Source organism: Gossypium raimondii, chromosome 5 (assembly GCF_025698545.1).
Source record: "Gossypium raimondii isolate GPD5lz chromosome 5, ASM2569854v1, whole genome shotgun sequence".
Lineage (NCBI taxonomy): Eukaryota > Viridiplantae > Streptophyta > Magnoliopsida > Malvales > Malvaceae > Gossypium > Gossypium raimondii.
Window position 1 is genome coordinate 7,843,100 of NC_068569.1, and position 66,578 is coordinate 7,909,677.

Genomic DNA, 66,578 nt, shown 5'->3' on the forward strand with positions numbered 1-66,578 from the left:
AAAAAAAAAAACTTTAGCATCTTAGTGACTTAAAAAAAACTTTCAAATAATTCAATGACTTAAATGATAGCTTTTAAATAGTTTAATGACTATTTGATAATTTCTTAAAGTTAACTAATCAAAATGTAAACTTAATAATAAATTGTAAACTTAAATATAATTTACTTAAAAATAAAAAAATAGAGAAGGTACAAACATAATTTCCATAAAATGAGACTTCAACTCCATCACTTAATAAAGATTTAACATCTAAATTTTAGTCAAACAGTTAAAATGGAATGGATATTTTGACTTCAATGTATATGAAAAAAAAAAAAGCATTTCAAGTTTCAACCTTATTTAGAAACCGTCTTTTTTTACACAGGGATTAGTTAAGTAAATTTGATTATGATTTCCTATTAAGAAACAATAATAACAATTATTACTATAATAATTTCATATAAAACCAATCTTACCCATAACATTTGTCTCCTTAGACACCGTTACCTTGTAATACGGAAAGCAAGACCGACCAAAGGGATAGGTCGGACACCTTGTCCTAAAATAAAATTTTTGGGATAAATTATTAAGCAAGTCACTTTAAAATAGTATCATTTTTATTTTGGTCGTTTTTTTGATTTAGTCACTCTAATTAAGATAATTGCTTAAATTGGTCACTGCTGCTAAAATTTCTATTAATCCACTAACAGATTGTTGATGTGGCATTTTTTTATTTTTGACTAAAGCTAGAGACCTCTTTATAATTAGTCTAAAATTATTTATTTATTTATTTATTTGTAACATAAGAATCAACAATTTCACCACTACCCAACACCCACTATAAAAATTGCAAATATTCATCATTGTTCCATCTCTTGCTCCCTATATCTATTACTCCTTACTCTATCACCTCCACACCGTAAAAACTACTTTACATAATTGCTTCTCCAACATGAGTGCTGCAGTTATAAAATCAAAGAGACATCACCACTGGATAAAAATAAAGGGGTGAACCAAAGTGAGGGCATGAAAAAGCCATGCTATCACCCATGTTGTTATGGTGACGTCTTTTTGAATTTTATTACTGCATCACCCATGTTAAAGAAGCAGTTGTGTAAGGTGGTTTTTATGGTGCGAGGGCGACGGAGTGAGGAGTAGAGCTGTTAATGGGCTGGGCCCGAAAAATTTTGGCCCGACTCTTAGGCCCGAGTCCGGCCCGAAATATGAGCATGAAATTTTGCACAGGCCCGGCCCGGCCCGATTTTTAATAAACACAAAAAATATTTTAAAAATAAAAAAATAAAAAAATATTTTTAAAGTATTTTAAAATTAAAAATTAAAAATATATATTTATTATATTCGGGCCGGGCCCGGGCCAAAAAAGTGGAGCCCGAGCCCGGCCCATTTTTTAAACGGGCCTCGTTTTTTTTGCCCAAGCCCATATTTCGGGCCTATATTTTTACCCGAACCCTCTCATATTTCGGGCGGACCGTCGGGCCGGGCCGGGCCACCCGGCCCATGGACAGGTCTAGTGAGGAGCGATAGAGATAAGGGAGCAAGGGATGGGTAGTGATGAGGATTGGTGGTTCTTATGGTGGGTGTTGGGCAATAATGAAGATTGATGGTTTTTATGTTGCAAATAAACAGAAAATATTTTAGACTAATTATAAAGAGGTCCCTAACTTTAGTCAAAAGTAAAAAAATGTTCCATCAACAATCTATTAGTGAATTAACAGAATTTTTAATGGCATTAACTAATTCGAGCAATTATGAGTGACTAGATTAATAAAAAATTAAAAGGACCAAAATAAAACACAATATTTTAGAGTAACTTGATGTAATTTACCTTAACAATTTTAAATAAATAATTAAAACTTAAACATCTATTATTATAGGTCTTATTATGAATGTTTTGACCAATTAAATATCAATTTCTGAAAAGGAAGGCTAAAATTATTTTTTTAAATAACAGATATTACCATAAAAATAAATCACTTAATTTTCAATTAAAATTAAACAATTTACTTTTGAAAAATCTGTTAAAAAGCTATCCACTAATTAAACTACAAAGTAATTTCTCATTAATTTAAAAGACCCACTCTATTTCTTTTCTATACACGTATACAAATTTTAAATATGTAAAAAATATAAATAAAAAATATCAGAATTCAAATCACACCAATAATCTTAGTTGTCCTATCAATATATATATATATATAAACAAAAGGAAAACATGTATAAAAATATATTAATTTATATGGGAAATTAAATTTACTTTTCATAGAATTCATTCATGCGCATATGTTCACTTTATATAATTGTTTGTCTGGAATTAAGAAACACACACATCTATGACTATACACATTATTTAAAGCCAATGGTCCCTTTTATTTGTATTTATAGAAATTGCTTTGTTCTTGCTCCAGTATAAAAATCTCCATCCTTCGACTCAAATTCATGCATGAACAACAATAATTGAAGTTAATAATGGAAAATTTAAAAGGATAATTAGACAAAAAAAAGAAAACAAATAATTTCAACTAATTAATATTGTTTTTTAATTAGTTGATAATATTGTAATCAAACACCTAACCATACAGAGATGAAACTCAGATAAAGACAAAAGACAAATTCTGTTAAATTGAATTTGGTTATGTTACTTAATAATACAGACAAATAGATAGACAATTATTGGTTGAATATTTATCATATTCACGATTTAAATGATCAATATGAACTGGTCCCTATTTGTTTTAATGTTAATTGTGAATGTAATTTATGAGTTTTCTAAAATATGTTTTACACTGAAATGTATTTTAACCAGACAATAAAAGTGAAAATGAGGAGACCGCTGAATTATATAATTAATATTAAAAAGTAATCTCTTGTAATTTTGTCGGCTTGTGAGCAAATGAAACTCTTTTTTTTTTCCTTTCTTATCTCTTTTGATTTTCCCCAACTATTGCAAAGCTCAGACTTAGATTACTCACTGTCACAACTTTTCTTTTTTCCTTCCATTTCTCTATCTTCAATTCTTTTTTGACATAATTTTTATATTTGTTGGGTTTTTCTTTTTCTTTTTAAAGAAATTATTTCTTTGTAATGCTTTTTGAGAAGAGTTGAAGATCTTATGTTTTTTTTTTAAGGACTCTCTTCATATTCAAACATGGTTAGCATTTTAGTTGTTCTTCACGTTTCTGTGGTGGGTTCTTGCAAAAAACCAGCTTTTCTGTGATGCTACTGTTTCTGGGCTCTCTTTTTTGAGAGAGCCTTTCAAAGCTCTTTTTCCCCCCTTGAAAACCATTTCAGTTACATCCAGCTTGTTTCATAGCAGTGTTTTCACTTTGGTGTTGAGATCAAGTTTTCTTGGCGTTTTGCTTTTGAAGAACGTTCTGAAAGTTGGATCTTTGGGGAAGATTTTAGGCTTTTTTTTTTTAAATAATCATTTCATCGTCAGCTAAAAAGAAAACAGAAGACAAAAAACCCACACACACAAAAAAAAAAAACACCACCCACTTGGCTTTTACTTGAGGCTGTTTCAAATCAAAACTCCTCATTTTAGCTTCTCTCTCTCTCTCTCTCTCTCACTTCAGTTTCATACATATCGTAGAAAAGGGACGGACTTTACTAAGAAACAAAATAATCTTTAGTTCTATAGGCAAATCCTCCACAACAAGGCTGTTATCTTTTATCACTCAGTTCACGGCTCTCTCTCACTCACCCTCACTGTGTTTTTTTTTTTGTCTGACAAATCCTCATATATATAAACAAAAATTGGTTCTTGCAATCTTGGTTTTAGCTAGAAATGGCTATGGCGTTGGCCCAACATAGAGAAAGCAGCAGTGACAGTAGCATCAACAAACATCTTGATGGTGGCAAGTATGTTAGATACACGGCTGAGCAAGTTGAAGCTTTGGAACGAGTCTATGCTGAGTGCCCCAAGCCCAGCTCCTTGCGTAGGCAACAGTTGATAAGGGAATGCCCCATTCTTTCAAACATCGAACCTAAACAGATCAAAGTTTGGTTTCAAAATCGCAGGTAAGTTGTTATAAACTAAAAAAAAAGGGGTCTTTTTTTTGGAGTTATAAAAATTTTAGTCATGGGGTTGTGAATGTGCAGGTGTAGAGAGAAGCAAAAAAAAGAGTCTTCAAGGCTGCAGACTGTGAATAGAAAATTAACAGCAATGAACAAGCTGTTGATGGAGGAGAATGATCGGTTGCAAAAACAGGTGTCTCAGATGGTCTGCGAGAATGGGTATATGAAGCAACAACTGCATACTGTAAATGTATCTTCTTTTAGTCTCAACCTCTTTGTTTGTTTCTCTTCAATTCATATTAAAGAACTGTATCAAAATGCTTAATGTGAAAATATATGCCCTTTATTTGCATTTTAAGTTAGATTTAGCAGTTAATATAGTAAACATAATTTTTTTTATTCCTTCTTTTGGTGTTAGGCATCAGATAGATCTTTGTGGCATACCAATTATATGCAGCTTTTGTGTCTTATGCTCCCCATGTGGTGTTTCCCTTAATTTGTCTATATATATTTGTTCTTGGTTCTCCTCTATTTATGCACAATTCTAACTTTTTTTTATCCTCGCGTCTATTGTAATTGCACCACTCGCTATTTACTTTGTGTTATGGGATTGTTTTGGCCTTTTTTCTATAAACATATATTATGCATTTTCTGTGGTCCCTTTGTAAGTATTTTGACATCATTGCTGTTTATTTTGGATGTTTTTACAGACATCAGCAGCTGATGCAAACTGTGATTCCTTGGGCACCACTCCTCAGCATTCACTCAGAGATACCAATAGCCCTGCTGGGTAAATTTCTGTTTTAACTACAATGAACCAGCTCTCTATCTGTTTGTATGTATTCTAATAAATGCTGTGAATTTTGTTATGGTGTTGGCAGACTCCTCTCCATTGCAGAGGAGACCTTGGCAGAGTTCCTTTCCAAGGCTACGGGAACTGCTGTCGATTGGGTCCAGATGCCTGGGATGAAGGTTTGTCAGTGACTTATATACCGATTATATTTTCCGTTTCTGTTGTTGATTTTATCATATGAATCTAGTGATAATTGTTTTTCTTCTTTCTTTAAAGAATTAGAAGTTTCTCTGAGCCTGTTTGTTTAAAACTGTTGTCAGCCTGGTCCGGATTCGGTTGGGATATTTACCATTTCCCAAAGTTGTAGTGGAGTGGCAGCTCGAGCCTGTGGTCTTGTAAGCTTAGAACCTGTAAAGGTATGAATCCTAGTGTTGTTATAAAGAATCAAGACATTTTATTATCGTACCAGATTTATTTGATCTGATCAACATGATTAAATTGTTGTTAATAGATTGCGGAGATTCTTAAAGATCGTCCATCTTGGTCTCGAGACTGCCGAAACCTTGAAGTTTTTACCATGTTTCCAGCTGGCAATGGCGGAACAATCGAACTTGTATACGCACAGGTTAAGAAGAATGATTCCACTATATTTTTATTTAAGAGTGAATGTTTACCCTCTTTTCTTGAGGAATTACTAAAATTGTATCTGTTTTAGACATTTGCTCCAACTACGCTGGCTCCTGCAAGGGACTTTTGGACTCTAAGATACACTACAACTTTAGAGAATGGCAGTCTTGTGGTATGCATGTCTTGCACTTGTTATTTATTTAAATAATGTATAGCAGTGCTATGTAATTTCATATGCATGCTTCTTGAGAATAACATGATTAGGCTTGCTGATAGTATTTACCTTTTTTGCTCTATTTTTCCAAGGTCTGTGAGAGGTCTCTTTCTGGTTCGGGTGCTGGCCCAAGCGCAGCTGCAGCGGCTCAATTTGTGAGAGCTGAAGTGCTTCCTAGTGGCTATTTGATTAGGCCTTGTGAGGGTGGAGGGTCGATCATCCATATCGTTGACCACCTGAATCTTGAGGTACAACTTCTGGCGAGTAGGTACTTTCCTGATGTCTTTAGTTGTATCTTTTGTGGCAGTCTTCATTTCCACGATTATTGCAGGCATGGAGTGTGCCAGAGGTGCTGCGCCCGCTTTATGAATCGTCTAAAGTAATTGCACAGAAAATGACAATTGCGGTGAGTAGAGATAGATTGATTTATCAATATGGTTATCCTCTTAACTTTAAAACTACTGAAACATGGAGAGTTTCTTTTGTGTTGCCTCAAAAGGCATTGCTAAAAGCACTGACTGTTTGATCTCTGCAAAGGCACTACGTTACATCAGGCAGATTGCCCAGGAGACAAGTGGTGAGGTGGTTTACAGTCTCGGCAGGCAGCCGGCTGTACTCAGAACTTTTAGCCAAAGATTAAGCAGGTAGCTAAAAGGATTATATTATGCCCTGTAATTTAGATTTTGAGTACAAATGTGCAGCATCTGTATTTTGGTGTCATGCGCTTTATTTCATTGTGATATTTGTGTGTCTATCATTTACTTGTAGAGGCTTCAATGATGCAATAAATGGATTCAATGATGATGGATGGTCTATAATGAATTGTGATGGAACGGAGGATGTGATAATTGCAATTAATTCAATCAAGAGCTTTAGTAGCACATCAAATCCTGCTAATGCTCTCTCGTTCCTTGGGGGTGTTCTGTGTGCCAAGGCATCCATGTTGCTTCAAGTAAGTTCTAGACAGCCCTTAACAATCCGAAGCTGTTTTCTTATTCTATAATGCTGACTATATTACATATAGCATTTCTTTTCATTGCAATTTTAGTTGAAATGGGTTTTTTTCTTTTGTCAGAATATTGCACCTGCTGTGCTTGTACGTTTTCTTAGGGAGCATCGGTCAGAGTGGGCTGATTTCAATGTCGACGCTTATTGTGCTGCATCGTTGAAGGCTGGAACAAATGCTTATCCTGGAATGAGACCTACAAGGTTTACGGGGAGTCAGATCATCATGCCACTTGGCCACACCATTGAACACGAGGAGGTATATCTTCTATGTGGTCATTTGATTCCTCTGCGGTATGTTTTATGGTCGCTGTGTAAGCTAATGGAGATCTACAATTCGATATTTACTTCAAATGCCTTAGTTGCCCTTATTTCAAATGATTAATCCTTTTGTTCTTTTTTTTTTCCCCCTTAGGGAGTTCCAATAAGATGCATCTTCACCTTTCTGTTCTCTTGTTTTCAATTGCAAGTGTCATCTTTTCTCATTTGTCGATAAACTTTGCTAATGTGTTTATCGTGTATCAGCTACTCGAAGTGATAAGACTTGAAGGCCATTCTTTTGTGCAAGAAGATGCCTTTGTATCAAGGGATATTCATCTATTGCAGGTGCTTCTCTCATAATGCCTTGTTGAGTGTCAGTGTCTATTTACTTGTTGAACAGAAAATATAAAACCCACTTTCTGCCATTTTACTGGTTTTCTACATCTTTAGCATGAAACTTGAAACCAATGTTTTTATTGCTTAAAACCTCCGAACTGCATTTTTGGTAAAAATTTTGAACCTTTGACCTTTCTTTAACAACTTTTGAGGCATTTACAATAAATTTCATCCTGATTAATTATATTGATAATCCTCATTGCTATTGTAAGTGCAACATTTAACATCCCTTTATGTCCTTCCAACTTTTGAGGCATTTAATCATATTGATAATCCTCATTGCTATTGCTATTGTAATTGCCTTCATATTTACAGCTGTATGTAATGTTCAATCCGTAATGAAGTTGATTGAATATGACCCCGACCTTATATATATACAGGCACGTTTTATCTATATTATCGTTTTTGCAGATATGTAGTGGAATCGATGAGAATGCTGTTGGAGCCTGTTCGGAGCTTGTCTTTGCCCCAATTGATGAAATGTTTCCGGATGATGCTCCCCTACTACCTTCTGGATTTCGTGTTATCCCTTTGGATTCAAAATCAGTTAGGTTTCACTGCCTTTCATCCGAACTTTTCCCACTCTTAGTCATTGTCAATATTATTATTGTTCAGATTTTTCATTGGTCTTTAGACAAAAACCAAGGTACTGATGATGGTACTATTCAGTCTGATACACAGGACTCATTGACCACAAATCGGACTTTGGATCTGACTTCTAGTCTCGAGGTAGGACCTGCAACAAATCATGCTGCAGGAGACACTTCATCGTGTCGGAACACACGATCAGTATTGACAATTGCCTTCCAGTTTCCCTTTGAAAGCAATCTTCGGGATAATGTTGCAACCATGGCACGCCAGTATGTCCGCAGTGTCATTTCTTCTGTCCAGAGGGTTGCCATGGCCATATCGCCGTCTGGATTGAACCCAGCTGTCGGATCAAAGCTATCTCCAGGCTCTCCAGAAGCACTTACACTGGCTCACTGGATTTGCCGGAGCTACAGGCGAGTTGCTTCATTTCTTTTATACATAGTAGTTTTTGCTAACATACCACACTAGAAATTATATGTGCCGTCATGGTTTACCAAATCACCTCATTCATCCTTCTTCCTTTTCTAGTTGCTGATGTGGCGTTTTCCGTTTGTTTTTACTCAGTTACCATCTAGGGGCGGAGTTGTTGAGATCTGAATCACTTGGCGGTGACTCGATATTGAAGAATCTCTGGCAACATCAGGATGCGATACTGTGTTGTTCATTGAAGGTATGGCGACAACTCCTTTTTAAAATCTAGAATGCTAGATGCTTATCATTGGACCTTGTATATCAGGTCCTTCAGGTGCATTCTTCATAATTGTTTGAATCAAGTAATGCTTTTGCTTTGGTTTTGCAGTCACAACCGGTTTTCATCTTTGCAAATCAAGCTGGGCTTGACATGCTTGAGACAACTCTAGTGGCTCTTCAAGACATCACACTGGATAAATTGTTTGACGAGTCCGGTCGCAAGGCATTGTGCTCTGATTTTGGCAAATTAATGCAGCAGGTGAGTCCAAAACCATTTAGAACATAGATTGGCTAAACCATTTAGGAAAGGGGTTATGTAAGTAAATGTGTGATTGGCTAAAGATTTCAACTTAAATGGCAGGGATATGCTTGCTTGCCGGCGGGAATCTGCATGTCAACAATGGGACGCCATGTTTCGTATGAACAAGCTTTTGCCTGGAAAGTCCTTGAAGCTGATGAGTCTACTGTCCATTGCCTGGCCTTCTCCTTTGTTAACTGGTCTTTTGTGTGAACAACATTTCACTGTAATTTATTTATCTGAAAACCAAGGTTTTCCCATAGCTGCTCCCGGAAAATGGAAATGATGAACAGATCAGGAAAAATGAAAGGGAAATTTTAGATGAAATGGAAAAGAACAGAAAAAAATATGTTTTGTAATATCGAACAGTTCAGGTTTGCATTATATAAATTTAATCCATTTTTTTAGTGCACCAAAAAGGTTGCTCACAGCCACAGGCCTGCAAATCATTTCGAAATATTGGGATTCTACCCAAAATCAACGCACTGAATATAATAAATATGGAGATATTCCACGCATTGACGTTCGTTGTATGTTTTAGAACCAACATTCCATCTATCAATTTGTATTAAATCTAAAATGGAGTACTGACAGTAAAATATATGCGTAATAGATTGATAATAATTTATAGATTTGGAGTATAATTCATATTCTGTGTTGTCCGTTAATGCTTGGTAAAACTAAGAAATGTTGACGAGATGATTCGATTTAAATTCAGTTTGAACTCGATTCTCATTTCATTCAAAATTAAGTTTGTAATTTCTTGGACTAACTCAAATGTGATTGACTAATGAGTCAATTTGACACCAATTTAATTAAAAATTTATTAAAATAATTTTACATATTTTAAATAAAATATATTTTATATATTTCAATTTTATTGCACTTTGTTTCACTCTCATTGTTTGTGTAAATCAACTAGATACTAACTCTAGGAAAAACGATAATAGTGTTATAATAAACAATTGGAATGCATTTAATATTCTTAGTTTGATGAGTTTATCTATTTAAATTTACTTTTCACTCACAATTTAAACTACTTTTTTATTTTAATTTTGTACATATTAAACGTATAATTTCTACATGCATACGCATAATTTCTACATGCATACGCAGGGAAGGAGAACACTCATACACGGGTTTTTGTAGTTTCTCATCTAGTGTCGGAACTAAAGTACGCAAATCTGGTTCAGCTTGTTACTAGAGTAACTCAAGATGACAGAGGCGAGACTCATAAAAGCTCAGCCCGATCTAGGGGAAAGGGAACTTGTACCAAAAGAACACATGTCTGGAACTGGAATCCTGCAGTCGGTGATCAGAAGGAGAAGCTCAATGGTACATAGAGTCATAAAATTCGACCAGTAAAACACACCATCTAGTATTAAAAAATATACATGTTTTACAATACTGTGATCGAATCATTCAATCTCCAAAAGATGCAACTGGCAGTATTCATAATGTCCAATGCCCCAGATATTTTTCTCACGAAACCAATTTATAGAATACAAACTATACAACTTTAAAATCACAAAACCAAGTTCTTGTATCTTCAAGGCATCTGAGAAAGCTATGAAGGAATATACTTGGGATAATAATAAAAAAATGCTTTGGAGTTTGGATTGCATTCTGAAATGATCTGAATACTCCCATCGACTTCTTTTTTTCCATGTTACCTGTTTACCGGGATGCCAGCGACCAAAAGTTCAAGAGAAATGATGGTAATGTAGTAAACCAGCTAATGAAGGCCATTGCAGTAGCAGTTTCAAACTGTAAACAATGGTTATGCGCACAGCTATTTAGATCATTGTCAATAAGAACAGTAATGCCCGCAGAAGCACAAGCTGCAGCAAATGTCAGAGTGGATGTGATCTGCAACGCAAAAAACATATGATCAAGACAACAAACTACATAAGAAAGAGCAGACAACAAATTTCCAAAATCTCGGGAGCTTTGCATCTAACACAATGGGGAGATAAAAAGCAAGCAGTGTTGAAAAAAACTAGAATTGTTTGAGCTCTTAATGCAAGTGCATGTAAAGGTTCTGCAGTTACTCCAGATACATGGCATATGCAAAAAGTATGCAAACAAACACTGGATTCTTCTACAGGAATTAGCAATAAGTTCTACATATTCATTGTGAACAGTGCAGGAAAACTATGGCAATCCTGAGGCTTCTTCAAACAAAAACTAGTAAAATGTAGGCTTTTCTTTTCAGTTTGAGTAAAACTTATAAAAAAGTGCCAACCAAAACTCGAATCCAGTTTTTGGCAAAGAAAAGAAAGGAACGGATCTCAAATCCATCCAGCATAACTTTGACTTGTTGATATTCTAGGGTTCTACTACTTGTTGGCCATGCTAACACCAATTTCTTATAGCAGCATACAACAGAACCCAGAGCAAGTCAATGAACTTTGATAGGGAAAATTGCATTGTTAATACAGTTTTATTGCTTTAAAAGCCAAATTGCTCAATGAGGAAAGGAAGTTGAAGAATATTGGAATGAGTAATGATTAACTGCACTTTTCAAAGAGGAGAGAGAAGCTTTCCACCACAGGGAGTCACAAGGTAGATCAAGCAGCTTTGATTGCAAATCATTAAGGCCATAGCAGATGCACTAAATCTATAGTTAATGGAGGTAGAATGTGGTACAATTCTGAGGAAGCTAAACATGCAGACAAAGAGGATATTACGTGTATTCCAACCATTTAGCTTCATTTGTAACTGCAAAAAATAAACAGCTTACCCCGTCACCAATAGCAAACAAACTAACAACACGATAATTCTGCAATGAGCGCCTCACTAAAAGGGCATAAATGTCAATTATAGCCTGCGATATGCTCCACACACTCTGCAAGCCAGTGGCAGCTACAAGGTAGCTGATGTAAAAATAACAAAAAGCTCAATATTATGAAAGAGTCATGATAACATCGAATACAGACCAAAACCATTATAGGTGCTTCACACTTTGCTAATCATATCAGTGTCAATACAGAAAAGACTGCATATAAAAACATGCTGACTCCAGAAGAAGTTCAAGAAGTAATGCATATAGGAAACAAGAACTGAATAATATACATTTAAATAATCTTATTAGGACACAATCGAACTGTGAGAGTCAAGATCTTACAATCTCATTTCAAAGCAGAAAAGAAGTCTGAACCAAATTAGGTTCTCCCCTCCTTACATCGTTACCAGCACGAGAACCTATCTCTTACACAACCCTTACTATTATCAAAATGCAGAAAATAGAGTACCTAAAGAGTGTGGCAGAAGACATCCTACTATCGCCACTTGCCATTTTCTCAGAACTGATGCTCTAATTGTTTGACATCTCACAGATTTATTTAATCTAAGACATCAGTTGGCATGTAAGACATGTAAAATTAGCAAATTACCCAAGGTTAGAAACCAACCAAAAACAGAAAGCATATGTGAAGGGAAAGACACGTATTTTCATCTTTGAAACAGATGAAAATTTGGTTTCTTTCCCTTTCTTATCCAAAAAGTTCACCTACATAGAAGGCACAAAATCATACAACTTCTATGCATTTTTCAAACTGGCCTTTTAACGTTTTATTCCATTAGAAAGAAAAGAAATCTTCCCTTCACTGATATACAAACTAATTTACGTTTGAACTAGATGTAAATTGACAATTTAGCAGCTTTCTATATTCATTTCTTAAATACTAAAATTTCAACACGGATGTCAAGATAAGGTTTTTGACATTAAATTTATAGCATTATTTACATACGAGTTTTAGAGCTTGCAAATAAAAAAATTCATCACTAAAAAATCCAGGCAAACATTAAGCAGAAAAGAATTACCAAAAGGCGGTAACAGATGGAAAATCACTGGTGGTTGCCATAATACAAAGTCCCATAACTGCAGAAACAAACTGACAAATCCGCAACGCGAGCCCTCCTGCCGTTCCAGGCATCCCCTGAATATCCTTCATCCTCACTCTAGGCACCTCGTTGTTGTTGTTGTTGCCGCCGCCTATACCTACGCCTCCGTCCGTGGTTGGTAGATCTTCCACTGGGTGGACTGAGGCATGGCTCACATTCATCTCTTCAACTAAATCTCCTTCAATTCATACTCAAAGCTCCCAAAACTTAAAATAACCTATCTTCTTTTTTCTTTACTTCTAGTTTTCGCTATAATCAAACGGAATTCAATCAAATTATTAAAAAAACAAGTGCAAAAAAGATAAACTATCGCTTTTAAATAGTGAAATTAGTTATCACAAAATTGTCAAAAATTGAAACATCAGTCATCTAACTTATATATATAAGTGATAAATTAACTAACCAAAAGATTAACTAAACCATTATTTGCTAACAATGGATCGATGAAAAAAGAAATCGGAGCTTCCGAATAAAAGCTGAGATTCGGCAAGTGAAAACAAAGCAATTTGTATAGTTACCTGAAATTTTAAATAATGAATCCCGAAGAATTAGGCGAGAAATCTGGAATTAAGAAAGCGATTATTTTTGGTGATCTCTTTCGGGTTTTTTTTTAAGTGGCCAATGGCAATAAAGGAAATAATAAGAATTTAAAGAAAGGGAGAAGAAAAAAGTTAATGGGAGAGAGCCTTTACTCTTTTAACTCTCTCTTTTTATTTTTCTTTGTTTTCGTTGCTTTGAGCCTTTGAGTTTCCAGAACGTCAACTTCTTAGCAATTTAAAACCAATATAAACCCTTTCACCAAAAAAAAAAAAACACCAATATAAACGCAAAATATCTAAGGGTAAACTTACCAATTAGTCACCCAACTTTTAGGATATTTTCATTTTGGGTTAATTGTCCATGTCTTATTATATTTATACTTTCATTTTAGTCAAGTAATTTTAAGTCAGTTTCATTTTAATCACTCAAAAATATCACTTTTTTAATATTAATAGGAATAAAAAAATATTAAAGATTAAAATAAACAAATAGTAGAAATTAAAATAATGCTTTAAAAATTCAATTTGTATTTGTTTACCTTCGTGTCAAAAGTACTAAATTTATTTTTCTTTTCAATATTGAAATTTTATATTTCAAAATAAAGTTATTAAATATGAGTTATTTGACTTGATTTCGCTAAGGATATTCTAGAAACAAATTTTAAAATATAGAAGGAGATTAATTTATTTAATTTAAGTAATTTCAATATTATAGCAATAAATAGACTAACAATATCAAGAGATAATAAAATTAATAATTTATATAATTGATTTTGATGTTTTAAAATTTAAAATGTTAGTATTGAAAATAAATTAGAATTTTAACAAGAGGGTAAGCAAGTACAATTTGATAATTTTAATGTATTATTTTAGTTTCTACTATTTTCACTCTAATCTTTAATTTTTATTGCGATCAATACTTAATTTTTTTGTGATCAAAATGAAAGCGACCTAGAAATTGGTCGACTAAAATGAAAGTATAAACATAATATGGTGTATATAGTCAACCGTATCGGAGAATTAACATTTGGATAACTAAAATGAAAACGCCTTAAAAGATGAATAATAAAATTATAAAAAATTCATTTTAGGTGACCAAATCACCAAAATGAAAGTACTCTAAAAGTTGAGTAATTAATTAGATAATTTACCCAATATTTAATTAATCATATTAATATAACATATTTTTTACCCATATCATTTTATAATTTGTATTTAAGTTACTTTTATCTATTTTGTTGGCTGGGAAAGAAATTTAGTTCAATTTTTCAAAATTGAAATCAAAGTTTGAATTTTGGGTTTTGAGTTTTGAATCTAAAAAGCAAGCTATCACTATAATGCTGACAAATATTTTGTTGAATTGGATATATACAATTTTATAAAGCTATCACTAATGCTGACAATTAACATGTACAGCAGTCAGGTCTAGAAAGCACAAAAGTAAAACAATTTAAAATAAGCGACAATTTTTGGGTGTCGTTAAAAAGCACACACAAATATTTAAATTTTATTAAAATTTGGATTTGGTACTGCCAACCATGACTGCCGATGATCTAGAAAGGAAATGAGGGAGCTTTAAATGCAAACTTTTTAGTTTAGTGATTATTTAGTAATTTTTTAAAGTTGAGTGATTAAAATATAAATTTATTAATAGTTTAGTGATCTCAATCTAAATTTACCCTAAAATATTCATAAATTTGGGAAAATTACATTTCTAATCACCAAATTACTGTAAGTTTTTTTATTACTCAACTATGAAAAAATTATAAAATGATCGTCTAATTACTTGAACTTTTTTTCTTTTTGGTCACTATTCCTTAATTAGAAAAGCTAAATTCACAACTTTTAAAATTAGCATAATAATAACTTTAACCATCAATATTTACTTATTGTGTAATTTAGTCTTCTTTTTTTCAATTTTTCCCTTCTTTATGGCATTTTCACCTAAAACTAAAAAAAATTATCAACTAAATTTGATCGAAAATATACCAAAACTAGAAACACCCAAAAATCTAATATAATAATTTTAATCTTTTCTCATTATTTTAAAATAGACCCTTAATGTTACAAATAAAAGTTAAGTTTGCAGAAAAGTAAACAATGTGTAAATGTTAAGGGTTATTTTTTTGGAAGCAAGACTAAATTAACATAATGTATAAATGTTGAAAGTTAAAGTTGTTATTATGCCAATTTTAAAAGTTACGAAGTTATCTTTCCGTTAATAATTTAACACTAGTGACCAAAAAGTGAAATTTAAATATTTAGGTGATCATTTTGTAATTTTTTATAATTAAGTGATCAAAAATTACTAATAATTAACTGACTACCCATATTCTTTACCTTATAAATTTTTCAAATCTGATATTCACATTAAATATTTTTATATTATTTATTTTAACATAATTATAATTAATTTTAATTATCTGAAAACAATTATTTAAATCAAACAAAGCAATTAGCAAATTGCAATGGCTACCATTTTGAATCAACGAGTTCGCTAACATGTTAAAATTGTTTAAAATTTTCGCCTTTTGAATTCAACAATATTTATTTTACCAGATATTCTTTTAATAAAAAAAGATATGGTCAATTATATTTCAAAGGGAATATTTTACAATAAATTATAAAGAAAAAAATAAAAAATTACATTTTATACTTAAATGATTGAAGAATTTATTACATATGAGTTTTTCTTCAACCGAAGTCAAAGTTGTGACCTTAAAGGCTTGAAATGTCAGTTTAGATTGTCATTTCTTTAAAACTTGTGGATCAGTTTCTCACAAGCAGCTCACAAAGTCCATGCATCCATCAATCCATTCAACATACATACATGAAGATCTGACATACCCATCCCATGATTTTGTGAATTTCGGAATGCCTCTTTTCTTCATCGCCTCAGCCACTGCTACAAAAATTTTTTAGGGGCTTATCGATCTTCAGGCTTAGTGGACTTTTTTCTTTAATTAACCACAGCAAAAGTTAGTTTTTTTTTTTTTTAGAAAAAAATTGTTCTCATATTTACTCTTGAATCTCGCGGCTCCTTCCACAATTCCTAGATTCACTGGTTATTTTAGGGTTTATAGATCTATTCAGCTACTCTGCTTAATCTTTCCTCTCATTCACCATGTTCTGGCAACTCACAGCTCTATCCGCCTCTTCTCCCGTGAGTAATTTCATTTTTGTGCTACTTAATTAATTGTATTTTAATTATTGATTTCTGTAATCCTTACTCGAAACTTTGATTTTTTATTTTATTTTATCCTTTCCCTCCGTATTAATTTATTCCAGGTAATGAACTTGTTAAATTTTCATTAGGCTCGAATTAATTATTTTCTCTCAGCTTTCTTAATTTGGAATCTACTATGTTTTCGTCAATGGCATATCAAAGTAATTTCAGTGACTTAGATTTGTCAGCATTGTTTTCGTTGGAAAATTAATTGTTCAATTCTATGAATTCGTTTTGATTTTTATGCTAGTTTTGGAAGTAGGAAGTGGCCGGTTCCTTTTATTCGAAGCTGAAGTATCTTATTTTGTGATAACTGCTATTGATCCTATTTCGCAGAAATCTTTTAAGCTATGTTGATATGGTGTAGTTGGTTTCTAGGTTGATGTTTGGCCACTGTTTCCGGTATTGTTGACTGATTTATTAAATTTGTGTTTACAAGGATTATGGTACTTTCATTGACTGTGATATAATTTTGTAGGTGGATTCAATATTAGACAAGGAAAACTTTACTTTGGAAGAGCTTCTTGATGAGGAAGAAATAATCCAAGAGTGCAAAGCTTTGAATAGTCGACTCATCAATTTGTAATTTTGTCACTACATTATATTATGCTTTTCCTTTTTTTCCCCATTATTTTCTAGTCTAGTGCAATTGGTTGTACTTCAAAGTTTAAAGTTGATTTTCTGTAACTAAAATGGCTCAGTGTTTGTATAATCTGATTGAGAGTTACTCTTGTTTGATGCTCATCATGTATTGATATTTTTAAGTGCAGTCTACGAGATAGAGCCCAAGTTGAGCAGTTGTTGCAATATATTGTCGAAGAACCACCAGAGGATGCTGACAACAAACGGTCCTTCAAGTATGTCATTTTCATAAAATCAGGAACTAGACTTCTTTCTAGTTCCTTGTAACCTTTCTGATATTAATTATTCACTTTCCTGATGATTTGTTAATTGTTATATCTAGGTTTCCATTCATTGCCTGTGAGATATTTACATGTGAGATTGATGTCATTTTGAGGACTTTAGCTGAGGAGGAAGAGGTATTAGTTTCATTTTCAATCATGATCATGCATATTTAATTATTGAAATAGCTGTCATATTTGTTTCATATGGTTTTCCGTATGATGTAGTTGATGAACTTACTTTTCTCCTTCTTGGAACCGAACCGTCCTCATAGTGCATTGCTAGCTGGTTATTTCAGTAAGGTGTGCTTGTTCACGTTCTGATAAGTTTTTCTGTCCTGTTTTTTGTAATGTTTTCTTCGGATCCCCCTTTTATTATCAACAGTTGACCGGTTTCATTTGCATGGCTATTTTAGGTTGTTGTATGCCTTATGCTACGGAAGACTGTTCCACTTATGAACTATGTTCAAGTAAGTAAGCTGTATTGCATTCTTAGACTTCCTGCATATCTGTTCATATATATCTTTGTGTTGTTGGATGATGTGTTAAATAACCTGCAAATCTGGATAACTAGTGTAGTTCAGAACCCTTCATTCTTCCTTGATTGAATTATTTGACATGAGCATGCATATTGCACTTAGAAAAGTTCTCACCTGCAAGTTTGTTAATCCTACTGAATTAGTTGTGTAATTTATTCTGTGGATTATAAGCCCTTTTCATCTGGTCATTTTGTCATCTGTGCAGTACATGTAAAACCCCACAAGACTAGTGACTTGCATGTCAAAATTGGGTTTGTCAGTGGTTTATGATCTATGAACTACAAAGTATGGATGTGTTTATTTATTCATATGAATTTACTGAGATGGACTATTAGCAGGTGCATCAAGATGTGTTCTGCCAACTGGTTGATTTGATAGGAATCACATCCATCATGGAGGTACTATAGATTTTCTTTTCATTGTTTTATTGCAATAATGGATTTAAATGGTTTGGAATTTAATATGTTTGGGTCGAACATTGATATGAGATTCACCTTTTCACAGGTTTTGGTTCGGTTAGTAGCTGCTGATGATCATGTTTATCCAAATTTTTCGGATGTAATGCAATGGTTAGCTGATAGCAATTTGCTGGAAATGATTGTGGATAAATTGAGTCCATCAGTAAGTGAGAAAGTTTAGTTCTATTCTTTTTATGACATAATCCTGTATTAATATTTGCATGGCATAGCATGCTTTGTAATGAGTGTCAGACCTGTTTTTTATGATAACCAGTGTGCTCCTGAAGTTCATGCTAATGCGGCAGAAACATTATGTGCAATAACTCGGAATGTGCCATCAGCATTAGCCACAAAACTCTCTAGTCCAAGGTTTGTGAGATCTACTTCCTTCCTGTCTCCTTGCTACCTGCATCACCATTTCGATTCTCTATTGTTTATGTGATTTGACATGTAATTTTGAATATGCTCATGAACAGCTTTGTTGCAAGGATATTTGGTCATGCATTGGAAGATTCACATTCCAAATCTGGCCTTGTAAACTCACTCTCAGTTTGCATCTCATTGTTGGATCCAAAAAGATCAGCAATTAATTCTCCCTTGATGTATTCTTTCCGAAATCAACTTATGTATGAGCCTCCAATCCCTGTAAATTCAGAGACTATCAATGCAATGCTGCCTCAGCTTGGTGAGTGGATTTCCTTTGCTGCAAGTTGTATGTGATAGTTTTCAAATATCTTAGGTGCATTTAATGTGCAATTTAGCCATGGTGTTCAAGACTGCTTGTTTTTGTGCAGGTGACTTGCTCATGCTTTTGAATGTGTCATCTGATGAGAAAATTTTGCCTACCACTTATGGAGAATTGAGGCCACCTCTCGGGAAGCATCGTCTACAGGTTCGTTTATATTCTTGTTATAAATTTTGTGAGCCAACCAACATGGAATGCTCGAAGCCTGTTTGACTTATTTGGTGTTTTTGCACAATATCAGATTTTGTGTGGCCCTGCCTGAATGTTTATTGGATTATTTTTGCATTATTTTTCTATTTATTTCAGATTGTGGAGTTCATTGCGGTGCTGTTGAGAACTGGAAATGAAGCTGCACAGAAAGAATTGGTCAACTCAGGAGCTATTCGACGAGTTCTTGATCTTTTCTTTGAGTAAGCTCATGCTTAGAACTGTCATCTTGATTAAAGTGAAAGCATTTAATTGCAAGTTTGAATTTAGAAGAATGTACTTTGTTGGATCATTTTGTTAGCTGGCTAACATTCATTCTCCTTATTTGAAATTATGCAGGTACCCATACAACAATGCATTACACCATCATGTGGAGAGTATAATGTTATCTTGTTTGGAAAGCAAGAATGATGCTATAGTTGATCATCTTCTTCAAGAATGTGATTTGATTGGGAAATTTCTCCAAACTGACAAACATCAAATTCTTTCCAGTGACAGTAATCAGGTGGATGTTAATCATGTTGCTATTATCCTGTTCAGCTAACAGGCATTATAACTAGTATAATCAGAAGCCGTTTCGAATGCTACCTGATTAAGCAGTTGGCCTAATCCTTTTTTTGGTCAAACAGCCAACTTTAGTTGCTGCTGGAAAACGTGCAACACGGGTTGGGAACATTGGGCACATTACACGTATCTCAAATAAACTTGTACAGTTGGGATGCAGCAACAGCCGCATTCAGGCATGTCTACAGGTATGGAATTTGCTATGTGTTAATGTTGTATGAGTGCTCAAGATCTTATGGCCAGTGGGTGCATTTTTTTATTTAACAACTTTTGTTATAAATAAAATTGGGGTATGAACCTTTTTATGCTGTCTGATAGATCTTAATTAAGTTCATCACAATTAGTTGTGTTATTTGGCACACTGGTGGTATCTTTCATTGGCTGGACTTGCATGGTTGGATATGTATGTTGGATTAGGCAATTTTATTGCGTTCTTTATCGCTTATTTTTTGTGGATTTGCTGACACAAGTTCATACATTCTGTACAGGAAAATAGTGAATGGAATGAATGGCAAGCTAAGGTTCTGCAAGAGCGTAATGCAGTTGAAAATGTTTATAGATGGGCTTGTGGGTATGCTCTTGCTTCACTTCTGATATGCATTGCAGCCAGATGAGTAGGATACATGATTGAAGGTCAATTATCTCTAGATTCTATATGTGCTTGATATGGCATTTGTGAGCGCGCTCGCACTCATGGACTCTGGTTAATGGCAGATTTGTAGCGTATAATGACATAAATTTGACTTATAGTTCTCTCTTTTAAATTATCTATGGCTTTTTATAGCATTATTGCTGTTTGCAGAAACTGCATCGGTGGGGAGCTAACAGAAAAGTCTTTTAAAGAGTCTCATATATTTTCCCTTCTCATGTGCAGCCGTCCAACATCATTGCAAGACAGAACGAGGGATAGTGATGAAGATGATCTTCATGATAGAGATTATGATGTTGCAGCTTTAGCAAATAACCTAAGCCAGGCTTTCAGATACAGAATGCATGGGAATGATGATAATGAAGTATGTAGTTTGGCTTCTATAACTGTCTATTAATTCCACATGTTTTCTCTACTTATTGTTTTTATTTAACTGCTTTCAGGAGCAAGGTGCTCTTGATCGAGATGATGAGGTGAGAGACTGAATTCTTTTAATTAATTGGAAATTGATTCTCTATGTTTGCTTATAAGGCCAATAAGTCGTTTTTCCAATGGCTTCTCTATTTGCCTGTTAAGACACTGATGATAATATAAGCTAGGGTAGATGTTAAGATCAGCATGAGTGATGGAGAACCAAACAAATAGGAAAAAATCTTCTTCAGTTTTTGACATCAAATGAATAGTTAATTTATGTTATCAATTTGCAGGATGTATACTTTGATGATGAATCTGCTGAGGTGGTCATATCATCCTTGAGGCTTGGTGATGAACAAGGAAGGTGAGTTTTCTTGTCATTACTCAATAGTAATGGAGTAATTGGTTGATGAGGTTCATGATGGACCAGCCGATGGGTAATGTTGTGGAAGACCATCCTATTGCCTTGGCTTTCATATCAGCACAGTTTATATTGTTTTGTTAAAGCAGCCATATTAATGGAGATTACAACCCATGTTTAATGAGCAGCCTGTTCACAAATTCCAACTGGTTTGCATTCCAAGATGACAGAACCGGTAATGCACCTGCGGCCACATCCCCCACAGAGGTGATGACTGAGATGAACTTGAATGGCACTGCAAATGGTGGTAACAGCAGTAGTGATGATGAAGTGGTAGTTGGAGAGGAAGATGAGTTGAATGAAAACAGCCAGTCAGTGAATAGCACGTCTACTTCAGATGTGATGAACGAATTTAACAATTTTATGAGCCGTGGAGACTTGAGTCCACAAGGGGAGAAAGCCAATGCTACTCAAGATATGGGATTCTTCAGGTTTGAGACAACAGAAAACGAGTTATTTGGAGACAGGTCTTTACCTGAGTGGGTGAGATGGGGAGAATATTCAGACTTGCAAGTAGGTGGTTCAAGCAAGAATCCGTTTCTTGATGATGACAGCTCAGATGTCAACCTACCCAGCCAAACTGAGACAATGGTAACCGATGTTGCCCCCCCCTTAAATGGTTCCTCAGATTCCATGGATTTAAGTGAAGGATCAGAGGGCAGTGATACAAATCAGAAATCTCCACCATTGGTGCCCTCTTTGTTTGAAGAGGATGTTGAATTTGTAGGTGTGGAATTAGAAGGTACAGAGAAGGCAATGGAACAAGCATTAAAAGAAGGGATAGTTGGGGAAGCAGGGCAGTTGAAGAGGAGCAGTGTTCCAAAGGTACCGGAAAAGGAGAATCCTGATGATGATGGAGCTGGAATGCAGGAGTTTAATGATTCAAACTATTGGAGGGTTGATCAAGAGGTTTCTGTTTCAGAATAATGCTTGGATGAAAGATGTTTTCTGCTGAACCTGAAAGTTGGACTTGAATCTCGGACCCAGAATCGAAGATTTGGTTGGTGAGGAGGGCTGAAGCTGTAAAACAAACTTCATATGTACATTATAATTTTGTTTCCACGTGGTATGATAATGATTACTACTGTTCATTAGTTATTGCCGCTGCTGCCGTTGTTGTTATTATTATTCAAGGTTTTGTTTCTTTCTTCCTGTTAGTCTGATTTTCAAGGGTTTAGGGTTTCCCTGTCACGTCAAATTTTTAGAACTTAATTAATTTCAATGGCTGGAATAACTCCGCAGTTGTCCAAATCGTTGTTTTTTTTTTTCTTTAATGTTGGCATTCTTTGCTTTGCAGTTTGATTGTTTGTATCTGTAATAGACAGGGAGGGCCGAGTCGGATCATGTACGTGTTAGATATAATATGAACATCGGGTTGCAAATCCAAGTATGAAGATGCCACCGAAGTGGCATGTTTTAACGGCCCATGGTATTTTGTTGCTCTCATCAGTTTATTCATGTTACCAAGGAAAAGACAATTCCAGATGTTCCGTGTAAGGTAAACCTGGCTGTATGAGCGTTACTCAAACCTTCATTGCTTGTTTGAATAATGAGATACACACCATCTCTTTTCTTTCTCTTAATCATTGATCGTAGTCGTGTATTTTGACTACCACCATGTCCATTAAGTGATTGTTCTTTTTCATTTATTTCAAAGGCTTTTCCCTGGTTCATCGACCTCCAAAATTATGAATGTATGTTTATACCCCCAATCAGTTGTCGTTGGTCCGTCCTTTTCTTGAATGATAGATGTCACGCAAACCTTACCTTACTGTATTTTTAGGAGGATGAGGTATTCTCTCACTATTTTAATTTGAATTTTGTTAACCAGTTCCTTGAACTTACCTTTTAATATTAGTTTCATGAATAACTTTATCATTAATTAGTCACACGTATCTTCCACTACAAATTAAAGATATTCTTTGTTTTTGAAAGGAAATTACAGATATTCTTAATGATAGTGGCTTTTAACAATTATGTCTCTTTTATTCTTTTTAATCTAAAATCATAAGATTTTGGCAACGCCAAACTAATCCTTTCAAATTCTATCATCACCCATTCCTTTCAATATAGTATTGTTTTCTAATCTGTTTAAGATATTCTAATTTTTCTAATTAAAATTAAAAGAAGTTATATATAGTAATAATTGGCTTAATTATGATATGATCATTGAACTGTATCTGCTTTAGTTAAAATAGATAAAAATTATTATGGGAATTAGGTAAGATGGTAAGGGTCTCTCTTACGTTAATAAGTAGTCGAGAGTTTAATCCTCGTTTTGGGTATGGGACAGTTTTAAAATTTGTGGCCAATGTCTACTCCTTAATGAGTTTACAGAACGTGGAGGTTCAATCACTTAACTCGCTGTAGTGAATGCCTTAGGAAACAAAAAAAAAAAAAGAGACAAATGATAATTGAGGTACTAAAGTGTGAAGAAGATTAAGTACTAAAGTGAAAAAATAATTTATAGGTCAAATGGTGCATAAAATCCCAAATAGTTTTATATAAAGTTTTGGTAGAATAATCAATATATAATTATAAATTTAATTTGTAATGTATACTTTTTATTATTATTTTCACCCTAAATCTTCAAATTTGAATTAAAATGTTTTTCTTTAACCTAAACAATTGACGAGATTATTAAAATTTAATAGTAATATGATAATCTAACTGACAATTGACATGTAATTTGTAAAAATTCATAAAAATAACTTCAATAACGAATTATATGTGAAAAGACTTGTCGGTTACAACTTTAATGCTATTAAGATTTGAGTAGTTGAGTTTAATCAATTTTACATAAAAAATAATTAATTAAAATTTAAAATCTTAATTGATTATGCATATTAATTTTTATTTTAATGATTAAAGCTGAAATTGTTTTTAAGGCGAACGTGTCAAAAAGTTAAAACGTATGAGACTAAAATTTACTATCATGTTTTCACCAAATTTTTTTTTTTTTTTACTATCATGCTACTATAAGTAAGAGAGTTGAAAATATCACGAGAAGTTAAAATCTCAGCATATTTGTAATCTGTGCTTTTTTTTCGACTGTGATCTTGATGAGATGAGATAATGATATCGTCTCTTTCCTATTTTAAGTTAAAACGGAGGAAATCACGATCCTACATCATTAACTGTGAAATCAATCTCAGCCGCACAACATTTGGAAAATTACGTTTTTCACCTTCCAAAATGACAAAAACACTAAAATGAACCACACGAACGGGGATTTAACGCCACGTCATCATATCTCTGTCGTTTACATGCATGCTTATTTATGAGAACGACCTTTTTTCTCCTTTTTAATGAAATTAATGAATTAAACAAAAAGAAATTTTTAATACTTTAAAAAAGAATTTTCATAATATGAACACTTGTACTAATAAAATACTAGTATTCACAGTTTTTTCACGTCTGTTATAGGTGAAGAATGAAAGAACGAAAAGAAGCTGGTTTTATCTCAGAAGGGGTTATTTTGATTTGCATTAAGAAACAGAAATCCTTAACAGTTGAAGTTTGAATTGATGGATTCATAACCATCATCAACATAAACTCATAAAAACATTCAGCAAATTCTAAGACATAAATCTTCTTTTTGAACACAAATATTTGACTAAGAAACTTCTTACAGACATCCCCCCTAAGAGGAACTTAAAACACTTTCATGGTGTTGTGCAACTTCTAGAGCGATCCATCATCCATGTTTTTCTCAAATACTGGTGTTCTGAATCATGCAAATATGCTCAAGGGACCTCTCTTATTTGGCCCTTCTAGTCTGTTTTTGGCAGTTCGAATCCCTGTGAGCCATGACCTGGGAAAACATGTTATCTGGATCGTCAAGAACAAGTTGACTTACAAGCTTGTATTCAACTCGAAACTCATTGGAGGAAAAAGAAACGGAGCATTGAGAAAGTTTTAACTCACCTTCCATCGGTATCATTGCGTGAATCCATCCTTATGTTCAATCTTTTGACCGTCTTCATAAAAGTACTACGGTACCAATGTGAAGGAAGTTTTGAAGATTTAAAATTCGTTAATTTCATAATAGCAAAGACCAAAAGACAAAAAGATAAACGTGGTTTTTCAATTTGTTACCTGAATGGTTCATCTCCAGTTTGTTTGACAGCACCTGTTGCATCTCGATACAAGACATGGCCCAACATCTCTGATCTTTCTCTTCCAAACATGTTAGCCAACCTCATGTATAGATCTTCATAAGAACCGAGAACTGTGAGGTCAAGAGTTCGTCCCACATCCTCAGATTCCAAGAATACCTTGCAATGACCAGTGGCTGAGCCAGGTTCTGGGGCTTGATAGTCCTGCTGCCACAATAATCTGGTAGTAAATGACTTCTCTGGAGACAATTGATTCTCGAGAGCAGATTCTGAACCATTGGAATAATCTTTTCTTTTGTCTTCATTCTCGAGAGCAGTTTTTACTCCAGTTGAACAGCTCCGAGAGAGCTGCTGCTCGGTAAGTATTGGCTGACCAAAGAGTAAAAACTGGTGTCTCTTTCCGTTTTCAGATTTCTTCTTTGGACTAGAATTCCCTACTGTTAATAAGCACGATAGATTATCATCGTTACTGTCTGTGTGCTTTGTCATTGAGATGCCATTAGGAACTCGAGCTTGCGGATCAAACAGCTGGAAGCCAGACGGAAACAGTCCGGACTTCAGTTTATTAAGATGGGGATCTGATGAAGATAATCTGACTTGAGCATGCCTGGCTCCCTGTATGCCTGCAGGAGCATTATCAGATAAACAACATAATGGGTTGCTTGACCTGAGGGGATGACCGGAAAACGATGGCATCGGAAATTGTTCAACAAGGGGGAAATCGAGGTGCTCAGGAAGCCTCAACTTCTTTCTGGGGGTCACTGTTGAGAAGGGTGACAGGTGGACGGGAAGCATGTTAGGTACCAATTCAACCAACCAGGGACTCACGCGTTCAACATTTTGCAGCAAATCTGGTTCATCCCATGTTACCTGCAATAGTGATTATAAATTAAGTGCAGGCTGCTAAAAGCCAAACGGAAACACAGCCCTTGTACAGAAAAATTAAATAAGCTGCATCAGATTCCTGTTTTAACGAGCATTTCATTTTATATAATGAAAGCACAAATCGAACTATTTTCATCCAAAACGAAAAAATATAGTCACAATTTGACGCGTGTTGATATCTTTGTCAGAAAACAGATTACAATTGTCCTGAAATTAATTCAGCAAATGCACCAGAATCCAGAAACAACCAAATTGCAAATAATATTCAGGAGAAATCAATTAAATGGAGAAAAATGAAAAAAGAAGAAGATAGAGTAGCATTTTTGTTGTAACAATACATGAACCACCGACAATCGTGTTAGCAAGTGAGTCCTGCAATGGTGAAGCAAGACATACACTTGACTTGCCTAATAAGTAAGGAAAGGATTGAATTGGCCTTCATGACATGACCATAATCCAGGAAATAACATACCAGAAACAGAGTATTTATGGTCACATAATGTCTGCAATTAATCGACTGAATCCATCAGAAGTAATGCAAGAGATTAAAGATGAGAGATCTGATATAGCAGAGCTTGAAAAGGACCAGCAAGAGTTGGAAATATAATACACCAACCGTCATTATAGTTCTGCAAGCAAGAGCTAATGCTAATCTGTACTTCAATAACGCCTATATTTAATTCACCTAGTCCATTCCAAAGACACGATTTACACTAAGGGATTCCTGAGTTAAAGGTACAAGATTCAACAACACCAAATAAACATGAACAGGGTTAAAGTACCTGAAGAAGGCGCCACGGGGAATTAGGCCATCGAAGGGGGTCTGCAATATGAACAGAAGATACAGTCCCCATGAACCAACTAATCCTAGAACAATCCTCGGTCTCGAAAGCCATCTTGAACCTCATCAAAGAACACCAAGGAACCCTCATTGCCGCCCTTACTACAGATGCCTTAACACAAAACTCCGGTGTGCTTGCTCTCGGATAGTAAACTATCTCAAAAGGCTGGCCATTAGCGGCAAGCCCCACTGCCTCCACAACAGCCTCTGCTCTCACTTTTCCCTTCCCTCTCGGATTCCCTTTTCGGGTTATCTTACTCTCATCCTCCTTCAAGAAACCTGAAAACCCTCCATAAGGACTAACGTAGTTTCCATTTCCAAGACCAGATTCAGCTCCAGTATCATTCCCCCGCTTGGCCCGCCTTATCCCAACACAAAGCTCACCGTTTTCGGCTCTCAAGAACACAATGGAGTCCCCAGCAACAAGTTTCTTATGGTTAACGAAACTACTCCAGCCGGTAGTCAATAAATGTCTCCTAGGTGTTCCCCTATAGATATGCCTAAACTTCCAAATCTCACCATGAACATCCCTGGCAATCACAGTTTGAACCGGAGGATCGGCAGTGTAATCCAGTCTCGGAAATATGGTTTCAGCACAATATCTGGGAACCGAAAAACCACCCCCGTTGTTTGCATCGGATTGAGTCAATGTCTTAGCAAAAGAAGCAGGCTTTTCCACATTATCAGACCCACCACCCAAAACGGCAACGTTCTCGAGATCAGGCTCAGTGTTGGGCAATGGTACAAGCATGATCTTGGCATACACTTCATCGGTTTCAGCATCAGCCAAGAATTTGACAGAAGCCACCCGGCAAAGAACTAGAGCCGGGATTGGAGGAGAAGATGAAAAATCGACCGGAGATAAAGAGTGTTCGGCATGGCCTTGAGGAAAGTAGAAGACTTTGGAGTTCACTGGTGGAATTTGAACCATGGATCCAGCACAGGCATGCCATAGCTGAGGATCCAAGCTCTTTTCTGCCTCTTTTCTCATTTCTTTCTTTCAAGTTGGGGTTTAGGTTTTAGGGACAAACAACTCAGGGATTGGTTATTAAATTCAAGATTGAGAAACATGAACTGGGAAGTGAAAACCAGTTCATTAAATTTTAGGACATCAATTAAAAACCTCTCTCACCCTTTTATTAAAACACCCCCAAAAAAAAGAAGACACCCTTTTAATGCAAAGCTTCCTTTCCTTTTTCTCTCTCATCTTTGCATGACGATCAAATAGTATTAAGAAAAAGACAAGCGAAGGAGACAGAACATCTTTGCAGGCTTCTCAAACCAACGGGGTTTGGTTTAATTGTAGAGAGAGAAAAAGATTGAAAAGAACATTGATCCCTTATCAGAAATCAGGTATGGAGACAACTACCATAATATATTTATATCCAAAACTCCAAAGTCCAAACTCAAAGCTTCCTCTCTTTTCTTTTTTTTTTTCTCTCTCTCTATGAAGACCCGATTGTTTGTGGAATCTTTTGAACCTTTTAAAGATCTTTAAACCGAACTCTCTCTAGACAACAGGAACAGAACAAACAAAGAAGAGATCCCAGATCAAACAAAAAAGGTTCAAATTTTTAGAAAGTGGATTATGGGGTTAAAATCTCATGAGATGACATAAAAGGAAAAGTGAATAAAAATGAATATCGCCGCGACAGAATATGGCGTAAAAGAGAGAAGAAAATTCGTCTGTTGTGACGGTACAGTAATCTGAAACAAACCTAAGAGAGACCACTAGAAGTCGGTTAACTATAGTTAATTTTCCTGATAAGCTAAACTGTAGTTTAAATGATAGTTAACTTAGCTAATTGGATTGGATTGGAACTGGACTGACTGACTTGGTTCTGTTTTCTCAGCATGTTTCCACTTTTCAGGCGCGTGATTCGACAATTTCTTCACCGAATCTGGCTGATGAGCAGCAACTTTTTTTGTTTTTGTGGGGGATTTTGCGATTTTTTGGTCGGAGGTTACGAGGAAAAAGTGGATGGTTACACACTAGTTACATGAGTGTTAATATTTTACAGAATTTTTATAATATATTTCAAATTATATAAATAAATGTCACGATAATAAATTAGGAAATGCGATTTTTTATTACTTTTACAAAATATTAAAGGAAATTGTTGAGACGGCATGGTAGTCCTGCGTGAGTAAGAAATGAGTTACTGTTTGTTGACTGAGTACGTAACTTTTTTATATTAAGAAAATTGGTGGCCATCATTTTCTTAGGCCAACCATTTTTAATGACCTAAACCTAAAACCAAAAAAAAAATCGTCACATGAAAGCAGTCCAAATAGCAAAGCAATTGGCTAAAACATAAACTTTTTTATTCTAAAACATAATCTTTTCCTCTTAAATTTTCTATTATTGTTCCTTTTCCTCTCACAAAATAAAATCTGCTCTTCTTTTTTTTTTTTTTGTTTCTCATAATAATAATAGACCTTATCGTTCTAAAGTCTGAAGAGACAGACCGAGACCCAACATAGTTAAGGCTTGTAATGATCCACGTGGCAAGATTTGGGCCATTTTTGGGTTCTGGCCCAATTGGCCTATATTACATTTAGTTTCCTACTAGATTACAAAATATCTCAAGACGTGTATTCTGGAAAACAAGAAAAAAGTAAAAAGATTAGATTTAACAGTTACAAGAATAAATGAATGAGGTGAGAGACCTGATACTGTCAAACACAAACTTGTTAAACCTAACTTTTGAAAAATCAACCCTTCGATCATCCTCTACTTCACTAAAATATTTCCTGCCTGCCAAACATGTCAATCATCTAACATCCTACTTATTCCATCAATGTACACACTGAGAAACAAGGAACGACACAAAAAGAACATATATGTATATAAAAAAGACACAACAATGGAGAAGCTCACTCTACTAAGCTTTTTCTGAACTAATAGTGACCAATGCATCTGCAGCTGTTACCGGAATGACATTTTGGGTGGGATCGACGACAACGACAACGGCAACTTGGCTTTTTTCCTCATCTCTACCACCTTCTTATGAGAGTTGGAATGCATCGATGCAACAAACGTCGGACTAGCCGCAGGACGATACTCTGGAAAAAGGCGGCCAGACCGGTACCGAACACCACATGCATTACAAAGGGTCTTGGGTCCCATTGGCCCTTCTCTCCATTGTGGTGTTTCTGTAACTTCGCAGTGCGTACATTTCATAATAACAATAGGCTGTAGAGAAGGGGGTTTCTTGGTCTCATTGCAACCCGAAAGCAATGTCAGGTTCTTTTTCTTCTTCTGTCTCTTTTTGGCAGGTTTCTCAGTAGGATTGTTTTCTGATTCTGACTCAGAACCAACCACATAATTAGTTCCTCTGGAGGCAGAGGATGTGGAGGATATTGAAGAAAATATGAACTGCTGGTTAAAGGTAGATGCTGGTCTGCGCTTGCTTCGACCTCTCTTCTTCACCAGGAAACTTAGTTTGGGGTCGATAGGTGTGGGATTTGCAGCGGAGCAAGGGCTACTGCTTTCAAGCACGGATACTGGACTGGAAGTCTGGAACCAGGTCGAACCTTTCACATCAGTGCAGTCGCTGTGTGGGGTAATGCTGGTAGTGCTTGAGAGCTGGTTTAGTTGTGAAGATCCATCACACTACAAAGGGGAAGAAGAATTTGGTAAAGAGTCAGATATGAGGTTAAGGAAGATTTAGCCTATCTTTCTCTGCAATAAAATAATGATAAGGCCAAAAAAGCCACTCAAGAGATTAGTTATTCATCTTTATGGCAGTTGTACGAGAGTTCAATTGAAAATAGTAACAGAAAGACAACCAACAATTGCATAAATTTCTTATAAAATTTAGCAGAAAAGGTACCACTCTGGTATTGAACATCAATCATATCACAATCAACAGCATTATCAGGTGGTCCCATACACTTATTGGCATCGCAAACCAGGCACTGGTTGGGCCTACTTGCTTGCTTGGACCATACAGCTGTACCACAGCGTAACAGCATGTGGTGCACCAGTGCACATGATATGCCCATGTTTCTTATTGCAAAGCAGCACAAAATTTTTGCAAAGTACAACATTTGATTATAGTCTCAATCTCTTGAACCATATTCAATTGCCACATTTAATAACCTGCTTTAGCCAAGGCTCTGGCAGAGCATCCTTCACAGAATGTGCAACTGCACTCAGGGGGTGTGAAACACTGCATATCTTGGAAGCAAAGTTACTTCCACCATAACATTGCTTTTTAATGAAGCATGAATGAAAGATCTTACAGTTGTTGACTGAAAAAAAAAACTACGAAAGCTGCTCACATGCAGTCAACTAAGCAGTTGGTATGACAGCATGCACAAAGTAGATCATAAACTCTAGCCCAAACGTAATAGAGACCTCCACAAACCATTAGAGGGTAAAATTTCAAGATAAAATCATGATATGCAAGGCACAGTTAAGTCCATGTCATGATTGATATTTTGAATGTTTCTTAGTAAAAAGGCTCCTTAAGTAGAAAAGGGTCGTTACGAGCTTGTACACCAGATTTTTTCAACCAATATTTTATACTTGAGTTACAAAAGAATCGATGCACTAATAGTCGCGTTCGCTTCAAAGACTTTCAACTCTAAAACACTTCTGAAAAACAAATTCAGGCCAATGGTAAATTAACAGCTGCACGCACATCAGATGGTATAGAAAGGGAAAACAAGTGTAACTCACAGAATCGGTAAGGTTTTGGGCCAAACTATCACTGAAGAAATCACCATAGAACCCGGAAGATAAGCTGGCCAAAACATTGGTAGGTGGCGGCTCTAAGTTTTCAAAATCACAATCCCAGTCTTCACCACCATCATTGTTCTCTTCCACGGGCAGAAGAAAATTATTTACGTCCTCTATACTACCATTGCCATCAGGTCCTTCAACGTCTTCCAATGGCAAATCCAAATACTTTATTACGTCATCAAAGAAATCATCGTTGGGCCCAACCCCATTGTAGCCTTTGTCAAACCAAGATTTACTCATAATTTATCTTAGAATTTTCTATTCTCTATTTTTCTGCTCACAATATAGAAGGAAAAAAAGTTAATTACTATTATATGATAATGTAAATGCGTTTAATTTAAGTAAAGAGTCGTTATCTCATAAGGAAACGAGCTTATCTATCTAAAATTACGGGTTTATATAAATATATATGTTTTTTTACAAAGCAGTAATACCTTCAGCAATAACTTCTGTATCGTATAGAATCTAAACAATTTTGAAGCAATTAAGTAAAGTAATATTTAGGCAATAATATTAATAATTGTTAATAAAGTTCCCTACCCTATTTAGGTAAAGCCCCTTTCTAAGTCGTCATTTTAGTATGAAAATTAACCAAAAAAAAAAATAATAATAATAACACCAGTACTAACAGCTCAAAGAACTTTTTTTTTATTAAAAGAGCTTGTTTGGATACATGGAAAATGAAATGCAGCAAAAGAGAAAGTTGAACGTTAGTAAATGATAACAGAGAGAAAAAGGTGGTATCATTTTCTGACTAAACGAACAGAAAACGTAACTGAAACGCAGAAGAGAAAGTGAAAAATGCAAATAAACGCAAACAAATTTTTTCTAAGAAAAAAAAAGAAAAGCGGGCAAAAAAGCAAAGAGAGAGCGAGAGAGAGGGGGGGGGGGACCTGGTTTGAAGAAGAAGGTTGAAGGCGAGTTCGTTGTTTCTTGTTTGGATCAGAGGAAAATGAGAAAGGAGGGAGGGATAGGGATTCCTTTGCATCTATAGAACTTTTAGGGATTTTAGTGAGAGGAAGAGAGTAAAAGTTCATGTGAGAAAGCGCACATGGGAGGTGGCTGTGCGCCTACGGTTTTCCCTAGCCTTTTAAATTTAATCACAGCTCACTCCTCTCTCAATCTTCATCAAATGTTGGGAAAATGTTAGTATTATATTGTTAGTGTTAGCAAATAAAACCAAACGGTAGGGACTAAGGAGGGAGTAAATGATATTTTAAATTGTAAATTTGAAATGCCTGGGTGGGAGGGGGTTACACTTAATAATGGAGTTAAAATTTAATTAAAATGAAAATGATTTGGAGGGTGGGCAACTGGCAAGGTTTTAGATCTAAAATGGGTTTAAATTATGTTAAAAGAAAAGATCGAAGAGATCACCGACGAGTTGGAGGCTTCATTTGATTTGGTATTGCAATTTGGGTCCCATTGCCAATTATTTACTTCCACCTTCTTCCCACATGCTGCTGTGGGTCCCCTGAGATGGGGGGTTGGAACTTTGAACCTTATTTCTATTTGCTTTTTTTATATTATTAGATTTAGTTATCTATTTTCGTGTTATTATAACACGAAATGAAAAAAAAATTTATTAAATATATCATATTAATTATATTTATATTAAATTACGATTTTAGTTCCGCATCATGTGTTATACTCATGTGCAAAGTACTTCGCTCCTAGTAAAGACGTCATACATGTAGAAAAGTTATGTACGTTAGTACTACTCTATTGATTTATACTTTGTTCATGGATTAGATTGATGATCCGTCAAATCAATCCGTAAATCTGACGCAAATCAGCCGACTTTTGTTTTGGACAACATCTCCTAAATTTAGAATTCTAGTCTAGTGAGAAATAGATGCGACTCATAGGATGAACTCTATCTGAATAAGAAAATAAGGCAACATATTAATAAAAATAAAATTTAAAAAACTGGGATTCTTTTTAAATACACACTAATTAAGGGTGTCATATTTCTACACAAAAACTGGTTTTCCATTTTAAATACTACGATGATACGTACAGAGCACCAAGGGTTAGGTAGATAATGACCATTTGATAAAATAATTTTAAAAAAAGAAAAAGAAAGAATGCAACTCTATCTGTGGAAGCAGCAACGGCAGCAGCAATGCCATAATGCAATAATATGATTTTTGGTATTCTTCAATTTCATCAATCATCACCCAAGCTTCTTAACCAGCCTAGTGTAGCCTAGTAAACATCAGGTTGAGAATAAATAATTATTCATACTTTTACTGTAATAGATTTTGATGCGTCAAGATGGTTCAGCCGGCATGTTCCAAGAAGATACTCTGGTAGCTCCTCTTCTGTATTTGCCTGTATATATATATATATATATATAAGAAAATCCACATTTCTGTATTGGTTAAAAAGTGTATGATCATTCCATAAAGTGATCCAATTCCTGTTCTTCTTAGGGTTGATTTTACCTGTATCAAAAATGCCATTTCAATAACCAGATTGTTGAGGTAACCAAGCACAAGACTGACCACGCCTCTTGCCACCGTCGATGACCCAATGTCAATCCCAAGCTGAAATGACAGATAAATCAAATTTCAGTATTGCCATAAAAGATTTTCATGCTTTTTCTACTCTCGTACTTGAAAATGTGGAGAGGCTAGCTAGAAGAGAAATGAATCTAACTCGGAGAAAATTTAGGTGATTTTTCAAATGCATTCTCCAGGTTAATTGTGCTTGGACCCTGACAAATATATAAATGTAGTTCATGAAAGTTTACCTCCAAGTAGTTCTTCCCACGGAAATAATTAATTTCCAATGCTTGGCCAATGAGACAAGCTTTCTTTCCGACACTCTGCTTGACTATCCACGACCCCTAACAAAACAAACTCAATTGTCAGAACCTTGCTTTATAACCCACTGGTGAGTTCACTTCCATCAAAGATTCTCAATGTCAACTACACAATACTGCATGTACCGACCTTTGATATGTATGGAATGAGCTTAAACCTTGAATTTCTATATGCGTCATCACCATTGATGAAGTTATACAGTAAGGGTGAATCTTCCACTGGAGTATTCATCATATAGTATAGTGCTAGGCTGTATGTTGTTGAACCTGGCACCTGTTTCATGGTAAATAATTCAGTTATGTTAAATGCTTAAGAACCAATAAGAATACAGCTTGACAGAATTAAATGTAAAACAAAATCGCAAAGTACCTGTATGTTTACAATGAAGAAAAACTCTGGTCCACCCTGAGCAGCATATTTCTGCAGATAAACATTTTTTGTAACTTTTTTCGTCAATTTGCAGGCAACATATAGCAAATACAAGAAGTACAGTTGAGCTTATAGGTGACCCATAAGCATGACCTCTAAATCTCAATCGACAGAAAAGTAAGGGCATATATAAGAGAAAACCTGAACAATGCCCCCAGGACGCCCTCCTAGATCATCTTCGCGTTTGTCAGATCTTAGCCAATCTGCAGCGACCATTTGCATTAATGTGCCCTTTGCCTTAAACTGAAAGAAAAAAAGAACAAAGATGTAATTCTAAATTGGAGTTGAAATTTAAGGAAAACTAAAAGTTGGGCTATGCAAAAGGAAAGCCAAAGTGGATTTGATTTGGATATCCAGGACTTCAGACTTCCTAGCAATTGATCACCATAAGATATCTACAAAACCCTACAATTAACTGTGTCCTAAACATGCTAGGCAAACATGGAAGGACATGTATATCATTTAGAGATCATCAGAGACAAAGCACCTGTTAATGCAAGATCATGCAACAAGGCATACAATAAACCATCATAGAACACACCAGCTGAAGTTTTGTAGTAAAATTCAGCTTTGTGTCACTGAAATATTTTTCTACATACCTTCTTACAATCTTCTAGGTAATTCTCCCCACGAATTAAAAATGTGGAGGGTTCTGCCGCTGTCCAACTGCAGGGTAATGTACAAGTTGGATCTTTGGGAAGAGTGTTTCCATAGGAGCAACATATGCCATCTTCCTTCGTCATGTCTTGTAAGTCCATGTAGCCCCTTTTCTGGACTGCAACATACAAAGAATTGGAAGCCATCAGCAATTATCTTTCTAAAAATTCTATTGAAAAGAAAATTCTTTGTTTCTATATTATAGAAGGGAATACTGATAATCCAAATAGGAACCACCTGCAAGATCATGTAACTTTTTCACAAAAACAGCAGCAGTTGATAACTTTGTTTGGCGTGTATCCTGTAAATTTCAGTCACATAGATGTCATGTGAGAAACTTCGAGCAAAACATACACACACAAAACCTTTAGTAGAGAAAAACTCTAGAGTAATACAGCCATACGAAGAAACATAATAGGAAAAATAGAGACTCTATAGTTGGTCACATCCTCTGAGATATGAAGCACCACTAACTGCAACTTAGTTTGCATGTAAGAATCAATGCTAAATTACTTTGACTTGTACCTGAGAGTATACTTCCGGAGCATAGTCAGAATCCCACCTATCTGTTGATTGATCATAGTCTGTTGGTTCTGGAACATCAAAGAATTCATCGGCAGCATCATTAAGACCTACCAGACTCGAGTGCTCTGAAGGTGCCTTTTCCATTCCTTCACTCAAATTTTCCTTCGATTTTCCAGCCTCTATCTGTGTGCACATATCAACTACACAGTCCTCTTCACTCTGTTGCAACCTAACAGCCCGTATCAACTCTCCAGATGAAATATCAGCAGAAGGATATTTTCCTTGTTTTGCTTTAAATAACTCTCTTAACGCTGCAGGTACATGAAATTAATTCCTAGCAAATTAATGCCTCAAATGATCACACAATCATTAAACATTACACACACACACACACGATATTGAACAGATAAATAAGATTATAACAGCAGTTGGGATTAAGGGTAATATATCACATGAAGTTATAACACAATATATGATTACCGGCAACTCTCTCAAGCATACGGATGGTAATAGATCGGGCTGCAGAAGTTTTAAGATAAGATTTCCAGAACTTCCAATCAATTGCAAGCATGTGTTTTACAACTGAGTGTTTTTCTTCATTCAGAGGAGATATGACATATCCACCACCTGCAAATAAGTGCCGGACATTGACCTCATAGATTAACTTTCAATTTTTCTGCTTTTTAATACAAACATCTTCCTGTTCTTTTATAGAGAATTTCAAGAGTGCATCATATACCGCAACCTATAAATTTCGCTGTGGTATACAAGGACAAATTTATCACATCAAAATAAAGCAATGAGATAGACATTTATCTGCAGTATTCAAACTGAAGCCAAACAACGCTTCAACTTTCGAACATATAAAAAAACCAGAATAAATACATTTTTGTTTCATGCACACATGAGATGCTTAGTAAACAAGGTTAAGAGTATGCTCAATTAAATCTAGAAGATTAAGACGGTTCATGCATCCTATAATGTATATATTTATGCATGAAAGTAGGATATAGAGAACTCAGAAAGATGAAAGAAGTTCTGTTTTACTTATGTTTCAGGCATACATTACTTTTAAGGCAGGCACGGATATAGCTTTTCTGTGGGGGGCACTTCTTGTGAAACACCGAGTGGTACAGAATAACTGTTATAAAATCAACCAAAAAGAAGTTAGTTTGTAATTTAACTAGATTTGTTGTGACTTCTGAATAGAACTTTTAAGAATCTCCTCAAAGCAATTACTACCATATGTTCCATCATCTTCTCTTCTCCAATAGCGGCGCAACAAGAGATCCCTCCTTTTCATTCCCCTGCAAGTATTATGAGTTAGTGAAACTATATAACCAGAAACCTCTATCTTGCAAAACATAATGACAAAATCAGAAGTTTGGATCTGACATAGGTAACCAATCACCATATAGCTGCTTGTGAATGATATCAGTATGACCATCAAGATGTTCAATCACACTACCCTTGTAGAAACAGAAATCCCATCTGCAAGGCAATTTGCAAATTTCCTTTGGTCTTAGAAAAAGAAAACATTTCAGGAAAAGACAAATACATTGCTAGATGAATAGAATTCTAATTTTGTAAAACTTTAAAACACGCTAGAGAGCATCAGAGGAGTAATAATAAATGAAATATAGATTTCTAATTTTGCAAAACATTAAAAGTTAAAGCACACTAGAGAGCATCAGAGAACTGATAGTAAATAAAATAGAGGCGTTAAAAGGGCACCAAATATAGATGTCAACTACATGCATGGTATCATCTTCAAAATGCAGATTTCTTCTTATGGTTTTGGTGTAGCTATTAAACTAATGTATAAATAATTTCTAGGCAAATTGAAGTCTGTATCAACAAGGGCAAAGATTACATTGCTGCTGTTTCTATCATGCATCAAACTTGAGTTGAGATTTCTTCTCCATTACAACCTCAGTGAGAAAAAAGCACTAACTGCACACAAAAAATTGTCCAATGGGAAATAATAATCACAATGCGGTCTGTTCCATTAAACTGCAATGCTAGATCCACTACAATTAATAATATACTTAGAATTAAAGTACCATTGAGATTGAAATCAATCCATAGTTCTTGCAAAAGATTTTAAGAGCTCATTTCAAGGAAAATACAGAGTACTTGGCAGCTTACTCTGATCTTGAGGGTCCAAGAGACATAAGTGTCTGGAAAATGGCTTCTGAAGTTCCATCTATGACACCCACAGCCATGATTGCAGGATGATCATCCCACTGTCAATGGAGGGAGGAGAAAAGTGTCAAAATGCAATTGCATGAAATTCATTGACAGGCAAATCAAAAGCTACCAACCTTTCCATGAGAATCCCTATCTTTAGCTTCTTTAAACAGTCTAAGACCTGCGTTTCATCATGGTTTTAGACAAACAATTATGGTTATCTCAAAAATCACAAATATTTGTTCCGTAATTACCATTCTGACAGCCAAAGATTGTCCAAGGTGAAGGAGCCACAACATCAGATGTCACTCTGTCCATCTTTGTGGATGAACAAAGAGTCCAGTCAATAGAACTGTTATGATTTGTGTTACTGGAACCACTCGATCTGCATGCAAGGAGCCCTTCTAAGAAACTGATATATAATAATAGAGCATAAACATGAGAGAATACTTGATAGTAAAACAAGCATTAGGTCCTGTCGCAGTCATCAGTAGTAAATATTCTAAATAAATGCAACTTAACGTTATTCAAGCTATCAGCACAGAATCAAATCATGCCCAAGCATAGGTGAAGAGACAGAAAAAAAGCAGCAATTGGATATATGTTACATAGCAATAATGGATGGTTACTTCTTACCTGAAGGACTGCCATCTGCTCTTTGAACAAGCAACATCATTTCCAGGGTATGTACCACCCTGTATAAATACAATAAAATCTCATTCTCATCTCATATTGTGTTGGAAACTTATGATGTGCATTAACAAGAGGAAGCAGTTCATTTCAGACCTTTAAAGCTGCTTCCTTGAAGGATTGAATCCATCTTGCTGCTTCCTCAGGACTACTAGCTCCTAGCTGAAAAATTGATTCCATATGTCATACATGAAGGTGAAATTATCATACATGTTGACTAACAATTGTTTTTGTAAAATATTTGCCTCACCTTAAGTTGATCATTGTGATTAGAAGTATTATAAAGAGTGAATATGAAGAATACCTACAAGCCAAACAAAGAACTGTCCTTAGAAAATCTCCAATGGGATGAACCAATCAGAAAACACAAACCAATAAAATTACAACTGTCCAAGAAAAAAGGAAACATAATTCACATACGTTGCTGTGAATGCTCTCTCTCCCATTGTCTGCAACTCGAATGCAGGAATCAATAATAACACTTCGACCAGGTTCCTGAAAGGTAAATCAAGGTTCAGTTTTTAGGCTTATTAAAATTGTTAAGCGTCAAAAGTACAGTCTACAACTAAGAAATATAAACAATAGAAAAATTAACTTAAAAATGAATATGAGCCCAAATACAGTCTTAGCATCGTCATTTATTAATTCATCGATATATACAAAACACTTTCGCACAGCTAAAGATGAACTGCAACAGCAACAAATAAATGCACTAGATAGCTCGACCATTGGGTATTCTTCCAAGACACTTCAGATTAAAGCGAAGACATGCCACATTGTATAGTTATGCTTAAAGTGTAGCTAACGATTTGCTTGGCTTATGATTATCATCGAATCAACTTAGCTTTCTCTAAAAGCTAAAGATTTAACAGCACAAAGACTATGCGACGTATGAATGATAAAGTAAAATACTCCTGACCAAAAGCTGACGTTACAATTCCTCCAGATTTACCTATAAAGAGTTATCTCTATCAGGCGATAACAAAAAAAAAAAAAAAAGAGCAGAAACCTGAAAGGCTTCTCGATCGAAAGAACCAATTCAATAGGGGAAAAAATAAAAAAAGGAGCAAAAGAAGTCAGCTGCATAAAAAAGCATATATGTTCTCAATCAAGGTCTCTCTCCTTACTATCAAAGTACTCTCTGAAACGCTTTTGTCATGAAATATTAAATCATATTCAACTAATCCATTACTAAGCAACTAAAATGATTAGTAAATATACAAATAAAATAGTATAAGAAAATCAATAATAAATGAACAAATTAAAAAAGAAGAAGTCATACTACTAAAAACTAGTTATTCAATATTAGAGCGGTTGCCTTGGACTGACTAATAAAAAACAAAATTCGGAAAAACAAAAACAAAGAGATAATGATATTAAATTTTAATGCCATTATTTCTTTAGAACATTCGTATAATGAGAAACGAAACTTGCAAGATAAGCTTCTCAACAATCAAAAAAAAAAAAAAAAGAGAGAGTGAGGAAGAAACCTGGAGATTGGAAATGGGCATGGATTTGAAGCTCTTAAGCAGATGATCTTCAAGAACAAAGTAACGTTTCCTTGAGTACTGTAATCCAATCCGATTCGAACGAATTATATGTAACCATCCTTCCATTTTTAATTCTCCGATCTGTGAACCGCCCATTTTTTTTTCTTTCTTCTTTAAGCAAAAAAAGAAAAAGAAAAAAGAGTTATTCGTAAACTGAAAATAAACAAGTGAGTCAATTTTTTTCTTTTTTGGAGGTGAAATTAGTGAAACTCCTCTTTGGAGTTTAAGATGCCAAAAAAATTCCTCTCTGCCTTTCGGTTTCTCTCTCTTTGCCTCAGCGGATTTTTATTCTTTAAACGTTTTTCTCTTTGTTTAAGAAAACAGAAACGAACTCAAGCGCATATGAGACGTGTACTTGCCAGGCGAATATTATATGCTTCAAATTTACCTTATTACCCTTTTCTCCTCTCATTTGAAGTTCAAAAAGTACGCTAAAAAATTATGCACCCAATCATTTTTCAAATTATTAATTTATATTATAACACAAGTGAACAAATTGATTTAAAAATATATAAAAATTAAATCAAATTTTGATTATTATGATAAAATTGGAATCTTAAAAATTATAGCGTTTTATCTTCTAAGCACTATATATACATATTATTTTATTAATTTGATATAATAAAACAATAACATTAGTATACTAATATAATTTACATCGCAATAAATGTTTTGTTTTGATAATTTTCTAATTGGTTTGATACTCCGTTAATTCATTGCAATTTACAACAATTCGATGACAAGTTTTAACTTAATATAATTATACAAATTAACGTAGTGCAATTACCAAAAACATTAAAAACTTTATACAAGGTAGTGAACTAATGTTTCATCTTTATTTTTTTTAATTTTATTTTTTTAAAAGGTAAATATATTAATTTATTCATGAATAGAATCATATAATTAAGGGAAAAATAACAAACACTCGTCGTAGATGGTAAATGATAAGCTTCATTAACACAACAAAGGCTTTAGCTTTAGCATTAATAGAACATCATGGCACGTTGACAATTGACTTTGTCACAACTCAAACACGACATATCTGGAGTGATTGCAAGTACTTAATACGATAAGGAAATCAACCTCGGATGGTCCAAAGCGGTAAGTAAAAATCGACCAAAGAATCGAGCATTCACCAAACTAGAGAAGATGACAACAAAATCATCCCTAAAATTACTTAATGTAAAACTAAGGTCACATGCATAAGCAACACTAAAAAACATGCTATAAAAGCAAACTAAAATTTCTAAAACTGAAAAGTTGTTAAGCAATGGAAAAATAAACAAAAAAACATATAAAACTTAAAATAATACAGGTCAAAATCGACTTGTGAAATCATTTATTATTCTCAAAATGCTCTCAAAACAGAAATATATTAAGAAGCTGGCGAAGAGCAACTCACAGTCCAAGAAAACTTACTAGTGGCCAGTGGAGTCTTCGCGAACGACAAGCGTCGTTATTTGTCCATCACAACTTGTGAAGATAATAAAGATATCCACAAAATAGACATACAAACTGAAAAATGGAGAAAACATGTGAAGTAGATGAGAAGAAAAAGAAAAGAAAAGATTAATGGGAAGGAGAAAAAGGCGGGTAATAGCCAACCTGGAGACTAACACTGTCACCGGGCAAAACAAATTTATTTTTAAAGATATATGTAATGTTATTTTATTTTAATCAAATAAGTAATTGAATAATCTAATTTACTAAAACTCCATGTGTCATCAAACATAAACTAAAAAATAAAATTAAACAAATAAATGACGAAATAATATTAACATCTTAAAAAAAAAGTTCCATGAACATAAATAAATTATTTCTTTTGTATATTCAATGGAAGTAAGGTTGTAGGAAAATATCACTTTCACAGATTGAACTAACAATTTTGTCGTATTTTGGTGACTTCAGAGTCTGGTACTTGAGCTATATAATCCCATAAAGTATACTAAAATAAGAATAAAATATTTGGCAAATCTTGACTAAATAAACCTTAGCTTTGGAATTTTACTCAATAATTATTTACTTCGCTGAATTATAAATAGTTTTTGCTATTTGCACCCTTTTATTTAATAATTTCAAAATTCTTATCTACTTTACAATCCTAAAATACCTAATATTTATATCTTTAATCCTTATTAATTTAGAGAAAGGATGAAATTACCAGAACATGAAATTGGATCTTTAATGTCAATTTACAAGTATCTAGCCACAGATAACTTTTGGAAATGACTCAAACGTAATATAACTTTTGCAGTTTTTTTGAAATCTAATCATATTTTTAATCCTTATTTATAATTTAATGTATTGTATGTAGTATTTATATTTTATTGAATTTTATTTTAAATATAGATTATATATTTAAATTTGTAATGTTTATATTTTAATATTTAAAATATAGTTTATATATTTAAATATAATGTTTACCAACAAGTGGTTGGGTGTAGTGATAAGACACATTGCACTCCCAAGATAAGGACCTAGGTTCGAACATTGGAGGCGATATTGTTGGGAGGAGTGACCACGAACCCCAAATATGGACCGCAAAACAAACATGAATAATATAAAAAAAATTCTAAATTTCATATACCAAAATATTAATAAATATTTATAATAATTTTTATATTTTTATTGAAATATCTTAATATTTATGAATTTAAAATTTATTTAAATGTTTTTTTAACTTTACATCATCATGAACGTTTTTATTTCTCAAAATTATTTTTAACAGCAATATTAAATATTTAAATAATAAACTAAACTTTAGGGATGGTAAACTAGTCTTCTGTTAAAACATTAAAAGGTATTAATATTTGAGATTGTGAAATTGATTTGGTTATGCTCGAACTATTATTGACACGTTACAAAAGCTGGATTCAGAAATGGTAGATCCTGCCACGCCTTTTTCGCCACTATGATTTGGAAGGAAGTAAATTTAAAAAGAAGGGTACCAACAGTACAAGATTACTGGATTTAGGAGCCACACAAGTGGAGAACCATAGTGAATTACAATAGAACCAACCTTGGTGCTGCCAATTAAAAGGAATAGACTGGAGGAATTGCAGTAGTTAAACGCCAGTTGGGATAACTTTTAATTAATTCACGCAACATCAACTCCATTATTATATATGACCGGAAATGGATTCTACATGAGAAAAACAAAGCTCACTGGAAGCTGAAACCATTATAGCTAGCAAGGGATGACAAAACCTAATCATTTCAATATCTATAGAGGTGATTCAGATGAAACAAAAGGTAGAACAAAGAACGTCTATCTCCACCATTGCTACGTCAAACTACATCTGGTAAAAGTAACAGTCTAAAACCAGAAACATTCATTATAAGACTTTGATTTTTTTATATTTTATTTCTACCAAACTACCTAACGTGAAGGGTAAGTATGGATAGAGTTGATAATATTGAATAATGATATAATTAAATATAATAATTACGAAACATGTATTAATATCGTATTTATTGACATTGTATCTATAGTTTCTTTAATGAAAAACATAAAAGTGAGGTAAATACATAAATTGTGACTTGTGTTTGAAAACATGTGGTCACCGCCAAGTTGGTTGGTAAAGCTAGCCAGCTAGTTTGGGTTCCCAACTTTTTCTTTGATTTTAGTTTCAAAGCGTTGAAATTCATATGGTCGGGAACAGTATTTGTTTCGTGAAAGTTTAAAATCTTCTTCATGCTTCTTTCCTTCGATAATTATTGGTTAGTTTTTATATTTTTAAGAAATTTAATTTTTTATTTTTCAATTTAAAACTCAAATTTAATTGTCAATGCCTTTAAATTCTTCTTAACTTGATATCTTGATACTAAAAAAATCAATTGATCGTCATATAACAAGAAAATCAGACTCGAAATTAATAAAAAAACTTAACAATATTAATTATTCCTAAAAATTTACATCAATGTTTTAATTTTAATTAAAATAAAGTATTTAGACTGAGATTATAAAAAATAAAATACCTAAAAATTAAAGTATAAATAAATTCTCCAATCCCATTCTCTAATTATAAAAAAAAAGAAGTTTATTTTTTTCATACGATCCTATTCATAATCCCATAAGAAATCTCATCAAAAGAATGGACATTGGTTTTCATTAGTATAACACATGAGTAGCTGCCATGCAGCTTGGAAAATGCGCAGAGGACGAAATCTGTAGGAGGCTTATTATAATTCATCCATTAAATCTTCCCATATAGACACTTGTCTATGAGATCAATTCTTTAGGATATTTGACTATTAGATAGGAGGACACTTTATCAAACTTCTGCCATAATCCACAACCTATACTTCAGCTGCCCTCCGCAGAATCATAGTTTGAATCATCATCTAAACCCTCCATTGATTGATATACAATTAAAAGTTGTTGGATACAAATTATAAATTATGAACTTCTGTAAATTCCATACAAAACAAAAATGACAGATTTAATAATTGCAAAAAAAGTACTGATAACAATTGAATATAAAATCACAAACCTCCAAAATTTATGTGAGATAAGTATACTAAACTCGGACTAAGTCTTATTTTTTTGCCAAAGAAGAAAGAAAGTGGGGCTTTAATTTCATTTAAGTATATAAATTTTTACAGGCAAAGAAATAATAGTAACAAATATGAAGCTGATCAATTACAATTTGCTAATGATTCCATAACTGTTACTATGTGCTGAGAAAGAGAACATAGAAATGAACTGTGGGAATGCGTGGTTTATTTAAAGAATCAAAAACTGGTTTACGCTTGGGTACAAAATGTTGGAAACAACACCTTAATACACAAAAAACCCTGTTTTGTTTTAGACAAGGGAATCTTTGTTCAAGTTTTTAACTTCATGGCCTTCTTTCTGTGGACCCAGAAATGGTGCTGCATCCTTTTCTTTCATCTGAAAACACAAGACAAACATTTGTTAACAAACCATTTTTGGGAGATAAAGACAAGGAGAGAAGGTAACAATAGTGTAGTTGTAAGTATCGAGTGGGAGTATCTATTTCTTTTTTCAAATTTGTTCATGTTTTGGATGGTGCTAGGAGGGGTATATCTCAGTATTCATGTCTGGGGATATGTTAGATAAGGATGTCCGACATAGATATTTAAAGAAATATATATGTGTATATATATACCTGTGACCCCAAAGGATCAGCTTGTTTCTTTTTGTTCTCTTGGGTGCAAAAATAGGAATACAAGCCCATCCCAAAAATGGCAATGAGGATTCCAACGATATTCCTGTCTGTAAAAGGGTCATGCAGCAATGTATAGCCAAAGGTAAGAACCAGGCAAGTCTTGAGGTGACCAAGAACTTGATATGTCACTGGGGATGTCTTGCCAATAACCAAAAATGTACTGAAATTGACAGATACTGAAATAATGCAAGAGAGGATGATAAATGCCTGCAAAATGTTGAAAACCCAATTAGTTATCAGAAAAAAGATAATTCTCTTTTTATATCCTGTCAGTGAAAAGCTGAGGAAAAAAAAAGAAGAGGTTTAGGTTGAATACCAAGACTATAGGAGAATAATTATAAGCAAACACATTTTGTTTGGTGAGTAATTGATCTACCAAAGGGCCTGAGACAAAAAGAATTGCTGCTTGAAATGGGGCTGACTGGTAGAGCAGCTGCGTTGAAGACACATTTAACCTCTTCTGTATTGTGTTTGTCAGCTATATTGATCAAGTTAAAAAAGTTTCATTCCTTTGGAATATGGCCTCGAAATGTAAATGTTTGATAAGTTGAGAGACTAATTATATGTAAAAGGAAGCAATGATAATCGAAGGATACAATTTGGCCAACGCAGGTGGTTATAATGGCGAGGAGAGAAAGGATTGTCCCGACAAAATTGAGTTGCAGATCAGTTATGGAAGCAATGCCAACTCCAACAAGTAAAAGTAAGAGGGACAACTTTATGTTTTGGCTGCACCGATGTAGAAACACTAAGTACTCATAAGCTTTGAATTTCAAAATGCTCAACTATCACAAGAGTAAAAAAGAGATAAAAAAAAAACCTGAATTGCTTTTTAAGGAAGATGGTTTCCAATAATACAGTGAATGGTATGATTGCAAGTTTGGTCATCTGCCAAGAGAAAGCACCACAACGTTTGAGAACACAATTATGGGTTAAAAGGATGATACATGATGTATGTGTCTAAAAATGAAGTTAACCTGATAGAATCCAATGGAGTTAAACCCAAGGCTCAAGTTGAGAAGTCCAATGGAAACGCCATTGAGGATGCCAAAGAGCACCACGGTCTTCATGTCAATGGGTTTACTTTCAAAAAGATTGAAGCGTTGTGCGGCATGAAGGGTGCAAAATGTCACAATTAGATGCCAGCTAGTGAGTGTTGTGGCTGAAGGAGAAATGGGGATTAAAGAAAAACCATAAATCCCATCATTCTGATATAATTATGGAAAGTGATGTTTGAACCAAGGAATAAAAAAAAAATCATTCTATGGAGAAAGAGTAGAGAAATTACCAAAAGGGAATCCAAGATTGCTCATCAAAGCTTTGTTGCATATGACAATGGAGACAGATGATGCAACTGAAAGAAACAGGGCCCCAATAACACCCAATTGGAAGCTTGACATCTCTCCCATCTTTGGTGAAACAAACAAAATAACAACAACAAATAAATATCAGCTAAATCAATTATGTTAAGCCAATTTGAAAATTGAAAAGTTAATGTTTGTTGAAGCTTTATTATTTTCTTTGGTAGATATAGTTGCATGAATTAACTTAGCTAAGCCCGAGTTTGAATAAAACTTATCTCTGCTGCTACAGATAAAAAATTATGGGCGTGTATGTTACTTAACAAACTTTACAGAAAAACAAGTTTGGAATTAACTACTTACAAACAAATGCTTTATAAGCCGGCAAACTATGGAAATAGACTCTCTAAACATTTCTAGACTCTACATTGATGAAAGCTTTCATGGTTTGCATGTTTAAGAGAGGAAAAATGCAGTAACAAAACAAATGATTGCTTTGGAAACAAATAGAGCAAAGAGATAGCTAATGTTACCTTGAAAAGAAGTGGAAACTATGGAGTTTAATTTTATGAGCCCCTGAAAAAGATTCAAAGAAAGAAAACCAACTTGGTTTCATCAAACACATTCCCACATTTAAAAGAAAAAAAAAAGATGATGAAAATGAACAAAGAAAGAGACCTTTTAATGAGTACAAGTAAGTTTACAGGATAATTGACTGAGAGATTTCCTATTACAACTCCATAAAAATCACCAGAAAAGTAGACCAGGTTACAAACAATCAACAACTAGCGAAAATAAAAGGTGAGAGGGATAAAGAAGAGTGTTTGAGAGATGCAAAATTAGCTTAGAGAAGAGAGATAGAAAGAGAGTTGGTTTTGGCTTGTATGAGAATGTAGGTTTTTAAGAAGGCTATATATGTATATTTTTATGTTAGATAGCTTAAATGGGTTGGTGCCTAACGCTGTTCTAATTTATTTTAAGTACTTTACTTGTATTGTTAATGTATTTGTTCTTCCAGAAGGAAAGCTAACGATCAATTTAAGCAAGGAGATAGTGAAAGGGGTGCATTTGTGGATGTTGGTCAAAGTGAATGATGTTTTAAGCTTTTCAAATTTAGTTTGACAGTCCACTGGGGTCTTCCAAATCATCTTATAATGTTAAAGCCTTTAGGGAGAAATTATTAAATGAGGCTTAGCACACAAGGCAGGAAGGTAATATGTAAGTGTGGTACCTGCCTGCTAATGCAAGCAAAACGGCTTGCCTTCCTCAAACTCAATTGGAGTTTGGCGAGACACACACACACACACAAAAAAGCCTTCACTTTCACTCCTCAACTGAGGCCTTTACTTGGCTTTCTTTAGGAATCAACATCACCATTACCAACCAGCCAAATCAGGAAAAACCCTTTCTCATATTGTTGATTTCTCCTCGGTTAATCTCAAGAATGACAAGGATAAGATATTTAAATAGCTACTGGAGTGAGATAAAATGATGGTTGTTTTACTATTTCAACGCTTTTGACAGCCACGTCCGTTATGGGTATTTAGTGATCATGCTGAATACAGCTTATCATTATACTGGATGATTCATTGTTAGCAGATTCTATACTATGAAAAGTTGGGTGAAGTTGATCTCACGTTTTTTGAGCTGTATATGTGAGAGAGAAGAGTGAAGTTGATTAATCAATGCATTGCTATGGTCCTTCGTATCACGAGGAATATGCTGAGTAAAAGCATCAGATCCCGGGGAAACCGGTTTTACAACTTGCTTACGGGCATCACATGAAATGAAACGGAGTTTCTAAATGAAGTTTAAATGTCCATGCAGCAGTGGACAGGCAGTTCCATTATAAAGCATTGTTTCCCTTCAATATATCGTACCATAAATTTAAAAGAAAAGGAAGTAGAAAAATGAGCAACTGACGAGGAAGATGGATATAAAAAAATTACTCCCCCTTTTCTATAGCTGTGGAAATCTTAACGTACAAAAAAATGTGGCTCAGGTAAATGAGTCCACCCTCGTTCAGCAAAAATAAAATAAAATGTCACCCAAACTGAACCCTAACAAACGTCAGGTGAGATATTATACATGTACAAACGGGGTTGAAAATCAGGGAGGGATTGGGGTAAAAGAAATCAATAAAATAAAAATAGACAGGAAATAATTATTCCTTTCCAAGCTGAGCAAGGTACGCCTTGTCTGCATTTGCGAGTCGGTTCTGAAACATCGACCATTCTTTTTTGCACCTCGTTCTAACCTGTGAATTGAAAACGGAAGAAAGATATGAGTTGGTTTAGAGATTTTAATCTTTCTTTTAAAAAAACTAGTTTCAAATCCATGAATAACTTTCAAAACAAGGTATATAAAATGACGTGATAGCCCATGAACATGCATACCCCTTCCCATGGAGGTTTACCATCCTCTGATTTGCCCTGAAATTCGACAAAACACATAATTATGAGATTATAATCAGGACGGCCATGTTGGGCACAAACGAGGGAAACAAATGCCAAAACTGATAGAATAGGTGCAATGCAATGCAATGCAAGCAAGAATATTGATACAACAAGAGATAACATCAAAGTTGAGTTAGTGAAAGACGTTCAATAATAAACCAAAAGCTATATTCATATAATTAATAATTCACATAAAACACTTACGAAAACAGTATGAAGAAATAAGCTAAAACATAGTTCGGCATTGAAACGTAGCCATAATTTTCTGGCTAGTTGATGGCAACTCACCTGGCTACCAAGAGAAGGGATTACTTGATGAATAATCCACTGTGAATCTACCACACCGATTTTTTCATGTGCAGGCTGTGAAGAAGAAAATGGCAATTTAGTACCAAAAAACCAAGAGGCCAGGCTGAGATAGTTGTAGTACAAATGCCTTCATAAATAGAAAGAATTGCCATAAAGAGCCAGTAATTCTAAAACATTTTATGTATGCTTGGATTCTCCAGCAATTAAACACTTCCATAGGTTCTCATTGTGTTCACTAGAGAACAGTCAATAGCAAGAAGGAAATGGAAAAAGAGACAGAATCCACTAACCTCTACGCATCTTCTGAGAGCAAAATCCAATCCCCATCCATGCACCAAATCATTCTACAACAACACAAATTTGTAAGCATTTTGGTAAGTATCAAACGGAAGGAGCTCAAGAGATTGTACCAAGTTATTAAGTAAAAGTTTGGCAAACAGTATTCTACCCTCCTAATCTGAGTCTTCATTCTTAATTCCACCATTGGAGTAGTTGAGAATGTAGGGAGCTCATCCCAAAAGGTGCTCGTGTTAGCCAATTCTAATGAACTAACAAGGAGTCCATTAATTAACAGTTTTCTATATTTATAAGTTTATTTACTTGGGGAATGGAACCTCAGACAGGCAACATTTCACCCAATGGCCTGACCAAATATTAACAAGTATTTGCTTTGTGAGGCAAAGAAGAATATAGCATGTGCTACCTATTTAGTCAGCAAATCCATGGCATGTAAACAATCTGGCTAAAGTCCAAGGAATTCTTAACCGCACTTTACCTGAATCATATACCATACACATCTCCAAGCTTCCCGAGAAAATACGGGCGCCATAATTTCCACAAAGCTGAAACAAAGCAAACAATGTTAAATGCACCAAGAGAAAAGGAGGATATCTGATTGAAGGAAACTCAACAGTGAAGTGCATTGGAGTGTTTCACTGAAAGACACATGTGTGAATATGAGAGATAAAGAGACAGAAAGCATACGCAGCACATGGTGGCAAATGCGGATCACTACACCAGCCTGGTTTCTCTTCAGTAAACCTGTGAACCAAGTTCAAATGCAGAGAATTTCAGATGACAAAAAAAAAGGTTCCTTCTTATAATCGCTAAGCAATTGCAGTGTTTCATATGGTTGAGAGAGAGAGACAGAGCCTACTTGTGAACTTCTCTGTCACCTCTCCTCTTTGTCATCTGCCATGTCAATCCATTATTGGGCTCCAAACCTGGTTGTGAGATCTCCAGACCATGCTTCTTGACAAGTTCTATGTATCTGGTAATTTGTGCAGAGAAGATAAGAAAGAAAAATATACATGGTGAAATTAAGTAATCAAGTGAATAATGTCGCTGCTTTATAGGACAAACCTCTCAGCATTGAAGTGTTCCACTCCCAGGTCTTCATCCCAGATGAAGATGTATTCATAAGCAGAGACAACATCTGGATGCAAAAACCTTTTCGCATACCACCTAATAATATACACAGACACATATATTAGCAGCAAACTATCATCCACCTAACCAGGCAGCGTCTGGAATTCAAGGAAGCAAGGAACAGGGAAAGGCTTATTCTTTCTTAAAAATTCCCTCTAATTAGAAGGATCCAGACATACATAGATCTTTAACCATTCTGATCGCTATAAAGCTTACCATTTTGTCTGCTTCTTTACACTAACATGGATTGCATTCTTTGACCACTCAAATTGGTCCCACTCAGTTGTCCGGCCATCATAATGAAAAAGCAAAATTTGGAAATCCTCAGAAAACTACCTCAACAAGCAAGAAAACAGAAGTGTCAAAAACCCTGGAAATTCAAAATTGGAAAAGGAAAAGAAATAAAAGGAAAAATGAAATGACCCCATTGTCTAACCTTTTTAACACATTTATCTATATTACTCCTCTGATCAAAGCCAACTGTAAATGTCACTAAATACTTTGGCTTCTTCTTCAGATCCTGCAGAGTTAAGGAAAACCATGATTAGAGACACCTATTAATCAAGGATATTAAGATGCATAAATGTATATTTTAGCACCCTGCAAGGTGTATGTTCCAAAACTGACAATATTAGTGATAAAGGGGCAAAATGGCCCTCATGCATCGGAACTTTTCTATTGAATTTGGAAAGAACACGATAAGCTGCATGTAACATTTCTAGTCGGTGAAGATATTAAAAGAAAAAAAAGTTCCTACTCAGTGAAGATATTGAAAGAAAAAGACAGCAGAAGGATGATGATGTTTATATGTAAATATAACCTATGGATCATACCTCACTAGGTTCGCCCCATAACCTGCGCAGGTAAAGGTCAGATTCTGGAACGACAATTCCAGGAGGTAACAATTCTGCGCCACGAGGATTTGTAGGAACATATATCTGGAGAACAGGGAAGCAGAAACCAATTAACAAAATGGATCAAAAACAAAGCACCGCGCAAAAACTCAGAACAAAGAGCTCTGCTTCACACAAGAACCCGGAAAAATGATATATAAGACTCAAGCTGATCTGAGACAAAATCTAATGGTTCAAAAACAGTGGTAAACAAAACTTTCACTTATAATTTGAAATATATATAATCCTGTAAGTGTCAATAAAATGTCTTCTCTTTACAAATAACAAAATGTTACAACAGCAATGGGGGCAGAGAGTAAGCAAACAGGCACCTTAGGAAGATTGTCTGCAGTTCTCTCAGGAGACCTGACTATAAAGTCTTGGTCATTAGCTCTGGATGCATCAAAAGACGATCTAAGGTTTGAAGGTAAGTGAATCTGCAGGGATTGAAAACAAATCATACGGTTGATAGATTGACTGCAGCATAGCTTCATTATTAATAAAGGCAAAACATACCTTGTAAACGGAAACTGACGGAAATGAAACACCAATAAAGAATCCAATCACAATTCCAAGAATTGTTGCGATAACGAGCCTGGCTTTATCATTTGTTTTCTTAAAAACTCCACTGTAAAGCACAGAAATAGTTTAGTAAAAGGAGCCCCAAAAATCTGTCATCCTAAGCAATAAACCAGTAAAGTTGAGAAATTCAAAAATCAAAACATAATAATGTTGTAAGGTTCAAAACAGTTATCTACAAAAGAAAAAAAGAAGGAAAACAAATCAAAGAATGGATTTCCAAAGATTATGCTTTTCACCCTACCTCATCTATTTGTTTTATCTTTCTAGTGTCTGATAGTGAAAGACAAAAAATTAATAAAATCTAACCTGCGGTGTATGGTGCCCATATCTGTATTCTCTCTTGTAATTGATTTAAAAGGTCAGATGCTCGCAAAAACAATTATCTCCCATAAGCACCTTAGGGAGCAAATGGGGGAACCTTCAAGAACACCAATGCGAAGTTACTCTACTCTTCAACTGAGCTTGATTGTTTATCAGTGCAACGTTCCAAGCTTCAGTATATATTACAAAAGGAATTAAACTAAAAAAAAAAAGAACTGCAACACTTGATGTTTTAAAAGGGCGCCTGACATTAGAATAATATAATAAACGTACAACATTATAGGCGGCTACAAAAGAAACCTGGAACATCGATTAGAAGTTTCATATAATTTGTAAGAAAACGCAAAAGAAAAAACAAAAACAAAAACAAATCTGAAACCTTAACAAACTAAACAAGCAAGTCACCACTAATTGTTGTTTTACCTTAACCAATGATTTAAATTTCAAACGTTATAGTTCAACATGTTTTGGCTTAATTTTACTCTTAGATTACAATTTACTGCAAAAAGAATTCATTAAAAATGCATGCAAAACTACCAACTCTTAAATAAAGGCTGTCATAAATTCTTCTGTTTTTGCTGTTTTATTCTCCAGAGTAACACCATTACGCTTTAACCACTTTTGGGTTCAAACCATTTCACCATCCCGGATCCATTACATCTTTTCTAAATCCCAAACTGACCGCCATATTACAAAGTAAATATGAACACCCAATTAATCAGAAATCAAAATTTGCAACTAAAATGATAACATTCGTACTATCATCTGATAAAAAAAGAAGTTCAGCCTTTTCATTCAAATTCCTGATCTGCATAATTGGAAAAGAAACTTTCCTGATCACATTCAACAAAACTCAGATGTATGAACGAACAAAAAGTTTTCAATTCTAAAAGTACCTTTTTCTTTCAAAAAGATGACAATATTAAAATCCAAGATCAAATCCAAGAACAAGGGAAAGAAGTACATAAAATTTTACACTTCAAGTAATTTTTATTTTTATTTGTAAAAATGACAAAGGACCCATCAAAGAAATTCAAATTTCGACAAGAAAATCGTAGGGTTAGAAACTTACCAGCTTTTTCCCTTTTGGTTGAAGAACAGTTGATCTTGATCTTATGCTACAACGAGAGAAACAGAGCAAAAGAGTGCTTCTTCTAATAAAATTTTATGTTTGAAGACTAAGAGAGAGACGCAGAGGGAATGGGAGTGGAAAATTTTTACGACTCACTTGACCTGGTTTTTGTTATGCCTGGGTGGGCTTGGCCTTACAACCGAACTAATTAATTAGCATTAAAATTTAATTAAAAAGCTTGATATTTATTTTTCATTAAAAATGACTGCTATTCAGTTGTACTTTAAAAAAGGTGGCAATTACTTTTCTTCAATCAAATAATTCTGAGATAATCATTTTTATCTACTCCATTAAAATATTTGAGAATTTTTTTAAAAAAAACCTGTTTTTTTTTGGTTCAATACTATTTGTTTTGTTGTGTAATTATATTTTAATTATTATATTCATCAGTTAACAGTTGTCAGACATCATCTTTTTTTCAAAGATTAAGCTATATTTTGGGAACATTTGACTACAGATCTGACCCTTTTGATTGTCACTGTGACTCGGGTTTTGGTACGGTCTTCTGGCTTTTTTTTCTTTTCCGATAAACAAATGCAGTAAATTATCTCGTAGATTTGGGTTAATAGTAGCAATACAAATTCATTGATTTTTATATAAATTTAATAGAAAACTCATCTCTTATATAAAAATTGAGGTATAATGGTAAAATTAGTCTTTAATATTTATATTTTTTTTGTCAATTTGGCTCTTATTTTTAAGTTAAATTTGATTCTCAATATTTTAAAAGAATCAAATTTAACCATCAGTTTTAAAAAAATTAAATTATTATTTATTTTTATCGAAATACCGACTAAAACGTTAAATTTTTATTTTCGTTTAAGAAAAATAAATTAACTCTAAAAGGTTAAGGGTTACGTTTATCTAAAAAAAGAATAAGGGTCAAAATAGTAAAAGATGTAAAATTTACTTCAAGCCCATGAAATTTGCTTGGCTCACCACCAACCACTATAATACCAATGGGCATTTCCATGGGTTTTTGGTGATCAATCAAATTCCATAAAGAGATATAAACAAATAAGTGTATATGCAATTGACAAAATCTACCCCAAAATCTTGATTTTTAAGTTATCCTCACTAAAATCTTTATCTTCAAGCTATCCTCAAATGATTTTACAATATTGGCTGTTATAGTTATAGATCCAAGCAAGTCTAAATGCATATTTATAGAAAGAAATGCTGGTTTAATTTCATTGCTGGATACAAATTAATTACTTACACCACAGAAATAAAACAACAGTAAAACCTTTGTTTCCCATTGTTTTTTTCTCTCCCTTTTATGGTTCCATTGATTTTCATATCAACAAAATATAAAAAACAAACAAAAATATCAGACTTGGGTGGATGGAAGAAATAAAGAATATAAAAAGAAGAAAGGGTTCAGTCATATGAATTTGGAGCATTGCTGTGGCAGACCTGTAATATGATCAACAGTGACAATCTCTGTAGCATTGTTGCATGGTAATACATCTTGACCCAACTTGGCTCCTGCTGCTTTGAGCCCTTTCAGTGACACAGGTTGATTGAAAAGGTTAAGTGATGGCAGCTTTGAAGCGGGAGGTAATTTCCCATTAGGCAATAGGGTTCTAAAATCTTCAATCAACAATGGGACTTCAAAATCTGCTTTGTCGTGCCTAACCACATTGTCCTTTGCACTGATATGAGCCCCTGGTTCCATATGGTTGGTTGAAAAGCTAGCTTGGTTTGGGAAGTTGGGGTAAAGGCTAACATATCCTCTAAGGTACATCATGTCGATGAGGAATTTCTTCCACGAAGCTTGCCAACCGTTCGTTCTCGACTTTGGGATTTGAACTGGATTTGCTTTGGCGTCTTCGGTGAATCTCATGTTCATGTATACATAGAATTCTCTCCAATGCTTGGGGAAGAATACTGCACCCCAACTACAAGGTAGCTGGTGAAGGTAAGGTGTGTTCGGGTGAATGCGGTTGAAGAATTCAGTTGGGTTCCATCTCGGCCTTTCTTTCACAACTTCAACTAATCGAGGGGTGTAAAGAGAGATCGAGGAGAGCTCGGGAAGGGATACTTGAGGGTCATAGTGGTAGGCTAAGAGAGCATATTTAATCCATAGATAGTAGTAAGGAGAGACTTCGATATCGTCCTCAAGTAGTAACCCAAAGTCATCATCTGATGTTGGATACCAACTCTCACTAACTGCTCGAATCAGCCCTCCCTGAATGATTCTCCTTCTGAGGGTTTTAGGGCCATGAAGCCATTCAAATGAATCAACAAGCTTAATAGTTGCTTCATCCACCTTACTGTCCATATTGAAGCTGACAGGGATCTCATCTCCAGTATAGTATGCATCACTCAGAGACTTAAGAAGCCTTGTTAAGGAAGGTGCACGGCTTTGAGTAATTATATTGACGGAGATCCGCATCCGGTTCCAATCTACAATACAAAGGTTTTGATTATGTAATCTTCTACCGTTCATTTTTACTCGCGTTAATTGTTTACCTCTAGATATTCAGTTATTTATATACAGATATTAGGTGTAAAGAAGAGAGTGTTGGCATTCTTACTTTGTAATGCAGTTGATCTTAGATCTGCCATCCATAGAACCTTTGAGACTGAAGACCTCGGTAAAAGTACGAGTGCAGTACCATTTACATTCGTCTCAGATGCCATCTTCAAAGCTTTTTTGACATTGGGATCAATGTCTGTCACCGTGATAATCACACTGGGGTTATGAATTTTGATCAATCCTTTCAAACTAGAGTATACTGCTTGCAGAACCGGGACCTCGGAGTTCGATGCTCCTGAAAGTGCCCCTACTTGCAAATCGAAAATCTTAAATCTTCGCTCTTTGCAAACTGACTTCGGCCAGTTTAGAGCTGCTGCAGCATCTTCACAAGGGCAGAAATTGCCTCCAGAAACTACAATGTAAGCCTTCTTACCAACAGAAGACCTGAACTTTTCGAGTAGCGGTGCAAGCGCCTTGACCTCATCAACACTGTGAGCATAAAAGAGAGCATCAATCTTTTGAGGGTACATTGCAGCCCACTGAGTTACATAACCGGTACTTAGCGCCCTCCACCACTGGTCATCTCGGACTTGAACTATGTCCTTGAAGATCACAGTAGTTTCTGATACATAAGCAAGCCTGTGTTCGCTATCACCCCATGTTTCTTGGTCGGTCAGGTCAACGGGAAGAACAAATGAGCCTGCATTTCTATACTTCTGAAGCTGATAGCTGCACATCATAACGACAGTAGAACTTAGAATCAAAAATCAGATATCCATTTAAGTGTGCAACCACAGGCAATTGAAGATTTAACCACTGCAGGATAACGCCACTTTAACATGCCCCTCACGTGTAAGTGAAGGCATAAGAGCTCATCACGTGATAAACTCGAAAAGGGTAATAGGTAGGAGTAACATGCAAGATTAGTACTATAGAACCCGGACTCTAATATTTTCAGTAGTGGAAACAGGATACAGAGTATCCATCCTTAACTGGAACTAATAATAAAATATCCATCATTTCCCTCAAAGAGATTAGAATATTCAGAAAGAAGTTGATCAATTCAGTAAAGAATTAGTTTCTCAAATGCTTTCTGAGTCAACTTTAAATGCCCTCCACAATTAGTTGCATGGTCAACTTTCTATTGCATCGATCCCTCTTATTCTAACTCAAAATGTAGAGACCCCTTTGATATAATCAGTTTCCTCAAAATATAATTAAATCATACTCAGCAATGAAACATTAGTCTTTATCACCACTAGATGAATATATCGTTTATATATTATTCAACAGGTGACTAAACCATGAAAACATATTACCAATCAAAACAAGCAGATGGTAAACGTACCTAAGATGAAGATCTTCACCAGTCATGAATGTGGAAGGTGTCTCAATGAAGAGTGCCTTGATAAGTTCAGCAGATAAAAACCAAGAGCTGGAAAGAAAATCCACCTGCACAATTTTCTGGACAGTAATATCATAGGCAGGGTCAGGCAAGTAAAGCCCTGCCTCCTTCGATCGGAACTTCCTATAGCTCGGGAAGGTAAAATCCTTCTGTCTGAAAGGCAAGATCCTTCCAATGCTACCCAAAACAGAGTTCTTATACTTTTCAGTTCCTGCTACATGAGATAGAATCTGTAGCATTTTCTTTCCTGGAATCATGTCATCGTCCACGATATACACGAGATCAGCTTCTGTTTGTAAAGCCATTTGAAACCTGCCATAGTACTTGAAATCATAGCTTGAACTAATGAAGCTGATCCTTGAATCATTGTAGCTCTCTACGATTCTCTTTAGAGAGTGTTCGTTTGGACTCCCGAAGGAAAGCACCCAAACCTGATGGAAAGGAAGCGACTGCTGAAGCAAAGAATCGAGCTGAGAACAAAGTGTTTTTCTCTTGAAATGGTTCAAGAGCACTGTCACTTTGGGTCGGTTGGGACCGCGCATATCCCATTGGGATTTCATTGCCATTAACTCGGACAGAGTCTCTGTACCGATGGTCTTGCTTTGAAAATCTAATATCTCATCATATAACTCTCTCTTCAACTTGATCATTTGAACATCGCTGGACTTCTTCTGCACGAAATCGATCCTCTCATGCTCACAAACTTGTGATGGGGTAATTGGAGAGAAGATTTCAGCTGTGATTAAAGAAGCAGCCTCTTGGTAGCGACCATGAACATGTGGTGGGATGATGAACTGTTTCATGTTTCTTGCTATTCTTGTCGCCCAAGTAAACTCTGGTTTGGTTCTTAACTCCACCGATGGACTCATGTAATACAAAAGGATCGTTGCATAAACTGCAAAGGCAAGTTGCAGGCAAGTGAGAGCTGTCACAAGCCAAGTACAGCCAGTTTTAGTAGCTTTAACCTTGGCCTTCCCTCCAACATAATCACTAAGCATCCCTTCCAAGTAATCCCCACTTCTATTATTTGGATTCCGGGCAAATCTCATTTCACAAATTCAGATTCCCAGAGAACTATACCTACAAAAATAAAAAATAAAAATAAAATATTTATCAGTAAAAAACAAAGTACAAAACACTAACACGATCAACATTAACACTGCATTAAGCTTGACACTGACCAAGACTTCAAAGTCCATATCTCTATATCTCGATAATTCGTCGAAAATGCTTTGAAGAATTCAAGTCTGAAGATCTAAGAAATGGAGGAGACAAGGTGAGGGTGTTGAAGAAGGTGGTGACGTAGAGTAATGGATCCTGCGCTATTATATATATATAAAGGGAGAAAAAAGTGAAGGTGAAGTAGCCCATGAGAAATGCAGCAAAGGTCACATGGAGCAAAACGTTTAGATTAATAAAGTTAATAAACAATATATTGTTAATTTGAAGCGTTACCTTCACTACACTTCTCTTTGTCTCATACTTAAAACAAGCCAGTTTTAATGGCGTAGGAAAGGGCTACCCCTGCGTTTTTGGCACTGCCCACATACTCCCATATGCCTTTTATTATTTATTTTTCCTCTCTCTAAAACCATTTAAACACTGAAACTTAATTAGATGTCCCAAAGAGATTCAAGCAAATGTACATTAATAAAGACAAATACATTTAAGTTTTTACTTGTATTTGTCAATTTCCTAGATAAATATTTACTCCAACTAAGTTTAATACAAGAATCATATAAATAAGAGGAATTATCTTAATTTCTTTAAATGCGTATTCATATTAAATATTGATATAAAATATCATATTTTACATATATGAATAAATTAAAAATAAAACATATATATTCATTTTTTAATCTATTTCCATTTAAATCCGAATAACATATATAATACAACAAAGATACATTACCTTGATGAGAAAGAAAGTAAACCCACTGAGAATGTGTTAATTACAAAGAGAGGGAGCCTTTTCTTCTTCAGCAAATGAAGCAAAAGAAAAGGGGTTCTTTTTTTAAATGGATTCAACAAGAAAGTGTTGTCAATGGCTAGAAAGATGCGCGTAGAGATGTCGACGAGGGAGGTATATATACTAGGGAGATGGAAGATTGAGTTTATAAGAGGAATATATGCGAAGGGTATTTATATTATAAGTGAAATAAATTCTGAGTAGAGAGAGAAAGGAAAGGTTGACTTTGCATGTAAATACGTCGAAAATGAAGATATATAGCAGCAAGCTCTTTGCTATAGTAATGGGTTTTAGCCAAACTTTGGAGCAAATCTGAAATAATGCAAGAAAAGCCTTGACTGGATTTGCTTCAACAATGGACAATCTCAAAATATTCAAAAGGGTTGGGTCCATCGCTTAACAAATCCAAAAGGAATCAGATCAATGCTTGTTATTCTCTTATTATCATTTTTTTGTTACCGAATAAGGAAAAGAAATTTACTATTATTCTCAATGATGTATGATTGTTTATCTCCAAATATTATTTTGAATACACATTTACGTGTAATGATATGAAAGAGACCTCTTCTTTTATCCTTATTAATCACTATTCTAAATCACTAACAAATGCAACTTAGATTTTAGAATAAGTAAAATTCAATTCGATTCGAAAGATTCGATAAAAATTTTAAATTTTAAATTAAATAGTTTGAGTCATTCAAATCAACTCGAATAAAAAATCAAATTTTTCGGTTTAATTTGAATATAAATTACACAATTCGAGTTATCCAAAAATCTGAATAATAAATGACAAAATTAGATGTGATCATGGGTCGGGCCAGGCCCAGACAAAATTTTAGGCCCGCTTTCTAGGCCCGGGCCCAGCCCGATCCGAAATATGGGCCTAAAAATTTGTCCAAGCTCGGCCCGAAAGAAAATTGCTAAGCCCGAACCTGGCCTGGCCCGGCCCATATTAATTTTTACAACTCCAAAATAACATCAAAAACCTGCAAAATATAATCAACCAACCAGAATATCTATACATTAACCAATCAACATATTTAATTTTATAACAAACTATAAATTGTAAGCTAAATTAAATTTTCAACAATTAGAAAGGAAAGTAACCTAAAAAGCAATCGAAGAAACATCATCCTCATCGTCCTCATTGTCATCATCATTCTTGCAACCAATTTCTAACATGAAATAAGAATAAATAATTAGATAATCAAATTGATAAAAAAATAATATAAAATTACAACAATAAAACGAGAATAATAATTTCCTGTTGAAAATCCCTTAGCTCGCATCCAATCATACAAGCAAACAACAGCTTGAACCGTTTTTGGCTTAAGTGAACCCCTCAAAGGTGTGATAACTTTCTTACTCATGCTAAAAGTCGATTCGGAAGCTACAGTCGATATTGGAATTGCCAAAAGATCACATGCCAATAATGAAAGCTCATTGTATCGAACTGAACTTTTGCTCCAATAATCGAAAACATCTATTTGACTATTCAACTCAAGCTCCGGTTCTTCCAAATAAATGTCCAACTGTGACTTTTCACTCCTAGTGCTAGATTCATTTAAATATCGTTTATAATCATCACTCTCATCAAAATCTCCCCCAAAATCAGCACTATTAACATTGTGTTCATCCAAACTAGAATCAATAGGATTTTTATTCGAAACATTAGAACTCCCAGCCAAAGAGGAAGACGTGGATTTGAATTTCTTAACATACTCGTCAAACAGGAGTCTAAGATTGCTAAGAATGGTTTCAACAAAATTTGAACCATGAATACCATATATTGTAGTAAAGCAATACTGCACATAATTCAACTTGTAACGAGGATGTAAAATTGCAGCACATGACAATATCAACGAATACTCAGCCCAATATTTATTAAATTTCTCTTGCATTTGCTTAACCATTGGAGTTAAAAACGAATAAGGACCTTTAACTGTATCAAGCAAGACCTTGTGAACCTTCCAAACCCCACTAAAGTAAAGATTAGCCGTTGGATAATTAGAACCAAAGAAAACACAAGTCACATCATAAAAAACTTTCAAAAATTTGCAAAGAATAGCAACATTTCTCCACTCCTCGTTAGAAAGTGCAAATATTTGATAATATTTATCCCGTTGGCCCCAATAATCTAGCACATCTTTATAGTAAAGAGAAGATTCAAGCATCAAATAAGTAGAATTCCATCTCACACACACATCTTGACGCAACTTTTTGGTCACATTCAAATGAAAACTTTTGTCGACCACATCATAAAATCTTTTCCTACGAATTCCCGACTTTTTTATGTACTTAATTCCATTTCGAATCTTACCAACAACATCATTAGCAAGTTCTAAACCAGCTTTAACTATAAGATTCAATACATATGCGCAACATCTAACTTGAAAAAAAGCACCATCACACAAAATAGCACGGTTTGCACAAAAACGATTTTTAAGACAAGAAACCATAAAATCATTATAAGAAGCATTATCCAAAGTGATGCTAAAAATTTTCTTATCTATACCCCATTGAGATAAACATAAAACAAGTTCATCCGCTATGTTCAAACCATCATACGGAGGAAATAAAGCTCTAAACCTTATGATTCTCTTTTGTAGCTTCCAATATTTGTCAACCCAATGAGCAGTAATGCAAATATATTCATCATTAGTATGCTCCGAGTTCCAATTATCGGAAGTTAGACAAATTAAACCAGGTGCTTTAGCCAACTCTTCTTTAACACGATCTCTCTCTTTTGTATAATACATTAGGACATCCCTAGCAGCTGTATGTCTACTTATATTCTTAAAATTAGGACTAGCAATTCTCATCATGTATCTAAATCCCGGTTCTCCAACTGTCCTAAATGAATGCTTGTCACACACAAGAAAAGTAAAAATAGCTTGACGACACTCATCAGCATCAAACTTGTAGTTTTTTATAGATGGAACACCTCCTAATGATGGTTGAGTGGCTATGGTGTATTGAATGATGTCCTTATTAACTTTTTTCAAATAGCTATTTAGATGACGTCTTAAATGAGAGGTTCCACTAGAAGATTTAGCAGAGAAAATAGTCTTACAGTGATTAGATTGTGCCTTCAATTCATTTTTGTCCTCGCATTCAAGCTTTGTCATTTCATCCCACACATTTGAAGTGGTAGACTTTTGACGCTTGAGAGCACTTTCATACTCATTAAACCCATCGTCCACAGGTATAGGAGTGTTCAAACTAGCCATTGTCATAAAAACTCAAGTCCTGAAATCCAAATAAACCAAAAGATTATATAATTGTTCAACAATTGTATATAATATATGAATTATTCCATATTATTATTTACTATCATAAAATGTTAGCCCAACTTAAAATCAATTGTATATAATGCATGATTGGCATAACACAAAAGACAGAGAAAAATGGAGAAAATGTGTGTCAGATTCTGACACATTTACATATATATAGAAAAGACAAACATATAAATATAGGGTATGCGGTCGGTCAGATTGTTGTTTTGTAAGAACCTAGAAGATGCGAAGAATCGGGTTAGGTATGGAGAATCAAAACAAGTTCACATGGACTAACCAATGATAACAGTATAAGATAGAGCATGCGTAAAAGTAGTATACACATCTGCTATCAATGTTATCCAAACTCGGAGTGAGTAGTAACATGGATGCTTTACAACAAGTTGCAGGTTTAGCACTATAATTTTATGGCTTCATAAAACTACATATTATAGTATCAAAATTTTAAATAAAAATATAAAATTAAATAGACTGAAATATTTTACATCTTATCTAGTTACAGATAATTATCAATGCATTAGTCACACTGAAGTGGACAAGTGGTTTCAACTTTCAATTAATTAAACTTGACCAAAACAAAGTCATTAAGAAAATTATTGTATAAATATGAATCAGCAATAATAAATTTTTAAGCTGGTACAATTGGTATACTGAGTTTATTACAACTTGATGTGGATCATCAAAATAATTTAATTTAAGCACAACAAACTTAGCTACCTAACGCAATATATATACTCTGCATTGGAACTTTCACTTTACTAAGGAGGCCGCATTTATTAGCCCAAAAGGAACACCCTACTTGGAGATGTATTAATTGTGTATAAAACAGGGTACAAAATAAAAGCTCTTACACCTCTACCCAGAAGAACTTGTAGTAATGTGTAAAACAGCTAGAACCTACTTTAGGCTGATACAACTACATGTATATATATAGAAAACAGCATAAACATGCATATACAACAGTAAGAGTAATGAGACAACTGGCTACGTATATGCAGACAAAACATATATAGACATAATTGTGGAACAGGGAAAATAAATAAACTAACTTGGGCTTATAGATCTTTCCTGCTAAAAATAAACTTATTTCTGTGTTGGAATTAGTTTAGCCTTTTTCAGCTATTTCAATAAACTATATTATTGCATTAAAACCAAAAAAAAAAAATTATATTATCATTTTCTATAAATAAAAAAAAGTACTTAAATTAGTAAAAAAGAGAAAAATATAAATAAAAAACGAAAATATTACCGAAGAGACACTAAAAACCCCGATCCAATCCCGCCGGAAGCTCACATTTCTTTTTTATCTACAATCCAAACAAATAATAATTACAATAATGAACTAAAAAAAGAAGAACAAGAAAAAAGAAAGAAATACCAGAATCTTCACACATGAATTAATATTTACCTAAACCTTATTAGAGGCCATTTTGATCTACAGACAATAGGAATGTATTGTTTTTTTTTTTTGGGGGGGGGGAATGACTAGAGTTTACTCCAAGTGGCCATATTACAACAAAAAGCTTAACCCATGAAACAAGAAGAAAAGAACTTGTAAAAATAGAAACAACTTAAGCTATGATGATAAGAGAGCAAAAAATGTAGCAATGATTCGATTTGATATATAAATCTACAAATGAAAGTTAGAAATAGGAATTTGAGTGGTGGGTCTATTACCAAAACGGATTCACACAATATAAATTTAAAGCAATACAAAAATCTTCTAAAACATCATCCTTGTCTACTAACAACAAGTACCATACCTGTATCAGCCCTATCTGCAACTCTATGTTATTATAGCAAAATAGAAGAATATTATGGAATGTTATCATAATACATATATACATACATACATGCACTTATGCAATAGAACGGAAGAAAAGGGTTGGCTAGCTACTTGTCCTTTTCGCTATTAGGCAAGATGAACTAAAAAAAAGAAGAAGAATAAAAAGAAATAAATATCAGACTTACGCAAATTCCTAGTGATGAAATACCAGGGCTAGCTACTGGATTCTGGAATTTGGGATTTTGAATCTTGATTCTGGAATTGGGTGGAGGTGGATCGATGGAGGTGGTGAGTTAGGGTTTAGAGATTTTGAAGTTTGATTTTGGAATTTGGAAAAAAGGGAGGGCATGATCTGATGACAAAAGTGAAACATGAAAGTTAAAAAGTATATTTGATTAAAAATAAAAATATATATTTAATATATAATTCAGGCCGGGCCGGGCCTGAGCCAAAAAAGTTTTACCCGAGGCCCGACCTTTTTTCTAAATGGGCCTCTTTTTTTGCCCAAACCCATATTTCGGGCTTATATTTTTACCCGAACCCTCTCATTTTTTGGACGGGCTGTCGGGCCGGGCCAAGTAGCCCAACCCATGATCACCTCTAGACAAAACTACAAAGTTTGATAAATGCTTACCATTTCTAAAGTTAAAAATCAAAACCATTAAGTTAAAACACAAAATTACGTCATTTTTATCAATATTTGCCCATTAAGTTAAAAGACAAAACCATTATATTATTTATGTAGTTAAATAATCTTGTACTTTGTCTACTAGTTAAATAATCGATCCATGTAAACGCAACATAATAGGATTCATTAACTCCACTCGACTTAACTTGAAAATTTTTTACTTGATTCGATTTTATTCAAAAAGATTTCAAATTCAATTTGGTTGTTAAAATAAGATTTATCAACTCAATTAACTCGAAATTTTTTTACTCAATTTGATTCAACTCAACCGAATGCTTGCCCAAATTAAATCTCACACACCCGTGTGCAAATGCCTATATATATATAACAATCATTATATATATTTACTAATAAGGCCGGTCATTATACTTACTTGGGCAAAAAAAAAAACCCATTAAACAGCTAACAAAATGTTA

The 66,578-nt window shown here is 34.4% G+C and overlaps 9 protein-coding genes across 17 annotated transcripts; 2 read left to right on the plus strand and 7 right to left on the minus strand.

Annotated features, from left to right (window-relative positions):
* The first annotated feature begins 2,956 nt into the window (after window positions 1-2,956).
* On the plus strand, window positions 2,957-9,308 carry LOC105768079 (homeobox-leucine zipper protein REVOLUTA). The gene is made up of 18 exons (XM_012587818.2): window positions 2,957-4,017; window positions 4,099-4,264; window positions 4,725-4,804; window positions 4,896-4,986; window positions 5,128-5,223; window positions 5,319-5,432; window positions 5,523-5,606; window positions 5,741-5,896; window positions 5,980-6,054; window positions 6,186-6,292; window positions 6,417-6,600; window positions 6,724-6,912; window positions 7,179-7,259; window positions 7,722-7,856; window positions 7,980-8,314; window positions 8,466-8,571; window positions 8,701-8,850; window positions 8,953-9,308. Exons 1-18 carry the CDS (start codon window positions 3,785-3,787, stop codon window positions 9,100-9,102), a joined length of 2,532 nt encoding a protein of 843 aa, XP_012443272.1. The 5' UTR covers window positions 2,957-3,784; the 3' UTR covers window positions 9,103-9,308.
* Window positions 9,309-10,242: 934 nt separating this feature from the next.
* Window positions 10,243-13,544, minus strand: LOC105768080 (CASP-like protein 5A2). Of its 2 annotated transcripts, none has more exons than XM_012587819.2 (4): window positions 13,314-13,544; window positions 12,715-13,044; window positions 11,633-11,765; window positions 10,243-10,758 (listed from the first exon to the last, which is right to left on the minus strand). In XM_012587819.2, the coding sequence occupies exons 2-4, from the start codon at window positions 12,954-12,956 to the stop codon at window positions 10,567-10,569; spliced, it is 567 nt and encodes a 188-aa protein (XP_012443273.1). In that variant the 5' UTR covers window positions 12,957-13,044; window positions 13,314-13,544; the 3' UTR covers window positions 10,243-10,566. The 2 variants fall into 2 exon arrangements, with proteins under 2 accessions (XP_012443273.1, XP_052487709.1); XM_052631749.1 differs by lacking the exon at window positions 13,314-13,544 and adding an exon at window positions 13,199-13,292.
* A 2,488-nt stretch (window positions 13,545-16,032) lies between these two features.
* LOC105768078 (uncharacterized) lies at window positions 16,033-22,710 on the plus strand. Of its 2 annotated transcripts, none has more exons than XM_052631105.1 (19): window positions 16,033-16,497; window positions 17,039-17,142; window positions 17,331-17,417; window positions 17,525-17,600; window positions 17,691-17,765; window positions 17,879-17,932; window positions 18,337-18,399; window positions 18,506-18,622; window positions 18,734-18,828; window positions 18,936-19,144; window positions 19,254-19,351; window positions 19,511-19,614; window positions 19,751-19,916; window positions 20,041-20,163; window positions 20,464-20,546; window positions 20,850-20,988; window positions 21,068-21,097; window positions 21,332-21,402; window positions 21,588-22,710. In XM_052631105.1, the coding sequence occupies exons 1-19, from the start codon at window positions 16,459-16,461 to the stop codon at window positions 22,384-22,386; spliced, it is 2,532 nt and encodes an 843-aa protein (XP_052487065.1). In that variant the 5' UTR covers window positions 16,033-16,458; the 3' UTR covers window positions 22,387-22,710. The 2 variants fall into 2 exon arrangements, with proteins under 2 accessions (XP_052487065.1, XP_012443268.1); XM_012587814.2 differs by having other exon boundaries at window positions 16,034-16,497; window positions 18,340-18,399.
* Window positions 22,711-24,915: 2,205 nt separating this feature from the next.
* Window positions 24,916-29,207, minus strand: LOC105768286 (auxin response factor 18). 2 transcript variants are annotated; one of them, XM_012588143.2, is made up of 4 exons: window positions 27,245-29,207; window positions 25,558-26,447; window positions 25,387-25,452; window positions 24,916-25,290 (listed from the first exon to the last, which is right to left on the minus strand). In XM_012588143.2, exons 1-4 carry the CDS (start codon window positions 28,292-28,294, stop codon window positions 25,287-25,289), a joined length of 2,010 nt encoding a protein of 669 aa, XP_012443597.1. In that variant the 5' UTR covers window positions 28,295-29,207; the 3' UTR covers window positions 24,916-25,286. The 2 variants fall into 2 exon arrangements, with proteins under 2 accessions (XP_012443597.1, XP_012443596.1); XM_012588142.2 differs by having other exon boundaries at window positions 24,916-25,273; window positions 27,245-29,202.
* A 694-nt stretch (window positions 29,208-29,901) lies between these two features.
* On the minus strand, window positions 29,902-33,180 carry LOC105768287 (GATA transcription factor 11). Of its 2 annotated transcripts, XM_012588144.2 has the most exons (3): window positions 32,947-33,096; window positions 31,991-32,326; window positions 29,902-30,919 (listed from the first exon to the last, which is right to left on the minus strand). In XM_012588144.2, exons 2-3 carry the CDS (start codon window positions 32,291-32,293, stop codon window positions 30,233-30,235), a joined length of 990 nt encoding a protein of 329 aa, XP_012443598.1. In that variant the 5' UTR covers window positions 32,294-32,326; window positions 32,947-33,096; the 3' UTR covers window positions 29,902-30,232. The 2 variants fall into 2 exon arrangements, with proteins under 2 accessions (XP_012443598.1, XP_052487554.1); XM_052631594.1 differs by lacking the exon at window positions 31,991-32,326 and having other exon boundaries at window positions 32,947-33,180.
* A 766-nt stretch (window positions 33,181-33,946) lies between these two features.
* On the minus strand, window positions 33,947-41,254 carry LOC105768285 (protein ENHANCED DISEASE RESISTANCE 2-like). Of its 2 annotated transcripts, none has more exons than XM_012588141.2 (21): window positions 40,863-41,254; window positions 39,793-39,867; window positions 39,623-39,676; window positions 39,469-39,534; window positions 39,319-39,377; window positions 38,937-39,067; window positions 38,817-38,863; window positions 38,641-38,738; window positions 37,888-37,983; window positions 37,735-37,799; window positions 37,562-37,633; window positions 36,973-37,119; window positions 36,493-36,803; window positions 36,205-36,268; window positions 35,910-36,085; window positions 35,452-35,553; window positions 35,251-35,301; window positions 35,011-35,154; window positions 34,809-34,904; window positions 34,501-34,602; window positions 33,947-34,387 (listed from the first exon to the last, which is right to left on the minus strand). In XM_012588141.2, the coding sequence occupies exons 1-21, from the start codon at window positions 41,016-41,018 to the stop codon at window positions 34,295-34,297; spliced, it is 2,205 nt and encodes a 734-aa protein (XP_012443595.1). In that variant the 5' UTR covers window positions 41,019-41,254; the 3' UTR covers window positions 33,947-34,294. The 2 variants fall into 2 exon arrangements, with proteins under 2 accessions (XP_012443595.1, XP_012443590.1); XM_012588136.2 differs by having other exon boundaries at window positions 38,937-39,094.
* Window positions 41,255-45,460: 4,206 nt separating this feature from the next.
* On the minus strand, window positions 45,461-48,310 carry LOC105770947 (UDP-xylose transporter 1). The gene is made up of 9 exons (XM_012592326.2): window positions 48,094-48,310; window positions 47,949-47,991; window positions 47,403-47,523; window positions 47,092-47,276; window positions 46,935-47,002; window positions 46,711-46,843; window positions 46,431-46,592; window positions 46,055-46,321; window positions 45,461-45,816 (listed from the first exon to the last, which is right to left on the minus strand). Exons 3-9 carry the CDS (start codon window positions 47,521-47,523, stop codon window positions 45,730-45,732), a joined length of 1,023 nt encoding a protein of 340 aa, XP_012447780.1. The 5' UTR covers window positions 47,949-47,991; window positions 48,094-48,310; the 3' UTR covers window positions 45,461-45,729.
* A 1,042-nt stretch (window positions 48,311-49,352) lies between these two features.
* On the minus strand, window positions 49,353-54,653 carry LOC105770188 (uncharacterized). 4 transcript variants are annotated; one of them, XM_012591271.2, is made up of 15 exons: window positions 54,477-54,653; window positions 53,390-53,501; window positions 53,018-53,129; window positions 52,834-52,938; window positions 52,442-52,546; window positions 52,045-52,128; window positions 51,825-51,940; window positions 51,543-51,644; window positions 51,337-51,450; window positions 51,165-51,221; window positions 50,956-51,022; window positions 50,471-50,524; window positions 50,160-50,234; window positions 49,812-49,847; window positions 49,353-49,672 (listed from the first exon to the last, which is right to left on the minus strand). In XM_012591271.2, the coding sequence occupies exons 2-15, from the start codon at window positions 53,407-53,409 to the stop codon at window positions 49,580-49,582; spliced, it is 1,140 nt and encodes a 379-aa protein (XP_012446725.1). In that variant the 5' UTR covers window positions 53,410-53,501; window positions 54,477-54,653; the 3' UTR covers window positions 49,353-49,579. The 4 variants fall into 4 exon arrangements, with proteins under 4 accessions (XP_012446725.1, XP_012446724.1, XP_012446723.1 ...); XM_012591270.2 differs by having other exon boundaries at window positions 53,390-53,539; XM_012591269.2 differs by having other exon boundaries at window positions 53,390-53,544.
* Window positions 54,654-55,699: 1,046 nt separating this feature from the next.
* On the minus strand, window positions 55,700-60,479 carry LOC105771065 (uncharacterized). Its single transcript, XM_012592471.2, has 5 exons — window positions 60,336-60,479; window positions 59,605-60,008; window positions 58,367-59,503; window positions 57,077-57,747; window positions 55,700-56,945 (listed from the first exon to the last, which is right to left on the minus strand). Exons 3-5 carry the CDS (start codon window positions 59,470-59,472, stop codon window positions 55,921-55,923), a joined length of 2,802 nt encoding a protein of 933 aa, XP_012447925.1. The 5' UTR covers window positions 59,473-59,503; window positions 59,605-60,008; window positions 60,336-60,479; the 3' UTR covers window positions 55,700-55,920.
* Between the last annotated feature and the right edge of the window lie 6,099 nt (window positions 60,480-66,578).

What these genes read in the sequence shown, in the direction of transcription:
- LOC105770947 (XM_012592326.2), bottom strand. Translation starts at nt 47,523, where the DNA reads ATGGGAGAGATGTCAAGCTTCCAATTGGGTGTTATTGGGGCCCTGTTT. An exon ending in TTCCTTAAAAAGCAATTCAG is followed by an intron (nt 46,844 to 46,934) that starts GTTTTTTTTTTA and finishes ACATCGGTGCAG; the next exon opens with CCAAAACATAAAGTTGTCCC. An exon ending in CTGATCCTTTGGGGTCACAG is followed by an intron (nt 45,817 to 46,054) that starts GTATATATATAC and finishes TTGTGTTTTCAG; the next exon opens with ATGAAAGAAAAGGATGCAGC.
- LOC105768078 (XM_052631105.1), top strand. Translation starts at nt 16,459, where the DNA reads ATGTTCTGGCAACTCACAGCTCTATCCGCCTCTTCTCCC. An exon ending in CTTTAGCTGAGGAGGAAGAG is followed by an intron (nt 17,601 to 17,690) that starts GTATTAGTTTCA and finishes CGTATGATGTAG; the next exon opens with TTGATGAACTTACTTTTCTC. An exon ending in CACTTATGAACTATGTTCAA is followed by an intron (nt 17,933 to 18,336) that starts GTAAGTAAGCTG and finishes ATGGACTATTAG; the next exon opens with CAGGTGCATCAAGATGTGTT.
- LOC105768080 (XM_012587819.2), bottom strand. Translation starts at nt 12,956, where the DNA reads ATGAATGTGAGCCATGCCTCAGTCCACCCAGTGGAAGATCTACCAACC. An exon ending in CCATCTGTTACCGCCTTTTG is followed by an intron (nt 11,766 to 12,714) that starts GTAATTCTTTTC and finishes TTTTTACATCAG; the next exon opens with CTACCTTGTAGCTGCCACTG. An exon ending in TGTTTGCTATTGGTGACGGG is followed by an intron (nt 10,759 to 11,632) that starts GTAAGCTGTTTA and finishes TTTGCGTTGCAG; the next exon opens with ATCACATCCACTCTGACATT.
- LOC105768287 (XM_012588144.2), bottom strand. Translation starts at nt 32,293, where the DNA reads ATGAGTAAATCTTGGTTTGACAAAGGCTACAATGGGGTTGGGCCCAAC. An exon ending in CCCAAAACCTTACCGATTCT is followed by an intron (nt 30,920 to 31,990) that starts GTGAGTTACACT and finishes TCCCCTTTGTAG; the next exon opens with TGTGATGGATCTTCACAACT.
- LOC105768285 (XM_012588136.2), bottom strand. Translation starts at nt 41,018, where the DNA reads ATGGGCGGTTCACAGATCGGAGAATTAAAAATGGAAGGATGGTTACAT. An exon ending in ATCACAATGATCAACTTAAG is followed by an intron (nt 39,535 to 39,622) that starts GTGAGGCAAATA and finishes TCAATTTTTCAG; the next exon opens with CTAGGAGCTAGTAGTCCTGA. An exon ending in AAATGGCATTTTTGATACAG is followed by an intron (nt 34,388 to 34,500) that starts GTAAAATCAACC and finishes ATATATATACAG; the next exon opens with GCAAATACAGAAGAGGAGCT.
- LOC105768079 (XM_012587818.2), top strand. Translation starts at nt 3,785, where the DNA reads ATGGCTATGGCGTTGGCCCAACATAGAGAAAGCAGCAGTGACAGTAGC. An exon ending in AACAACTGCATACTGTAAAT is followed by an intron (nt 4,265 to 4,724) that starts GTATCTTCTTTT and finishes ATGTTTTTACAG; the next exon opens with ACATCAGCAGCTGATGCAAA. An exon ending in TCGAACTTGTATACGCACAG is followed by an intron (nt 5,433 to 5,522) that starts GTTAAGAAGAAT and finishes TATCTGTTTTAG; the next exon opens with ACATTTGCTCCAACTACGCT.
- LOC105770188 (XM_012591271.2), bottom strand. Translation starts at nt 53,409, where the DNA reads ATGGGCACCATACACCGCAG. An exon ending in TAGATAAATGTGTTAAAAAG is followed by an intron (nt 51,941 to 52,044) that starts GTTAGACAATGG and finishes TTGTTGAGGTAG; the next exon opens with TTTTCTGAGGATTTCCAAAT. An exon ending in GTGTATGGTATATGATTCAG is followed by an intron (nt 50,525 to 50,955) that starts GTAAAGTGCGGT and finishes GTGTTGTTGTAG; the next exon opens with AATGATTTGGTGCATGGATG.
- LOC105768286 (XM_012588142.2), bottom strand. Translation starts at nt 28,294, where the DNA reads ATGAGAAAAGAGGCAGAAAAGAGCTTGGATCCTCAGCTATGGCATGCC. An exon ending in CCCCGTGGCGCCTTCTTCAG is followed by an intron (nt 26,448 to 27,244) that starts GTACTTTAACCC and finishes TCACTATTGCAG; the next exon opens with GTAACATGGGATGAACCAGA. An exon ending in ACTGGAGATGAACCATTCAG is followed by an intron (nt 25,453 to 25,557) that starts GTAACAAATTGA and finishes TTGGTACCGTAG; the next exon opens with TACTTTTATGAAGACGGTCA.
- LOC105771065 (XM_012592471.2), bottom strand. Translation starts at nt 59,472, where the DNA reads ATGAGATTTGCCCGGAATCCAAATAATAGAAGTGGGGATTACTTGGAA. An exon ending in GGTGAAGATCTTCATCTTAG is followed by an intron (nt 57,748 to 58,366) that starts GTACGTTTACCA and finishes TATGATGTGCAG; the next exon opens with CTATCAGCTTCAGAAGTATA. An exon ending in AAGATCAACTGCATTACAAA is followed by an intron (nt 56,946 to 57,076) that starts GTAAGAATGCCA and finishes TTTGTATTGTAG; the next exon opens with ATTGGAACCGGATGCGGATC.